The 54,237-nt window shown below is 33.9% G+C and overlaps 4 protein-coding genes across 4 annotated transcripts; 3 read left to right on the top strand and 1 right to left on the bottom strand.

The window, feature by feature from the left end:
• The first annotated feature begins 9,739 nt into the window (after nucleotides 1-9,739).
• Nucleotides 9,740-13,196, top strand: LOC114408362 (protein NLP2-like). The gene is made up of 6 exons (XM_028371380.1): nucleotides 9,740-10,079; nucleotides 10,192-10,213; nucleotides 10,334-10,996; nucleotides 11,083-11,148; nucleotides 11,223-12,126; nucleotides 12,220-13,196. The coding sequence occupies exons 3-6, from the start codon at nucleotides 10,346-10,348 to the stop codon at nucleotides 12,954-12,956; spliced, it is 2,358 nt and encodes a 785-aa protein (XP_028227181.1). The 5' UTR covers nucleotides 9,740-10,079; nucleotides 10,192-10,213; nucleotides 10,334-10,345; the 3' UTR covers nucleotides 12,957-13,196.
• Nucleotides 13,197-18,193: 4,997 nt separating this feature from the next.
• Nucleotides 18,194-32,731, top strand: LOC114408361 (alpha-1,3-mannosyl-glycoprotein 2-beta-N-acetylglucosaminyltransferase-like). Its single transcript, XM_028371379.1, has 18 exons — nucleotides 18,194-18,485; nucleotides 18,564-18,614; nucleotides 18,723-18,810; nucleotides 20,419-20,481; nucleotides 22,007-22,041; nucleotides 22,130-22,206; nucleotides 22,306-22,351; nucleotides 22,492-22,554; nucleotides 24,240-24,306; nucleotides 24,856-24,924; nucleotides 27,046-27,115; nucleotides 27,219-27,280; nucleotides 28,297-28,387; nucleotides 30,327-30,420; nucleotides 31,113-31,175; nucleotides 31,260-31,298; nucleotides 31,382-31,552; nucleotides 32,115-32,731. The coding sequence occupies exons 1-18, from the start codon at nucleotides 18,417-18,419 to the stop codon at nucleotides 32,229-32,231; spliced, it is 1,335 nt and encodes a 444-aa protein (XP_028227180.1). The 5' UTR covers nucleotides 18,194-18,416; the 3' UTR covers nucleotides 32,232-32,731.
• A 1,322-nt stretch (nucleotides 32,732-34,053) lies between these two features.
• On the top strand, nucleotides 34,054-35,148 carry LOC114408360. The gene is made up of 2 exons (XM_028371378.1): nucleotides 34,054-34,710; nucleotides 34,826-35,148. The coding sequence occupies exons 1-2, from the start codon at nucleotides 34,133-34,135 to the stop codon at nucleotides 34,845-34,847; spliced, it is 600 nt and encodes a 199-aa protein (XP_028227179.1). The 5' UTR covers nucleotides 34,054-34,132; the 3' UTR covers nucleotides 34,848-35,148.
• A 4,960-nt stretch (nucleotides 35,149-40,108) lies between these two features.
• LOC114408359 (monosaccharide-sensing protein 2-like) lies at nucleotides 40,109-52,776 on the bottom strand. Its single transcript, XM_028371377.1, has 7 exons — nucleotides 52,608-52,776; nucleotides 52,282-52,430; nucleotides 52,087-52,194; nucleotides 51,442-52,008; nucleotides 49,780-50,705; nucleotides 47,831-48,018; nucleotides 40,109-40,764 (listed from the first exon to the last, which is right to left on the bottom strand). Exons 3-7 carry the CDS (start codon nucleotides 52,163-52,165, stop codon nucleotides 40,320-40,322), a joined length of 2,205 nt encoding a protein of 734 aa, XP_028227178.1. The 5' UTR covers nucleotides 52,166-52,194; nucleotides 52,282-52,430; nucleotides 52,608-52,776; the 3' UTR covers nucleotides 40,109-40,319.
• Between the last annotated feature and the right edge of the window lie 1,461 nt (nucleotides 52,777-54,237).

Genomic DNA, 54,237 nt, shown 5'->3' with positions numbered 1-54,237 from the left:
GAAAATCTCAATTATCACTATCTCAAATAACTTATCATCATGATCGTTATGACTATGAATTCAAGCACCAAGATCACTATTATAATTATTGTTGTTACCATCATCATTGTCAACTACCACCACCTTTATCGTCCTGACAGTTGTTGTTGTCGTCACTGTCTCTACTGACAGCAGCAACAACAACAACAGTAGAAGTGGTGCGATGGTAATGGATAAACGATAATTGAGATAATTTAAGATGTGATTTGTTTAACGAATCTTTTAGAAATTTAATGTTTATATTAGATTTTAATTTAAATTTTTAAATATTGTAATTTTAATCATATATTATTTTGTATCATGACCTAATGATTGTTATTAATTATTCTTTTGTTCTCAAATAAGAAAGTGCACATTTATTCTCATTCTCGCAGGAGTGAAATTCTCTCACTCTCTCTCTAGATAGATATACATAAAGTTGTACCAGGGCATTTAAAATACGGATAATAGAAGGACTAAGATTTCAATTTATTTAATTCCATAATTTTTTCAAACAATGGAATGTAATCTTTATTCCATTCTTATAAAATATCCAAACAATAAAATTAAATTTTTAATAAATTTTATTCCATTCCATTCATCCCTATTTATGTTTTGATCAACTCCACTTCATTCGCTACCATTAATCCAAATATATCCTAAGGAGCGGATTATTTCAAGGCTTAAATTTTATTCTCGGGAATCACATTTCCAAGAATATTATGCCTAAGAATATTACTCCAATAAATATGTTTGTTTGACAATAGTAATTAAAAAAAACTATTTAACTAAAAAGTGAAAAGAAAAAAGAAAATGTGAAAAAATGAAAAGAGAATAGATAATATTGTAAAAAATAATTTCCATTTCTATGGGAATCCATATATCCACCATTCTCCATGGGAATAAAAAAGTAAGAAAATTGTAAGAATTTTACAATCTTAGAAATCAACTATCTATGAAAATGTTTTTACAAAACTTGTATGAAGCAACAAAAATGTGATATTTTCAAGTTCAGATTCTTAAAAATCTTGTTGGATACCTTAAAACAATACCTACTAAATAAATATTTTAATTTTATATTTTAATATAATGAATGAAATTAAACATTCTCATTTTTATATGATACGATTCTTATATATACATGAAATAAGAGATAAAATAAATAAATCTTGACTAAAATAATAAAAATGATTCATAAATAACTGTATCACATAAATGAATTATTATTGTCTGTCAAATTCTCACTGAATACACTCATCCATAGACTAACCAAATCAAATGTGAGGGAGAAATTAAGGAGAAAACTGCAACATGTTGATCTTAGTGAAAATCCAAATAGCATAATGCATTAAAAGAAGAAACTGAATGATGATAGAAAACATTACCGATAATAACTAATAAGTTGAGTCACTAGATTTTGGGGCCTCATATAACTTTCCGTTGTAAACCCACCACATCTGACTTGGTTCTAACGTCACTGGACTTAAATCATTGGTTGAGTATCAAATCTTTGAAAGATGCAAGTTAAGGGGTCAATATCAGAAAGGATATCATCATTAAAAGTATACAGTAGCAAACTATGATTAGTGTTTTATTACAAAAACTTTGTGCGAAAACACGTAGATATAAGTCCTAATGTAGCATCATCCTATTGATCCTCGAATCCATATTCTAAATACTTTATTTGAATGACGTTAATTAACAATTCGCCGCTTATAATTTCTACATCAAATGACAGAGACATATTTCATTGTTGAAAGGACTTCTATCGACCACCATGCATAAAAAAGCCACTATAGAAACACTGTTCTCTCTAATTTCTACGATTCCGCATCTATCTTTTAATTTTGGTGCAGTGCTAGGTTCGTAATAATTAACATTTCATTTCGTTTTCAATGACTAACCCGAAATAAAATAATATTATATCACTTTCTAGTCTAGTAACATTAACATGCTTTCTTAATTAAAAATTCATCGAAAATGATAGACTGCGACACAACTCATGAGATAGTCTCCATATTATTCTATTCAGATTTCAGATTGAATGAGTAAATGATAATTATTTGCGATTTCTTTAGCAATAAAATTTGAATTTAAGGCATCGCTTAAATGATTCAAACTCTTCAATTAATTTTAGGAACTTATTTACCATTTAATTTTTTGAAACGAGATTAATTTTATATAATAAAATAAAATAACTATAAATTTTAATTAAAATACTAATACTTATTTTTTGATCAAATATATAATAAATTATAAATTAAATAAAATTCAATTATTTTTAAATTAATAGTTATGATTTTGATTTTAATTATTATAGTGAATTTCTCTCCTAATTGGAATTAGATTCTAATATTTTATTATCACTAGCACGTGAGTCATGTCATGTAAAGTGATTCTCAATTCAAGCCCTAAGTAGGTGATTTCTACCCAAAAAAAAAAAAACATATTATGTGATCATGAGTTTTATTAGTATATGGATTGGTTATTGTTTGTTGCAACGACCTAGTTAATTCCGATTCCGTGTACTACTTAAGCTTGCCGGCCAAATATATGTTAATGTTAACTAATCAAATAAATATTTTATAAATAGGGTTGAGTAAGAAAATATTATAACTAATATTATTTTTTGATATTAATGAAAAATGTTAATTACCTAAAAATCAACAAATATACTATACATAATGAATTATGATTAATATTATTTTACATTATCAATACATAATGTATTTTCTCAAAATGTTATGGGTCAATCACAAAGTATTGTAAATTTATGAATTTTTTATTTATAAAAGAATGGTGCATAAAACAGACATTAATGCCCAATAATGTACAAATAGATTGTTAGAAGCTACATGGTATTGTTCATAACCGAAGTGCATCTCTCTCTTATATATATACTACATGGTATATAATATTCCTGTGTATGTATGAGTGTGTGCGTGCATGTGGAAAAAAAATACATACCATACGTAAAAGAAAAAAAAAGAATCATATAAAGATTTTAAGATTGTTTCCCTAAGAAATATAGATATTTTTAATTCAGGCTTAAAACCTCCGGTTCGTTTTAAGATACATGGAAACCTATCCTTGTCTTCACATAAAAGAATTTATTTATTTTTAAACAAAAACAATAATTTAATTCAAGTTATAGGAAATGTTTTAATTATATAAGAAAAATTGGGTTGTAAATATTATTCACTCGCGTATAGTTACGTGTTATCTTACATTTACACTTTTGTTATTATATAATTACAATTTTCGTTACTAAAATATTTACATCATATATACTCCAATTCTATTTATTATTTTTATTTTCAATATTATTACTTCTAACATGATTGATAGATTGAGAAGAAGAAATTAAAATAGATATTTGTTAAGAAAATATTCACAAATTTTTGCTTTCTGTCGGTTGCCGATCTTAGTCAAGCAATTGGATTATTGACACAATCCTCTCCACATTTCTTGAAGCAATTCAAATTCAACTTAGCTATTAGTTGTAATTTAAATTCATGATAAATAACTTACTAGATGTCTTAGAATTTGCTATTTATCTGTGCTCTATATAAATCGATTGTACAATATACAGTTAAGTTGAATAAAATTTTAATTATTCCATTCTTTATAAATCTATCATTCTTCCCACACTCCGACCTCAAAAAGAAAAAAAAGAAGTAAGAAAGATATAAAAAGATGCAGTACGTAGTCGAATTTCATTTCTACAAATAAAAAAAAAAAGTGTAGTACTATCACCGAAATATTCTTCTATAGGAATCTAAAGTACCCAACTCATGATTCACAAGGATTCTAAATGTGGACCGCAGTATATTGTAGAATTGAAAAATAAGGATGCACTTTACCCTAAGAAACTAATAAAATAACAAAGAAAGATAGAAAGAAAGAAAGAGTCTGATCATTAGGGAATTAATTAGAATAATAGTTATTCTGTAGGCTAAGCTTTCCCAAACGTGGCTTCCCAGAGCACTGAAAGGCACGTATTAACTTAAAAGGCGACATTAATTCTTCACCGCAACCAGGAAAGTGACCCATAAAATATTATAATTTGAGGACGTGTCACGAAGGTATTGGTCCTTAGAAGTAAAAGGAATTTATATTTGAAAATTACCCAGTCCACTTCTGAACTTAACTATCAAACTTTTCTCCGTCACTTATTATTATTTTTCTGTTCCACGATCTTTACAACTATAATATCTTATATTTCCTTTCAAATCTCGACTAATATATATTAGATACAGATTATTAGTTAATTAATAAGACGCAACTAAAGTAGCAAGAGTGCCTTTAACATTAATTTATTAAATTTAAATATACTTTTTAACTTTTCAAATATTGCGTTTATCTTTTAAACCAATATAACTTGATTTAAAAAAAAACACCAAGTTTTTGTTAGCATTATCTATTGTTATTTTTGCTTAAGTTTTTATTTCTCTAAATATGAAAATTTTCAATTTCTCTCGTTTAAAAAAAAATACAATATTTGAAAAGACAGAACCAATAATATTTAGAGGAATTAAAATTACATAAAAATATCATTTAGAGGTTAAAATAAGTAGAATATTGAGAAAAAATACAATATGATAAAAAATTATGAAGATTAAATTATAAGTTGTTAAAAAAATAAATAATAAATTTTTGATATTTGTAGAAACAAGATCGCAAGAACACAAAGAAAATCAGATAAATCAAATGAGAAAAACATTGAAATTAGGTTTTATTCAATTTCATCTAAATATTCTAATATGGGTATTAAACTACTAAATCAATTTGATTTCCACTTTGTCTATCGGATTTTTTAATTTATTTAATTTCTAATTCCTTATGTAATCAAACATTTACTTTTAATTCCAAAAAAAAACACGTACTTCTAATTAAAGGATAAAATAAAGATATTTAATTTTTAAATAAAGTTAAAAAATAGAAATCCCTCAAGATATAGAGCATCTAATATATATATATAACTATCCCTGCTTTGAAGGATTATTAGGTTTATGCCTAAAACATATTTTTAAATTTAATTTTCATTTATAAAACAGGTCAACCGTCACATAAGGTTTAACATTATTTATAAAAAACACAAAGAGAAAGAAATCAAATTTCTATTTATAATTTTTTTGTTAATAACCCAAACCAGAGACAAATATCTATGGATTATATTGAATTTGTCTAACCCTAACAAAAGGGTTTACTTAGACATGAAGAAATAAATAAAAACATAAAAAGAAAAGAGATAAATGAGAACTTCATATATCTAAGAGACATAAACTTTTTCCCTTTTCATCCTTATTGTTAGTGAAGAACTCTTAGAGAAAGAGAAAGAAAAAAAAAAGTGACAACTCTCCTAAAGGTGGGAGGAAGAATGATAAAAAAGATTTCTAGTTATCTTTCTCTAAACTTGTTTTGATGATAGCTAGATATCTAAAGTGGCTCAATGCTAAAGGCTTTATTCTTATGTGTTTTGTTTAGGCATGATAATAAGACTCAAGGATAATCACCTTGTCATTTTTATAATTTAGTTTACTTATATATTTTAAAATAAGTTATGTATTATGTAATTAATTATATTTTAATTCAAAAAATATATAAATATAATAAATTAAAGGGAATTTAAAAAACTAAATTATATTTCTAGTTAAATCTATAATTTTAAGATTTCCATTTAATTATTATTATAGTTTAAATTATAAAAATTATTAAGGTAAAATCTTATATGTGTGTGTAAAAAAACATAACATGCAGGTATGAAATAGTTAGATATATGTCCCCATCCTTGTCTCTATTTAAAAAAATTGAATAATACTCATATTTATACCTATACCTGATCAAATTGTAGATTCTCCATCAAAGTTGGGAGTGAATTCAACTAGATACCCACATGTTTGGGGTTCTTTGCAGCGCCTAGTTTTGTTTGCCCCCTTTTGTTTTATTTTTTTGATCCATCAAAGTTACAATTTTCTTATTCTTCATTTCCTAAAATAAATAAAAAATGAGAAAATAAAGAATATTCCTAATTATATTAAGCAATAAATAAATAAATTATATCCTCCACTCTACCTAATTAAACTCGTTTACATGAGGGATAATTGTGTTAAAATTCAAAATAAATGTCTTAAATCCCCTGACAAATGATCCAAAGGATTATCAATTGTGGTATGTGGACACAAAAGAAATCTGAATTTCTAAATTAATTGGCTACAACCATCATGATAAAATGCCACTTTCTACAATATCAATTCTAGAATCAACCATGAAAATACTGACTTTTTATATATACCAACTTAATGTCGTGTGTCATACACATGTGTTGAGTTTAATTATAATTTATAATTTTCTTAAATTATTATATTTTTTATAATATATTTATCTATTATTTATTAAATTGTATATATGTTAGTACATTTGTATATATGTAAAAAATATAAGATAATTATAAATATTCATATATATATATATATATATATATATTCAAATAGTTTTATATTATAAATATTTTATTGAATTTTTTTCTAAACAAAATGTATATGAAATTGTGCGTAGAGATAAAGATGGGAGAGTAAGGGATATGTATAGGAAGTAATGACCTTTTACCTGACTCACCAGATAAATACTCGTTGTATAAAGTAAGCATTATGTTTAAATAAAGTTATTTGTGTCATGCTTTGAAAAAAAATAAAAAACCTAATAAAAATTGTGTGAAAAGTGAATCACCCAAGTAATCAAAAAAGAATTTGAAATTAAAATTTTAGCATAATTATCGATTTGGTCCTTTTATTTTATTAGAATGTTTTGCTAGGTCCTTTTAATTTCGAATGTCCCGATTAAATCCTTTTTTTTTTAAAAAAATGTCTCAATGTGGTTCTTCTGAAAATTTTAACCCAAAAGATCATAATGAAGCATTTTAAAAAATATCACATCAAGACATTAAAAAAATAAAATAAAAAATCACATAAATTTTCAAAAATAGAAAAATCTAATTGAACATTCTAAATAAATAAAAGCATCAATATAATAATTAAGTCTATTTTTTTGTTTTTGGATTGTTCCTAATATTAATTTTTTCATGGCATTTTCATCTTATTTATTTCTCATTTTTTGTTCAAATATTAGTTGGATTACATAATTTTTTATACATATGAATCTAATGACACAAGGAAAAAAAAATTAAAATTATATCCGAGAACCAAAATCAATCATTGTGGTAAAAGAATAATCATCTTAACTTAAATTTAAGAATTAAAGATTAAAATAAATCTTTTGGACAGATAAATTAAGTATCAAAACGAATTTTCACAACAATATAAAGTATGAAAAAATATATTTTAACTGATAAAAAATAACTTAATTTATGTAAGTCTTGCTAGAACAATTTGATCCTAAGAGACATGTAATTAATTATGAGTGTGTATCTTCAAATCTTGTTATACATATCTTGTGCCATCTTTTACATATTGCCCGCTCTCCTCAATTAGGAATTCATGTTTAACTAATGAGTTCCTCATATTAAAGCCTACTTGATAATGAGTCATCCCTTAACTGAAAAAAGCACAATTAATCTTTAACGTAATAGAATCTGTGACAAGTTGTTAGATGTTGATCCTTATTGTTGATATATATATATATATATATATATATATATATATATATATATATATATATATATATATATATATATATATATATATATATATATATATATATATATATATATATATACGAGAGAGAGATTAGCTCAAGTGAAAGCGATGTCTATGAGTTGTCTCAGAATCTTATTTCAACAAATCTCGGCAATAAGAATTATTCCCTTTCATTATCAAAGAAACCAAAAACCACCCATCTAGCTAGCTTGCATTACCATGCCCAAGGTTTAACCACAGTGGTTATTGTTTAAGTTTTCGGGGGTGCCTTGCGTCAATGAATTCACCAATGAAATGTGATGAATATTCTTTTCGTGGTATCAACTTGGGATTAGGATGACAGAGTGCAACATAAAGTTATTTTTAAAAAAATAATCTCAAAAGTAGTTTAATTTGTTCTACTTTTTTCTTTTTTTCAAAAAATCTGTAGGATTGCCACGTGGAACATGGAGAGGAAGCCTGCAAGGGCCAAGAGCTATGCCCTTTCTCCCAACTTCCCGTATATTCAGCTGTAGCTTCTTCGTAATGATCTTATGAACTTATGATTCCCAACAATTTGTACTGTCTGATTTTTATATCTTTTTTATACATCTTTTGTCTCTTATATTTTTTTATTACGTTATTCCTCACGTCGTTTATATTTCCCCTCCTTTATTATGTCTCTATTACTCATTTTTTTTAATGTTTTCTTTCTCATCACAATATTTATTATATTATAAGCAGTTTGTTTTTTAAAAAAATTAAAATTACTTTTTATTTTATTACAATTATAAAATGTAATTTTCTTTTTAAAATTAGTTATAATTACAATTTTTCAAAAGCTATAATTTTAAAATAACTAAAAATATTTCTTTTCTTACTATAGTTTGTTTTTTCAAAATCTTAAACAAACTAATTCAAAATAAAAATGCTTTTGCATGAAAAAAGAAGCTAAAACAAACTCTATATTATCACTTTTTCTTTCTTTCTTTCTTTCTTTTTTTATCTCCTTTTTCCTCTTATGTATACGCTTCAAGATGTAAGAAAAAAAATCTGAGAATGAAAATAACATATACCATCTCTTTCTGTATCTTTTCTATTTCTTTTAAAGCGCTAATTTTTTTTTTGGGTAGTATATATATATATATATATATATATATATATATATATATATAGGCTTATTTACCTATTACGTGTTAGTTTTTTAAATTTGATTTGAACTTTTTAAAAAACAAGCATGACCCGTAAATTTTAAGTACGTAACCTATTTTCTATAGAGCTTATAAAAATTTAATGAGTCAATATATTTAAGATCTTGCTAACAAATATTCTTAAAACATTGGTAAAGGAATTAATTTTGTCAATTAAAAATCATATGAGAGTACAATTAAAAATTAAAAAAAATACATTTGTTGTGCATTCCAATAAAATATATTTTTTTAGTTTCTTAATTATCATATGTCTTTAGAGTACACTGATTAGCATTTATCATAAAGTTAAATAGGCTTATAAAAATAAATTAACAGATAAAAATTATTCCTATTAAATAATTTTTATATTATTATCAGGCATAAATCATATTAATATATCATTTATTTATATAACATAATATAATATATATTATATATGTACATAAATAAGTCGACCTATTATATCTAATACTTCTTTTAACACCCAAAGCCTAATCTTTTATTGAAACTTTTTAAAAAGTGTAAGGCGGACATTTTTAATAATAAAAAAAGTTCGAATAGGCATTCCTTATGCAGGTGAAGCTGCATATCCCAACAATATGTATACCTAAGCTATTTCTGAACCTATTTTCAGTCCTAAAAAGCCCCATGATAAATTATTGATGTTTCTTATATAAAATAAAATATATTGATGTAATAAATAATTTTCAACTAACTATCTTAAAGTACGCAAAATAAAATAAAATTATACCAATCATTCATTATGGAATTCTTTAATTCAATTTTTATTTAGAGTGAGATAAATAACCCCTTTCTCATAGTTATAAATATGTTGTTACTGATTTACAGCACTAGAAGTCTGCAAATTGGTATATATTTATTTTGACACGTCCTAGGGTTTTCTAACTTGTGGGTCCTACTGACATTCTAGAAAATTTTACAGTTCTGGGTCATTAAATAGAAGACTTTGATTCCCTGGTAACTGTATAATAAGCAAAGCAGCGCCCAGCTACTTAGAGTAGAGGTCGATCAGATATAAGATAGCATTCCTCGATCTCTCGGTCTTTCTACAAAGTTAGAGTTCAGACATTTCGTTTGTTCATGATCTCACTGCCAAACTAGAATTTTTTTTCTTAATCTTAATTAATTACATAGATACGAGCTAGCAGCTAGCTGCAGGAGGTCAAATTAAAGCGGGAGTAACGTGAAGATCTTGAACTTGATCCCCGTTCCCCTTGTATGTGTGTCGTTTATTTCTCACACCAAGATTGAATATATATATTTTATATGATAGCTTAATTAGGCGGTTGGCTTTCAATTGATTATTCATTTTTTCACCTTCTTAACAGATTTCAAGCTGGCCGAAGTGCTGTACGTAAAAATTTCACAAATAAATTAAACTTCATTTTATGACACACTCTTTATGAAATCTCTTATTTCAAACAAATTAGTCCGACATAATTAATTAGTTATAGCTATATATATACATAGAGAGAGAGGAAGATGGAATATGGTGGGTTGGTGCAGAATAGTGCATATGGGAGCTTCTCAGAAATTTTTGGCCCAGAAACGGATTTCATAGATGAACTGTTTGTGGAAGGATGCTGGGTGGAAACAAGGGTTGGATCGTACCTGAATTGTGGGGGGGAGGCTAATTCTTCAAAGCCAAACACGATGGCTAGCATGGAGACGTCGGCGCAAATAATATTCCAAGAAGAATCATTATCAGACCCGGAAATTAGTTTGATGGTGGGGAAGAGATGGTGGATTGGACCAAGGGAGAATCCGGGGCCATCTTCCTCTGTGAAAGAGAGATTAGTTATTGCAGTCGGGTACTTGAAAGAATACGCCAAGAATTCCAATTTGCTGATTCAGGTATGGGTACCCGAACGGAGGAGATCTGCACGTGCTCAGCCTCAGGATAACTACCCATACGCCGCGCTTCTTAATACAACATCAGCTTTTCAGTTTCAGGAGGATTGGGTTCATGACCAGTGGACTCCCAACATCCGCTTCTTCAGAAGTCACGAGTACCCGCGCCATCTACGACGTCCTGGATCTCTCGCACTTCCTGTCTTTGAGAGTGGCTCCGCCATGTGTCTCGGTGTTGTCGAGATTCTCATGCCCAACAACCCCGACCTTCACGCCCTTCAGGTTATCATTAAGTAGACGTTAAATTCCTTCTTTTACCCTGATTTAATTATTTATCATTGATTTAATAATATATGATTGATGAACAGAGTGTTGATTTTACAAGCAGTACTTGTCATCAGAACTTTATTCCACCTGCAGCCGTGACCGCGAAGGTACGTACCGTACGTATATAAGTAGGCTGCATGAATAATTGAATTAAATTGTAATGGATCATACATCTGAACAGGGTTTTGACGAGTTGTACCAAAGTGCATTAAATGAGATAGTAGAAGTTTTGACGTGTGTATGCAAGGCGCATAACTTGCCTTTAGCTCTCACATGGGCTCCCTGCATCCAACAAGGAAAGAGTGGATGTGGGCATTCAAACGATGAGAATTATGTGTCGATGGTGGATCCTGCTAGTTTTGTGGCGGATGTAGAGGTACTGGGTTTCCTGGAAGCGTGCTCTGAGTGTCACCTTTTGGGGGGGCAAGGAGTAGTTGGGACAGCTTTCACAACCACCAAACCTTGTTTTGCAAATGACATAACTGCCTTCAGCAAGGCGGAATATCCTCTGGCGCACCATGCTAACATGTTTGGCTTGCATGCTGCGGTGGCCATTCCACTCCTGAGTGACTCCGCTGATTTTGTGTTAGAGTTTTTCCTGCCAAAGGATTGCCATGACACCCAAGAGCAGAAGCAGATGCTCAACTCCTTGTCTATGCTAGTACAACAAGCTTGCAGGAGTTTGCATGTTGTCATGGGAAAGGAGGAGGAGGAGGAGGAGGAGGAGGAGGAATTAATCGCGTTGCCGCCCGTTGGCAAAGAAATGGAGTCATCATCATCATCATCCTGGATTGCACATATGATGGAGGCCCAACAGAAGGGGAAAGGTGTCTCGGTGTCCTTGGAATACCTCCAAGAGCCAAAACAAGAGTTCAGAGTGACAACCAACTGCAATGAACAGGTTAGTGTTGGTGTTGAGAGTGGGGGAGGAGAAGAATCATATACTGCAGCTTTTGGTGGCCGCCGGGGTGCCAGGAAATCAGCTGGCGACAAGAGACGAACCAAGGCAGAGAAGACTATCAGCTTGCCGGTTCTTCGACAATACTTTGCAGGAAGCCTGAAAGACGCTGCCAAGAGCATTGGCGGTACGTACGTAGGATGTATTAATTTGCTTTTTCTTATTTGTTTTAATTTGTTTTTGATAACTCGATCGATCCTTTCTGATTGCGCCCCCGCAGTATGTCCTACCACTCTTAAAAGGATATGCCGACAACATGGGATCACAAGGTGGCCTTCAAGGAAAATTAAGAAGGTAGGCCACTCCTTAAGAAAACTTCAACTTGTCATCGATTCCGTCCAGGGTGCCGAAGGTGCCATTCAAATTGGCTCCTTCTATACCAGTTTCCCAGAGTTGAGCTCTGCCAATGGTGTTTCTGAATCATCCAACATCAATAATAAGTTTTTTTCTGAATATAACCAAGGAGCTACTACTTTCAAATCCCCAACTTCGCCTTGCAGTCAGACCACTATTCTGATTTCAGAGAACCAACAACCACTTGTACTTGGTGCATCAATCCAGGTCCAAGAGGAAGCAAAACATTTCGCCCACCATCTTGAGCCTCTACCACCAGCTCCCTTGCCCCAATCTAGTACTAGTCTCTGGAACACGGCCGGCACTTTTAGAGTCAAAGCTACTTTTGGGGATGAAAAAATCCGCTTTAGCTTGCAACCAAACTGGGGATTCAGAGATTTGCAGATGGAGATTGCTAGACGTTTCAATCTAAACGAGATTAGCAACATTCAGCTCAAGTATTTGGATGATGCTCGAGAGTGGGTTCTTTTAACATGCGATGCTGATCTTGACGAGTGTAAAGACATAAATACATCATCTCAGAGCCGTACAATTAGACTCTTCCTCTTTCAAGCTTCGCCTCTAAATCATGCAAATGCATTTCGAGGCACCAGCCCCTCCTAGATAACACCATTTCCTTGTTAGAGTAATTAGCGCCAGTAATGTCAACAATCCCAAGTGAAAACCATTTTTCTATTACTTCTCCTCATTCAATAGATACAAGGATATTAGTTCCAAATAATCAACTTTGAAGTGCTAAGAATCTATGCTTTATACACATGGTCTCTCTATTACTCCATCGCATTTGTTCGCATCCCCAGCTCCCTACAATATTAAGGAACGTAAATACTTTCTTGACAGGCATTGGGGTCTTCATTTTTTTTTTGACAGATGTTACTATGTTAGAATGCTAATTTTTTAGCAGGATCAAATCCGTAATCTTTAGATATTTAGATGCATGACACAAAACCATTCATTACAATATTGAGACTGGTAATTAAATAGATAACTACTACTTAAAGAAAGCTAAATTTGACAATTTTTAAATAGATGCATAGTATACTTTAAAAAATTGTATTTATATTTCTAAATATAAATCATTTTCAATTGATCGACTCTAATTAGATTTCTTTTAGAATTCGTCACCTACAGGGACTTCTTTTAAATAATTTAGAGATTCACTAAATAATTAAATTAACAACTTGATACTTCAACTATATATTTAACCTCATTTTAATTCTTCATTGTTATGTCATCTAGTATTCTATTTCAAATCTTAGAATTATTTGTTCTATTTAACTATTTGAATATGAACGGATAGATTAATCAACATGAAATTGTTCTAATTTAACTAATTAGTTTTGAATTCGAGTAGCCAGAAAATTATTAGTTAAAAACTGATAATCTAATTTATTTAAGTAAAAGCTTTTGTTAAAATTAATTGTTAAAGTATCGGAAAAATGTAAAATTCAATAAAATGAAATGTTTATATGACTTTGTTATAGAAATTTTATTTTATTTTCAAACAAAAGCTTTTTTAGATAATTATAATTTAAAAAATATTTGATGAACACTTAATATGTTACTCAACACCAAGAGAGATAACAAAAGAAAAAAAATTATAAATATGATGATGGATAAAGTTTATGATGTGAAGAAAGAAATTTTAAACAGAGATAGAGAGAGAAATAATAATTCATATGATTGATGATGAGATGTGATAGAAAGATAAATATAAATAAATTTAGATTGTTGACAAGTTATTTGATACTTAAGAGTGTATAATGACTCTTATGATGTGATAAAAAGACATAGATGAATGGATAAAAATGAGAGGTATTAGGTGTATAAAATTATGAGTGATTTATATATCATTATTTTTATAATTTTCATTTGTTCACGAATTCTTAATTTTTATAATTTTTTATAAATATTAAATAATTTATTAAAAATTAAAATAAAGAATAAAGTAAATTAAATAAAAATATAATATAAAAAAATGAGCTGAAAATATTTAAAAATAGAATATTGTTTAAAATAAGTTTTATTTATTTATTTTCTTACTCAGTTATACGTTTGAACTGTAATAGTTAATATTTTGGCATTGTATCTTTTACTTTTCATTAATAAGTTACACATTATTTTTTTTTTCTTTTCAACAATAATTTGTGTTCATAATATTGCATCTTAGTTATAAGTATTCTATGAAATATTAATATTGAGGGCTTGAAGGAATATGTGAACTAAAAAACCATATATGTTATTAAAATATTAAATTGAATACAAATAGAATAGTAATTATAATAAGTACTTTAATATTATTTTAACAGATAAAATAAAATATATAAATACTTTAAAAAATAAAAATAAACCCCTCATCAAGCATCCCACAATAAAATAGTAATATTGTTATGAATGTCTTCCATGTGGATTGATCTTACTTCCATATTTTTTCTGATTGTGTCATTGCCGATCATATTTGAGAGTTTGTTATTAATGAGGTATGTGATTTAGTTGTTGCATAAGCATGTAGTTGTTGATATAACTATATAATGCAATTTTCTCTTTTGCTAATTGAAGTAAAAAACGCAAATGCGTCGCTATAACATTATTTAGGTGTTTATGTTTGTATTTCGACATTCTCACATGTATTTTCATCTTTTCTAAAACGCTTTAAATAACCTTTTAATCAATATTTAATATTATTTTTGGTACATTAAGTTTTAATATTATTTTATTTTGATACATTAAATTTAAAATTTTGATTTTGATTTTTTATATTTTTTGAAAGTTTTATTTTACTATTTTTTTTTCATGTTTTGCTAGAAATGATTAACACTATTAATATTCCAAAATTTGGAATAGTTAATACAATACAATGATGTTGAAAATTCTCACTATATATAATCATATTTTAAAAAATTATAAACCAAGAAAGAATAATATCAATGATGTGAAGAACAATTACTAAGTCATATTATAACCTCTCAATCTCAAAATAATCTAAAATCACATCCTCGTAATCAATCAAATATATCTAAGATATCACAACCTCATAGTCAATAATCAATCAAAATCCCCTAAAATCACAATCTCACAACCCCAAAATCGCTTGGCCCAAAATCAAATCCCAAAATTGGCGCTTAGGACAAACTCACATGAATTACGTTGTTCTAGGATTCGGTTGTTGATGGTTGTTTTGTGTAGGGGTTGGGTTGCTTGCCCATGTGAAGGGTGTCGGCGGTGGTGTTTGTCAACAACAAGTAAGGTGGTAGGTTGCGCATAGTATATTCGGTGGGGCTTGGGTGTGCGAAGATCTGGTTGTGGGGAAGGTGGCAATGTGTTGTGTGATAATGGAGGTGGTTGTTGATTTGATCTATGAGAAGGTTACATATGCGAGGTAGTGGTGGCCTGAGGTTGGTCTCATGCAGGTGATGGGTGATGGTAACACGTGATGATGGTGGTTAAGGAGGTGATGGCAACACGATGCACTCATAGGAGAGAGGGGAATGAATCCCCTCAATTTATTAAAAAATTGGCTCAATTTAAACAAATAATAACCTTTAGACTAAAATTAATGGTTAAGATAAATTTTAACAAAACCTACTATTTACTTTTACAGTTTTACTTTACATAATTTTTATAAATTGAAGGTGTTTTAATGAAGTGAGATTATCAACGAAAGATATTAAAATTGTATGAAGAAATGGAGTTAGTTACTTCAGTTAGAGGGTAGTTAAATTAGTTGACAATTAATTAGAATGGAGTTAGTTACTAAGTTTGTTAAGCTGGATATAAAGCACTGTGTATGCAACCTTGTATTCAATAATCATCAATAATTTTTTGCAGATTTCCTTGCTGCACAAAGCTCTCCATCAATAGGAAAGGGTATTATTCCGGTGAGGAGGTTGCTGACGAGGTTGAGCGTTTTGAGGCAGGAGAGGGCGGCGATGCTCGTTGAAATGTCACTGGAGAGGTTGTTGTCGAAGAGGTTAAGGTGCTAGAGCGTGACCATTCCAGCGAGGGAGTCCCAAGGGGCCATGAGGTTGTTATAGGAGAGGTCGAGGGCGACAATGTTGCGGCACGCCGCAGCAACGACGACGGATAGGGTGGAGTTGATGAGGTTGGTGGTGAGGTTGAGGGTGGTTAGGGAGATGATGCGACAGAGGACATAAATATCTTGTTTACCAGATTTTTTTGTAAACCAAATGAAACAAAGTTGAATTTGGCAAAAGAGAAATCACTAGAGGAAGAAGAGCATCGATCCAATAAACAAAGTACAAGTAGCGACGCTATAAAGGGGGGGGGGGGGGGGGGGAAACAAGCGCAAGAGCATGAAAATAGTAAAAACTGTAAAAGTAAATAGTAAGTTTTGTTAAAATTTATTTTAACCATTAATTTTAATCTAATAAATTGAGATTATGTAGTTTTTTATAAATGGAGGGGATCCTGGAGAGAGAGATGTTGGGGGAATTCAAGAAAAGTGTGGGATTTCACCTTACACTTGTACTCCAACAATCTCTGAGCCAGTCACCAAGGGTTTAGGGTTTAGTGTCAAACCATCGGTTCTGATATCAGTTAAGGAATTTGAGGGGAGTAAACACGAGAAAATTTATATCAATGAGCCACGAGCAACAACCACATAAGGGAATTTGACACCACACTTTAACTTGAAACCTTAAGGCTCAGGTTTATGAGTTTTATCCTCACTTATATGATGTCAACTCTTTCACTTCTATTCAATGTATGATCTTACCTTATACTTGTACTCCAACAAGACATGGATAATTGCAAAAATAAATTTTTTTTACGAATGTTACAAAGTAGTTGATAATATCATCTTACATTAATGTTTAATAAAAGTGAAAATAATAATTTCAACTAAAATATATTAAACAAAATTTAATAAAAAATAAATTTTATTTTTAAAACAATATAACATGATAATTATGTAAGTTTAGTTGATAGATTTTAAATTATGATAATAGATAAAAAAAATTGATAAATCAAACCCAATCAAATCAAATCCGGTTTGATTCGAATTTGGTATTATATTTAAATCGAATTATATCTTTATTTTTAAGTTTGATTTGTATGACCTTTTGTCTAAAATCAAACCAAATCATACCATGAATATTCCTATTTAGGCTATGTTATGTAAAACTAATAATTGAAAGTTGATAAGCTAACTTATTAAATTATAAATGTTCAATAAAATTAATTATTGAAGTAGCTGAAAACGTAAAATAATAAAAAATAATAATAAAATTATTTATTTAAAAAGAATAACTATAAAATTAGATAAATATATTAAAGATAAAAATGAAAAAAATATAAAAAATTAAAAACTTGAAACTAACGTTTTAAAAGATGTTACTTCAAGTAATATTTTTAAAAAATATTAGTAATTATTAAAAAACCTTATTTACGAAACATTCAAACAATTTTTTTAGTTGATCTATGTTCAGTAAATTTAACTAAAAAATTAATTGAAAGCTCAAACCTTAGCTAAAAGTCTAAAAAATTAGTTTATAATTAAAAGCTGAAAATTTAACTCATTAAATATAAAATTCAATAAAACTAAATATTAAAGTAGTTAAAAAATAATAAAATTACAATTTATTTAAATAAATAAATTAGATATATAAAAATAAAAAATTGCTAAAAAAATCTTATTTAGCAAACGTTAAACAATTTTTTCCGCCAATAAAAAAAACTAAAATTTCGAAGATAATCATAATGTTAGTGTAGCGTCTCCTCTTTATTATATCTTTTGCAGTAGGGATCTGTTACACAGGTTGGTTTACTTTTTTTTCATCGATCTGAACATAACATTTTTTTTTATCTAATGCAAAACAAAAATTTGCATTTACAAATTAAAACCTACTTTTAATTTTTGAAAAATTTAAAAACCTAATAAAGAGGAGAAATTAGGCAATTGGAAAATGGTTTCTCGTCTGACAATTGAGTTGACTGGAGGAGTTACATGTAGCTGAGCGCAAGGCATAGAAATTGCTCTTAACGTAATGTATATCAGAAACCTGCTGTAGTGCGCGTAGTAATTCAAAATTTGTGGTAAAGCAAATGGCGAAAGTTTTCTGTGATTTTCGGTTCCTTCTCTTGGTTGCCGCTGGCGTCTTCATCTATATCCAGGTGTTTGCTGTTTCCCTAACCCTAACTATGTTTTTCCCGCGGCACTGTTAATTTAACATGTCGTTTATACTTGTTCAGATGAGGCTTTTCGCAACTCAATCAGAATATGCTGATCGCCTAGCTGCAGCTGTAACTTAACTCCTCTGCTTCTTAATTCTCATATTAATTTATATTCTATATTTCCATAGCTAGTATTTGGTGGGTCATCAATATCGTTGCTAATCCTTTGTTTCGCAGATTGAAGCTGAAAACCATTGTACAAGTCAAACGCGATCACTGATTGATCAGATTAGCTTGCAACAAGGACGAATTGTGGCCCTAGAAGGTTTGCTTTTTATTTATTAATTAATTAATTGTGGAATGTTGTCTTACATTTATCTCTGTTTGCATGAATGTCTTGGCCATACTAAAATGTTCTCCTACAGTCTACTCTTTAATGCTGCGGGAAAGTTTTGTAATGCCTAACTATGATTCAACAAAAGAAAAAATGACTAAAGAATGTACGATGTCTGTGCTTAAGCTATAGAAACTCTGTTATTAATCTGGGGAATAAATTTTCTCCGGTGACGTTTACAATCCAGAATATTCAAGCTCATGAGTTGATGGGTGGCCTTTGGCTGATCTATGAGCATTATCTGACCATTCTGGAATGTAGTCCGAATCTCTGGTGACGTTTACTGTGTAGTTGCAATTCCTGTACTTGCTGGTGGAGTAGGATTTCCCAAAATTACTTCCCTGTATTGGGAATAGGGTGGGGAGGACAATGAGGATTGACAAGAGTCAAGAACACAGTAGAGCAAAACATAGATCGATTTGCTGGGCTGAGTTGATGTTGATCCAATTAAACCGCTGTTAGTCTTGGTCAAAGTCAGAGGGAGGAGGTTCAGGATGGAGTCCAAGGGCATCCATGACTCCATCTCTTGTGTCTTCCTTGCAGAAAATTTGGACACTATCTCAAAGGGCAATGTTGAAAAAATCCAAGTCCCACATTGACTAGAGACAAAACAGTGAGGGGTAATCCTCACCCTATGAGCTAGTTTTTGGGTTGAGTTAGACCTAAACCCACATTCTAAGATGGTATCAGAGTCATCCGAGATCCATTAAACAGGTCGCCTACCATATTATTCATGCACCAAGCCTAAAAGTGTCTGGACGTGAGGGGGTGTGTTGGAAAAAGCTCAAGTCGCACATCAACTAGATATATGACCAAGATGGAGTATCTAAATGGGGTACAACCCTCATATATTCTATTGTGACCTTATCTCTAAATGATGTGGGACTTAAGTTTTTTCCAACACTCCCCCTCACGTCAAAGCTTACTAAGCAATCAGTTCGGAAAAAACTTATCCCTCATTAACCAGTTTTGTGTAGTGAAGATGTGACGCAGGATTATGGGTGGAAGTGCTGAAAGGGAAATATGGTAGGGAATAGGCCAGTAGGGACTTAGGTCTCCTAACTTCTTTTATAGTCAAACAAACATTCCATGATTTGTGTTAAATTTAAGGACTACATTGTTGAAGGATCTGAGTTTCAAATTACATTATTGAAGTGCTTGAGTGAGATTCACCAGCTGATCTTATATATATATTTAAGAGAGGAGTCTGAAACAGAAGTACAAATCAAGAGAAAAAAGCTACAGCCTATGACACCTAACACAGAGATAGATACAACAAAAGTTAGCCCTATAAAGCTGTACAACAAATAATAAAACAACTATTCTAACAAGGGAGTTACTACTCTTGTGGTTTTTCATTGTTATTTCTGTTTCTTGTTTTGGGCCTCTGGTTCCCCTCTTTGCGACAAAAAATGGTTAATAGTTGAATATATGAGCTGCATTATTAGCATTTGGTTTACTTGTTTATTTAATCTTTGGCCTCCTTTGCATATGATATTTTTGTCAAATTAAATTGGTTGTTGTCTTGGATTCTTTCAGAAGAGCGGAAACGCCGAGACCAAGAATGTGGACAAATGAAGTCTCTTGTACAAGATCTTGAAAGTATGTTATGATTAGTAATAAGGTCTCTCTTTTTTTGGGATGGTAGTGTTGGTGGTGTATGCCTTTCTCTATCTTTTCTACATAACATGTGATTAAGGGGGCATTTGAAACTTACATGGTTGTGCTTATGAAATTGACTTATTCTTTTCCTATAAACTCTTTATAGCTTATCTCAATAAGCTATAGAGTCAAGCTTATGAGTAAGATTTTGTTTAATTAATTAATGGTTTAATTAACTTTTTGGTCCCCTATAATATAAGGGTTTTTTCTTTTGATCCTTATTAAATTCTTTTGTTGATTCTCACCCTTATATATATATATATAGAGAGAGAGAGAGAGAAGGGGGGGGGGGGAGAGGGAGAGGGAGAGGAAGCATCTAGTTACTCCAAGAGTTACTTCCTGTTCATTTTCTTGAAACCTAATAGTTCTAATAAGTAACTAATCTTAACCATTGGATTTCAAGTAAATGAATGGTAAGGATCGAGAGTGACTCTAAAAGAGTTAATCTTAGAGTAACTTGATCCCTCTTCGTGTGTGTGTATATATATATATATATATTTCATTTGATCTTTGTCATCTAGCTGTAAGCATTAAATGTTGACATGGCTAACGGAGTAAATAGTTTATTATATTTTTATTACTATTTTATTTAGTGTATTATATTTTTTTAGTTATTATTCTTTAGTTTATCATATTATTTGTTATGCTTTAAATAAAAAACAAAAAAGACTAAATTACTAATTTGGTTCTATTTATTTAATTAGTTCAAGTTGGTCGTTATTAATTTTGTTTTTCTATTATGGTCCTTATAATCTTTTTTATTTTATTTTAGTCCCTATCCCTTCTTATTGATGTTGGAAATGTGTCTTGACTAGCATTTAAAGTCTAGACTGTTTATATTCATCAGTTTTGTATTTGCTGCTGTTGGAAACTGTTTCTATTCCTATTTCTAGGGAATTGATGTCTGGGATGGCTAAATAGGAAGATTCACGTATATTGGCTTATCATGTTTGGTTCAGTTCAATTCGGTTATCCACTTTATACCCATATATGGATTGGTTTTTCTAATGAATTGAATTGAACTGCTTTATAAAAAAAGTTCAGTTAACCGAAGCATTTCTATGAAACGGATTGGTTCGGTTTAATTTTTTTGCACACTCCTAGTTTTCTGGGATTTCTTCAGTAGGGTTGACTTAGTGTGCAACTGTAATAAGCAACTGCACAACAATGTGATTCTTCATTATTGACACAACATATGTGACCATTTGCAGTTGTAAGTCGTCATAATCAAACTCTTCTGTATGATCAGAAAACTCTTCATGAATCCAAGCTGTCAATCAAATTTATTATTCTTAAAGTTATGCATCTTACATTATATGCGCTCTACATTGTTAGTTTCATATAAATATTAACATATTTAGTAGTTCACCATGTCCTAAATTTTATAAACAATCTAATCAGGATTTTTTTTGTCTATTAGTTATCCAAGATACTTACCATTCTATTCTATAAATAAACATTTCAGGAAAAGACCTACAGAGGCTGATTGATAAAATGCAGGTTGAGCTGAATGTTTGACAGTCTTCTCTGTCTTCTATTCCTCTTTCTAGAGTTTATATTGTGTGATTCTCTGTGCTGAATGTTTTAGGTTCCGGTGGCTGCTGTTGTGATCATGGCATGTAATCGTGCTGATTACCTAGAGAGGACTATTAATTCTGTATTAAAGTATGCATCATATATAACATTTTATTTATTAATCTTTTATACTTGATAATGCAAGTATTTTTTTTGTCCATCTGAGTCATGATCTATTTATTTTTACAGATACCAAAGGCCCATTTCTTCAAGATATCCTTTATTTGTATCTCAGGTATTTTATATGTTTAGCCTTCTGGTTTGTACTTTAAAGGAGTTTCTTTTGTCTCCCTGAAATGATTGAGACATTGTCAACATTTTGTAAATGCAAATAGAACATAGACAGCTGATTGTGGTCCTTCATTATCTATTCAGGATGGATCAAATCCAAATGTTAAAAGTAAGGCTTTGAGCTATGATCAGTTATCTTATATGCAGGTATATACATTTACATAAATGAGCTGTACTTTGAAAATCAGTTCGGTATATCTGTATCCTAGTATTTTCAATTTTCAAAGGCCAATTACATGTTGTACATATTAGTGTGTAAATTGATAGTCAGCTATAATTGTGATGATTACTGTAAATTTGTTAATGACCAACGATTAGCTCCTTAATTATTTATAATTATACTAATAAGATATTTGTGTGCAAGCCAAGATACAGAAATTTGCAAGCACTCTGTTTCTTCTGCCTGAATTGCATAATGTAAATACAGATGGGGTTCCATTTCACAGATTTATAGTTTTTTTATTAGGAAAGAAGAATCAGAGAGAAAACAAGAGAAAATGATAGAATGTAAAAAAATTACATTGACAGCGAGAATGTGAAATTGTATTTATTGCCTTCTTGAATTTTTCCAATTGTGTTTCATGTGCAAGTAGTAGGGTTTCAACCAAGGTTATCAAACTCAAAAGTTTGCGCAGACTCGTGAGAGTTCCATAGACTCGACTCATAGACTCAACTCGTAGACTCGTAAGAGTCTACTTCATATAAAAATAATAACAAAATATCTATAAATAACATACTAATTAAACATTTCAACAATATAATAAAGTAAAACAGTAAATCATAAAATTCGAAATATTTAAATAACCAAGTCTAGTAATAATGCATCACCACTAAACAATAACTTGTAGAGGTTATAGTAGTGGTAGATTATTCTCATTAAGGGTTTGATGTTATTAGAGAACAAGGATTTGATATTATTAAAGGTGAGAATTATGTATTTGAGAAAAACACACTAAATGAAGGTATGTTGAATACTAAATAGACAGAAAACAATAAAAACTTACTTACATTTTGGTCTAATTTTTTTAACTTGCTAACTCGTTGACTCGGTGGTAAACTCGAGTCTACCGACTATACTTAGAGTTTACCCAAAGTCTACTAAAAAAAGAATTTATTCAAGAGTCAACTCGTAGAGGACAAGTGGACTCGTAAACTCGTAAGAGTTAGCGAGTTAACTCGAGAGTTTCATAACCATGGCTTCAACTTCATCAATTGAAAGAGGATCAAACCTGCTACTAATTATGGAAACTGTAGATTCGTATTCTTCAGGTAATCCCTGAAGAATGATATCAAGTTGCTCCTTTGAAGAGACAAAATCACCAATCTCTGTTAGAGCATCAACTAAGGCCTGAGTACAGGGAAGGAACTCAGAAATTGTTTGTTTCTCCAAAGTAGTACTATGTGAAGCTGATGAGCTTTTGCATTGGTGTGCGAGTTAAAATAGGAATGAAAATAAAAGATACACAGTAGTAAAACTATACTCCAATAAGTAAAAAAAAAAACTGTTATGGTGCCTTTTGTTATCTTTGAAAAAGTAGGCTATTCAATTTGTCTAGATTGCTTAGCAAATGAAGCATCAAAGATCTTGAATTCAGAATTACTGATGTAAGAGTATTTGAGTTGGGGAGTTCCTTAGTCTTACATAAAGAATTAAAGATTATTCATTTTCAAATTTCTTATCATAGTGATGTGCTAGAGATATAAAACTAATATTGTGTTCTCACTAAAATTATTTTGATCTCAATAATTTCTGATTTGTGGCTATTGAGGGACCTAATAGTTTGATAATAAAAAACCAGGTTCTCTTTACTAATAATAATAGTTTGATGCAGCACTTGGATTTTGAACCAGTTCAAACTGAACGGCCAGGAGAGTTAACTGCTTACTACAAAATTGCACGTAAGAGTTTTCTTCATGGTTTCCTTGTTGTGTTCTCTATAAAGAATAGACAAAATTGCATTTTTGGTCCCCCAGTTTATCTCCAGTTTCGGATTTGGTCTCCGAATAATTTAATTCACAAATTTGGTCCCCCTATTTTGTAAAGTCGTGCAATGTTAGTCTCCTAGGCTACAATTGGACGTTGATTGTTAACAAGTGATGTTGACTGTCACGTTTCACATTCTTATTGGATAATGATTGTCACGTGTCATGTTCTGATTGGTCAATGAAAAAACAATTCATTTCATCTTTCGTGGAGTTGACATCCAATCAGAACATGACACGTGACAGTTATCATCCAATAAGAATCTGACACGTGACAGTCAACATCACTTGTTAACGGTCAACATCCAATTGTGGCCTGGAGGACCAACATTGTACGATTTTACAAAATAGGGGGACCAAATTTGTGAATTAAATTACTAGGGGACCAAATCCGAAACTGGAGATAAACTGAGGGACCAAATTTGCAATTTTGCCTAAAGAATATTCAATTGATTCCGTTATCAGGTCATTACAAGTGGGCTCTAGATCAACTGTTCTACAAGCATAACTTCAGCCGTGTAATCATCCTTGAAGGTGAAATGGACTATATCTTTTCAACATTATGTATTTTTTTAAGGCTTAATTATTAATTTGGTCCCTTAATTATTTTAAAAAAGCTAAATTAGGCCCCGCTATTTTAGAACGCTCCAATAAGGTCCTCTAATTTTAAAAAGATGCCCCAATCAGGTTTTATCCGTCCAATTAAACTGATGCTGTTAGGATGTGAGTTGTGACAGTTTTCCTTTACAAATAGTGACAGTTTTACATTTATTACTATTTTAAAAAATAAAAAGCTTCCCGTTGTATTTCTTCTCACCTTCGCCAATCACCACCATCATGTACAACAACAAGAACCACAATCCAATTTTCAGAACCAAAAAGCAATCAGAAGTCAAAACCCTAACCACCCGTAAATAATCTCAATCAGAACCCTACCCACCCTAAGGACCATCACAGCCATGATGGTGACGGTGCATATCGCTACCATTACCAGAGGTCATCTTCCTCCCCTTCTCTCGTGCACGTTGCTGAATCTCACCATCTCCAAGGTGGGCGTGATGGACCTCATTGGTGCCCACAGCATAGCAGCGAGGAATGATGGTGTGGCGGCTGTGGTGTTGTGTTTTGAAACACAAATCGAAACCCCTAAACACGTAATAAGGACGTGTAACAAAGGGAAGCTACCAAGGCTGGAGGGGTTTTACCAATTTGATGATGAAGAGGACTCACCGGTTGCTGACATGTTAATGCCTGAGAGCCACGTGGAGGAATTAAAGGACGAGGCTTCGTTTGGCGATGATGATGGAGTTTGAGAGTTTCACCCAATGTTGTTAATGGCGGATGGCGGTTCATGGCGGAAAGTAAAAAATCCGCCATAAAAATATGGCGGATGGCGTAGCGGAAAATGGCGGATGTCATGGCGGACCAAAAAAAAAAAAACATATATATAAACTCATTGAAATTGAAAAAAACAAAGGATTGCATTCAAATAAACTAAAAAAGTTTCATGAGTTCATACAATAATCAAGTACCAACACCAAATAAACTCATTAAAGAGTTCAAATAAACTCAGCCATTTAAAAGAGGACTGAACAGAAAAAAAAAATTGTGGTGTCAAATACGAAAAAAAAAATGGGACTGTTAAAAGTAAAAAGGGGTGTCAAATAGCAAAAGGAAAAAAAAAGCTGCAGACAGAAAACAGGGGGTGTCAAACAGCAAAAATAAAACTAAGAAAACCTGCGTCTTCTTCTTCTTCGCGACAGCTTCGTCTTCTCCGCGAGAACTTCTCGCTGCAGGCCGCCGTTCCTGACAGGTGCGTCGCTGCCGGAGCTCGTCGCTGCCGTTTGTGCCGGTGCGTCGCTGCCAGAGGTCGTCGCGGCTGTGTGCGCGTGCGGCTGCGGGTGTCGCGGCTGGGTGCGCGTGTGGGGTGCGGGAGGGACGCGGCTGGTGCAGGGGAGGCTCGCGGTTGGGTTCTCTCTTAGATGGAAGGTTGTTCTGAATCACAGAGCTGTGCTGGAGGGTCTTTTAGCTGAATGAATAACCGGGTAGGGTTGGGTCGGGTCAGCCCAACTCCTACCGCGGACAAAAAGCAAAAAAAAAACGCCATTTTCCGCCACCCCGCCATAACCGCCACGACCGCCAAGGCTAATGCGGCCGCCATGGCGCCGTCATCCCAAACCCGCCACGCCACCGCTATTCGGTGGCGTTTTTTCGAAAAACCGCCATGGCGCCGCCATGGCCGCCATTTAACAACACTGGTTTCACCTTGGCAATGGCCTTTGACGACGCATCCAATTCGAATTTTAAAATTGTTTCATTTTTTTTAAAATTATATATATATATATATATATATATGTATGTATGTATGTATGTATATTTTAATTTGAAAATAATAATAAATATAGTGGTGCCTCTATTCATAACAAAAACCGTTGGAATTTGCAATCTTAACGGCGTCAACTTCAATTGGACGAAAAGGACCCGGTTGAGACATTTTTGAAAATTAGAGGTCATGATTGGAGCATTCGGAAATAGAGGGACCTAATTGAGCTTTTTAAAATAATTAAGGGACCAAATTAATAATTAAGCTTTTTTTAATCTTTTTATCATTGGTAAAAACATGGAAGCTAATACAATAACTTTATCCAATCTCAGATGACATGGAAATAGCACCTGATTTCTTTGATTATTTTGAAGCTGCAGCGAGTCTCCTTGAGAAGGATAAGTATGTGTTCTAGAAGCGCAGAATGCTGAATTTATTTTCTTTTGATTCACTGCACTAGTTTTTTAAGACTCCGGAATCTCTGTTGTTAATATTTCTATTCTAGATCCATTATGGCTGTTTCCTCATGGAATGACAATGGACAAAAGCAGTTTGTACATGATCCATGTAAGTTTATTTGTCTGTAGGTTTCATTTATAACACTGTCACATGTTTGTCTCTAATTTTCTATCTGTTATTTTCTAATTCATGTCTTGATTTGATATTGTAACAAATCTGTTCAGAATCACATTTGAATAAAATTTGTATTATGATTAGATCATAAGTAATAACGTGATAGGCTATTGATTCCTGATTTTTCTCCATGATTGTTGCCAATTTGGTTTCCTCTTTGTGACTAATTCTGTCTATAAATCGATGGCTGTACTATTTAAAAAGATCTAGAGGAATAAAATATTTCCTTCTCTGTTCTGATATGGTATCAAAGCTTCGGCTCTGAACCTTGTTATCTCCAATGGTGAAAATGGCAATGACCAGTGCCAATTCATTCTCTTCATGCACCAACCGCAAGTGAAACTGCAACACCACCTCTAGTGAATGATCGTGTGGAGCCTCAAACCAGAGGTTCTGCCACACTGATGGAGACCCAGAAGAATTCTAATAGAGAAAGAAATGCTTTCCAAAAATTTGTGATGGTAATATTCACTGATTATCATTGATTAGGCTCAGTCTATATAAAAGCATCAGTGTTTGTAGTTAAAAAATCAGAAAATAATATTCACTTGTCTCATTTTAAGTGGTACAATAGGGAAAGGAAAATGTTTTGGTTACTAAAATTTTTATCTTCATTTTTCATAAAAATAAAGAAGGTTGAGGATGGCATAAACTTTTATTTGAAGGGATCATGTTTTTTTCTACAGCAATGGTATTTCCAGGACCTCCTTGTTCCACTGGCCTTTGCCTTCCATGGTCATAATTTTTTCTTTTAAATTCACTCAAACACTTAAAAAATACAGGATTTCAATGCATAGTAATGAGTTTCTAAATATGAGATCATATACTTCCTCTGTTAACTTTTACAGGTATGATGTGTCCAAAAATAAAATCATGTTCTTGAAAATATCATTTTGTCTTGGAAGATCACTGCTGCTATTCTGATGAATTTTGTTTGATCTAATCTGCAGATGAACTTTATCGCTCTGACTTCTTTCCTGGATTAGGATGGATGCTGGCCAGATCTACATGGAATGAGCTATCACCAAAATGGCCTAAAGCATATCCTTAATATTTCATACATTCTTGTTTGTGTCTGCCATATTTGTTTATTGGGAGTATTCCAAATAAGTAACTCTTGGCAAAAATATTTATCATATAAGAATACTAATTTGTAGAATTTGGACTTAAGGTTCGATTAATCCCACAAAACCAGATTATAATGTGGGGGCTGCCCAAGCCTTATAAGAGCTACACTGGTCATATCTCTAATTGATGTGGGAGTTTAACCCACCCCCTCATGCCCACAACTGGACATTTGGTGCATAGACAAATGCGGGTTGCCTAATAATAACGCCCCCTCATGCCTAGGAATAGGCATCTAGAGTGTGGACATTTGCAGGTGACCCAATAATAGATCTTGAATAGGTTTTGATACCATCTTAAAATTTGGGTTTACAACTTAACGCCTTAACCCCACAAAACCAACTTGTGAGGTAAGGACTGTCCAAACTTTACAAGGACTACATTAGCCATATCTCTAGTCTATGTGGGATCTCAATACACCCCTTCATGCCCAAGACTAGACATTTAGAGCATGAATAAATGCGGGTGACCTAATAACAACACCTTATTACACCCAGTGTTGTTAATAGCGGATGGTGGAGAGCCCAAAATCTGCCATAAACATATGGCAGATGACGAGGCAGCAAATGGCAGAAGCCATGGCGGACAATATATATATTGCCGGAGATGGTTAGAGCTTGCGGTTTGGTGTGAAGATGGTGCAGTCATGTTGAGAGGTGATGTGTGTCGACATTTGGGTGGCATCTAGAGGTGGTGCATGTCGGGTTTGGGTTCACAATGGCGTTTGTGTGCCGTTTGAGGTTTCGAAGAGGGTAGGTTGGCTGCGAACTGCAAATAGGGTTGTGCATTGAGAAGGTATTTGGGAATGAAGAAGTTTCTGGCCTAAATTTTAGAATTGGGCTGGGTTTGGGTCAGGTCATGCATCCCAACCCATTCTTTTTTAAAAAATTGTTTTCACAAGAGAAGTGGGCCGCTTATGGACCGGGTCAACTGTCCCAACAGATTTCTTATTAAAGTTTTAGGGTTTTAAACCCTTTTTCATTTGGGCCTAGATCAGGTCACATGACCCAACTAGGTCATCTTCAGCCATAGCCGTTCTGGACACCATAAGCACAACACGGATAGCAGCCGCCATGGCGTGCCATGAAAAATCCACAATGCCACTGCCTTTGTATGGCAGCCAGTAGGATTTCCACCATGGCGCTGCCATGGCCACTTTTTAACAACACCGATTACACCCAGGAATAGACATCTAGAGCATGGACAAATAAGGGTTGCCCAATAATAGATCTAAGATAGGCTTTGATACTATCTTGAATTTGGTCTTAAAGCTTGACTCAATCCCATAAAATGACTTGAAAGGTGAGGACTGCAAGCCTTATAAGGACTACATTGGCCATATCTCTAATTGGTATGGGAATTCAACACTAATGACCATTTGGAATTGGAGCAGTTAGTCAAGCTAATAAATTGTACATAATCATGTTTAGTGCTAATTTTTCCTTCACAGTGAATTTTTAATGGGATATTGATAGGGAATTAGGTATTATAGGGTGCCTAAGTCTCACATTGAGTAAATATGGAATGCTCTGTGGAGACCTTTAGTAGTTGATTCTCTCCTTAATAACTAGCTTTTAAGGGAGGGCTCCCAAGTGTTTGGGTGCTTGTCAATTGGTATTAGAGCCTTCCATCATGTCTCAGATGTAAACAAGCAATGCATGCAATGATGTCAGCATTTTGCTTGGGACTAGTCAAAGGACTAGTGCACAGCCAGCTTGTGTGGGCTCTCCAACTACAATAGCGCTTTTGTAGTGTGACCAGGGTTCTTATAAGATTTCCATATTTAAGATTCGCCCTTGTTTAATTTCAGTAAAATTGTATTTTGTACGTAAATTTTTCTTTGACAAAATTTCACTTACTGGGATGACTGGTTGAGACTTAAAGAGAATCATAAAGGACGACAGTTTATCCGGCCCGAAGTATGCAGAACATATAATTTTGGTGAGCATGTAAGTTTGCTAATTGTACTCAGAAGATTGACCTTTTATATCGCTGAGTTATATTCTGTAGAACCTTCGCAGGCTATGAACCTCATAATTAGAAGAATATTTATTGGTCTAGTAAAAACTAAAATAAATCAGAAGAGTATTTACTTGCAAAGTTGCCTTTTCTGGGTGAATAAGAATCTAGTTTTCTAGTTTATTTCTTTAAAGATGGCATGCATTCATGGGTAATCTGGAGTAGGATACAATTTTTTATGCTAAATGTTTTTTTTTTTTTGCATATTCACTGACTGAAGTTCATGATGTTTCTTACAGAATAAGATTTTGTGTGTTGGATACTCGCTTCTATATGTTGTATTTCTAGAACTTTTAACAACTAAAATTAGACATCTATCTGTCCTGTTAGCTTCTTTAATGTATTTAATCAGTGGTTTCTTCAATAGGGTGGCTTTGTCTGTTCATTCTTGTAAGCATTATTTCTTGTATTTTCTGTTTTTGTTATGTTTTTCTAGGAGAATATTGCATTGTCCTTAGTGTAGCTTATCCTTTCATTTATTATAATGATATAGAGAGCTATAAAAAAGTTAAAACAGATATCATGGGTTCTCTATTTAACTGTTTTAACTTTCCATTTACTCTCAAATCCTTGTTCGTGGGTTTTGTTCATGCAATTTTTACAAGTCCTGTAATCTTTACAGGGTTCTAGTTTGGGACAGTTTTTTAAGCAATATCTTGAGCCAATCAAGCTGAATGATGTCAAGGTACACCTGCTTTATGAAACAATACAGTCTTAAATATGTTTTGTACTATTAGAATAATGTTATTTTACTTTGGATTTTTGGAAGGTTGATTGGAAATTAATGGATCTGAGCTATTTACTGGAGGTGAGATGCTGCATTCTGTTTGTGTCTGAGCATTTGTAAAGGAATGCTGTAATGGTACGTGAAGTTTGTTTTGCCATTTCCAGGATAAATATTCTATGCACTTTGCGAATGTTATTAAGAAAGCTACACCTGTCTATGGAGCTGACATGGTTCTAAAGGCATCTAATATAGATGGCGATGTGCGCATCAAATATAAAGATCAGTCAGACTTTGAAAACATTGCTCACCAATTTGGTATATTTCAAGAGTGGAAGGTAATTCAACTATTTTTATTCTTAACTTTTAAAAGGCAATGCATCATATTATGCAATGGAGAGCCCTGAATTTCAATGCCTGATTTCAATCTACTGTGGCAGATTATACACTGGAATAGTTTTAGAATGCAACTAACCTAGTCTGAGTCCTGGATGAAATTTGAAACAAAAAGCTAGGTTAGAATACGTATTAGAAGGCTGTGAGTTTCTGCATCAGAAGGCAGGCATGCTATGGTAGTTAATTTTCCCAAGTGGATCGAAGGTTAAGGATTCCTTAGAAGTTTTCCATTTGTTTGGTTTGTTGGTTGGGTAGGATGGTGAATAGTAAATGCAGTAATTTGAATCAAAGCCTGAACATACATTTGAGAATACTTTTAAGCTGTGTGGCCTGTAGGAGAATATATTATTGATTTCATCTGACCATGCATGTAGATTGTATGTGGTGTAGCTGTGCGTAACGACCCTGGTCTATGTTTCCCATCTACTCTTATATGCCTTTTTCTTCTTGTGGATAGATCTAATTTTGTCCTACATTTTTTTCTCTGCATTTGACCATTTCCAGGATGGTGTGCCCAGGACAGCATATAAAGGAGTAGTCGTTTTCAGATATCAAACCTCACGACGTATATTCCTTGTTGGTCCAGAATCTTTGAAGCTACTTCAGATCGAAGAGTCTTAATGCTGGATGAGGAAGAAAAATATTCACAATGTAAGAGTAGTTGTTTTCAGATATCAACGGAAGTGTTGCGGAGTTATTGATATTGAACTTAAAAGTGACGTACGATAGGGATATTTCTTATTTTCAAATCCACTGCCTAAAAGAGGCTATGATCTGGGCTAAAAAATGAATACGAGAATGCGCTGGAACAAAATTATGGCCACCATCCCGAGTATTCCGAGAGTGAAATTTTGTCTTGTGATGCCAATGGGAATCTCATATATCCCTATTCTTCATTCATGTGATAGAAAGCTTTACTTTTAAAGGCTTTGTAGATTTGCACTTGTTCGTCATTCCACGTGCATTTCATAACCATTCCGGATCATAATTATATATCCTCGTGATTTAATTTTATAATAAAGGGCATGTGTGACTACCTAGGATGAAAATGAGCTAGGCTGGACTTGGCTTTATTGGTGACCTGTTGTCTTATTTGGCTTAAATAAAATTGTTTCCGGTGATGGATATTTGTTATCTGTATTAAAAAAAATATTTTGAATAGGCTAAGAAAAATTTACATCTAAATAGGCTAATAGATGTAAATTAATATGTAAACCATTAAGCTTAATTGTTTAATAAATTAATATTTAATTTCAAAATGTAGTAATAAAAATTCAATATAATAATTAATAATAATAATTTGACTATTGGATTAAATGAAATATTATTATTATTAGTATTGACTTAAATAAGTTAGCCTATTAGGCTTAAGAATGATTTGGATGGATTGAAGCCTAGCTTGTTTAAATAAATCAATTTCTTGTAAAAATTGATCTAATTTATTTAATAAATAGACTTGCTTTTTGTAAAAATAAAAAATAAGTTTTCCATTCACACCTCTAATTTTTTTCCTTAAATAATGCTTTTAGTAAGTGTGGTTTTATTGTTTTGGAGTTTATATTCCAAGTATAAAATCGTATACTCTATAATTAATTTTTTGGAAGCCTGTATATTACACATTCTGTAATTAAACTTTTGGAAATCTATTTGCATACTTTGAATTTTTTTTTTTGGCTTTAACCCTTTGATTCATAAGAAAAGGATTACAAACATACTTTTATTGTTGACCATTATTTGTTAGCGAGAAGAGGATTAAAAACATGCCTTTTTTGAGGGATCGTGGACAATTGTTGACCATTATTTGTTAGACAAAGGTTGAGGCCATTCTTTTTGGCAAGTGTTAAAGGTGATGAAGGTCGTGATGTTGGGTCGTATTCCAGAGTTGTCTTAGGAGTTATACAACGGCCATTTCTTGGGTGAGTGGAGTGTAAACTCAAAGTGGTGTCGAAGATCGACAAATTGACATTCATTCATTCACGGGTCAATTTGCTATAATTTTGTGGAGGTTGATTTATCTGGTTCCTTATTTCTGTGTTTGAGGTTTGCATCTAAATCTTGTTTATGAAGGTTTGCATTCCATTTGCTTCGGATGTTGCAAATATGGCCATTTGCTTCAGATGTTGCATAGTCTTTTTGCAGTAGCATCCTATTTTATCAAAATGTCCGCCATGGATATGATTAAGTCCCTTTCCAGTAAGCCTGAAAAATTTACGGGTGAAAATTTTTTCTGTTGGCAACAACAAATGAAATTCTGGCTTACTGAATTGGATTTATACTCTGTGATTTCTAAAAGAGAAATAAAAACTTCAACTTCCTCTACTGATATAGTTCAAACTGATGCAACCATTAAGCATGATGTTTCTGATAAAGATATTTTATGTCATGGACGCATTTTAAGTGCTTTGGCTCATAACATATATAAGATTTTTTGTCATACCAAAACTTCTGTTGAGTTATGGGAAACACTTGAATTGAAATATGGATCTGTTGAAAAAGGTTTAAGTCGTTACTCTTGTGAAAAAATGATTGAGTTTCAAATGATTGATGGAAAATCTATTTCAGATCAGATCCATGAATTTGAAAACATTGTTTATGACATGAAATTGAAAGGAATTGTTTTGCCTGACATTATGCTTGTGGCTTTCATGATATCAAAATTGCCTCCTTCGTGGACTGATTTTGCTCGAAGCTTGAAACATAAACATGAAAGTTTTACCTTTGATGATTTGCTTGTCTGTCTCCGCATTGAGGATAAACATCGTTCATCTCAAAAACACTTGCAAAAATCTGATTCTCACTCTAAGGCCTATCTTGTTGAGAGCTCTAGCAAACCTTTCTCTAAGTCCTTCAAAAGGCATGGGTTTAACAAAAATAAATTTGGTAGAAAGCCTTCATTTTCTAAAAATAAGAACAATGCTTTTAATAACAACAATAAGCCTAAGGATAAAAATTCGGGGAATGAAATTTTTTGCTTTGTTTGTGGGCGAGCTAATCATTTGGCTAAGAATTGTTTTCAACGTCATCGCCAGCCCACGTCTTTCCCTAAACCGCAGGCTAATGTTGTTACCACCAGTGCTGCCTCTGATTCCCCATCTGACAGGTACCATGTCACTAGCCCTGAGTTAAATTGTGTTTTTAACTCAAATGATTGGTTCATAGACTCCGGGGCTAATGTTCATGTGTGTGCTGATAAAAAATTATTTTCTTTATATCAGGAATCAAGCACACGTACTGTGAGCATGGGGAATGGGAGTATGGCACATGTGTTAGGAGAAGGTCAAGTGAAGCTAGAGCTATCTTCGGGAAACTTTATTGTTTTAGATGGTGTCTATCATATTTCTGATATTAGGAAAAATTTAATAAGTACTTCTTTGTTAGTCCAACAAGGGTACAAGGTTGTCTTTGAATCCAATAGAGTTGTTATTACGAGACATGGTAATTTTATTGGTAAAGGCTACATTTGTGATGGTTTGTTTAAGTTAAATCTTATGTCTCATTCTATTAATAAAATATCCAATATTTCTTCTTTTGTTGCAAATGTTGAATGTTCTAATATATGGCATGCTAGACTTGGACATGTGAATTTGAATTCTATCAAAAGAATGATGTCTCTTAATCTTATTCCTAAGGCTTCCATTGATTTAAAACAAAAATGTGAAACATGTATTCAAGCAAAACAACCTAGAAAGAGTTTTACTACATGTATTGAAAAAGAAACTAACTTGCTTGAATTGGTTCATAGTGATGTATGTGATAGTAATGATGTGTTAACACGTGGTGGTAAGAGATATTTTATTACTTTTATTGATGATTTCTCCAAATATTGTTATGTGTATTTAGTTAATCACAAAAGTGAATTGTTTGATAAGTTCAAAGTATATAAAACAGAAGTAGAAAATCAATTAGAAAGAAAAATTAAAATTTTACGTTCCGATAGAGGTGGAGAATACACATCTTTAGACATGAGTAATTTTTGTGAAATGCATGGTATTATTCATGAAGTGACACCTCCGTATGCTCCTCAATCTAATGGTATTGCGGAAAGAAAGAATCGTACATTGCTTGATATGGTGAATGCTATGCTTGTAAGTTCTGGTTTACCAAGTAATATGTGGGGTGAAGCTTTGTATTCTGCATGTCATATTCTTAATAGAGTGCCTTATAAAAATTTTGAAAAAACCCCTTATGAGCTATGGAGAAAAAGAGAACCAAACCTGAAATATCTTAAAGTGTGGGGGTGTCTAGCAAAGGTAAACATTCCCATTAATAAGAAAAGGAAAATTGGACCAAAAACTGTTGATTGTGTTTTTGTTGGATACTCTATGCATAGTACTACTTATAGATTTTTGGTAGTTAATTCAGAAGTGTATGAAATTTCTAATGGTACTATTATGGAATCTAGAGATGCTACTTTCTTTGAAAATATTTTTCCTTTGAAAAATAAATTGTCTAAATCTGTTTGTGATACTTCTTGTTCTAATTTGTCTACTTGTAGTAATACTAATAAGGACATTGTGTTTGAACCTAGGAGGAGTAAAAGATCTAAAAAAGTTAAGGATTTTGGTTCTGAATTTTGCTCTTTTTTGCTTGAAGATGATCCTAAAACTTATGGTGAGGCCATGAGGTCTATTGATGCACCTTTTTGGAAAGAAGCTATTATTGATGAAATGAGTTCTCTTAAAAATAATAAAACTTGGTTTCTTACTGATCTTCCCCCTGGTTGTAAAAGAATAGGTTGTAAGTGGGTTTTTCGAAAGAAATTAAGAACTGATGGATCTATAGAAAAATTTAAGGCAAGGCTTGTTGTGATTGGGTGTAAACAAATAGAAGGTGTAGATTTCTTTGATACATATTCTCCTGTTTCTAAAGTTACTACCATTAGGGTCTTAATTGCACTTGCTTGTGTTTTTAATTTAGAAATTCATCAAATGGATGTAAAAACTGCCTTTTTAAATGGTGAATTAGAAGAAGAAATTTATATGAGCCAACCTGAAGGCTTTGTAGAACAGGGGAAGGAAAATAAAGTTTGCAAACTTGTTAAATCTTTATATGGTTTGCAACAAGCTCCAAAACAATGGCACGAAAAATTTGATCAAGTTGTTCTTTCGTATGGTTTTCAAATCAATAATACTGATAAATGTGTGTATGTGAAACAATTTGATGATAATGGATGTGTCATTTTATGTTTGTATGTGGATGACATATTGATATTTGGTAGTAATATGCAATTCATAAATGATGTGAAGTCTTTCTTGTCTAGAAATTGTGATATGAAGGACCTTGGTCCTGTAGATGTGATTTTGGGTATTAAGCTTATAAAGAAAAATGATGGCATGATTTTAACCCAATCACACTATGTTGAAAAGCTGTTGAAGAAGTTTAATTATTTTGATGTGAAACCTGTTTCTACTCCTTATGACTCATCCATCAAGCTAAAGAAAAATTTGGGTAAAGGAATTTCTTCACATAAATATTCTCAAATTATCGGTTCTTTGTTGCATTTGACAAACTTCTCTAGGCCTGACATTGCATATGCAGTTGGTAGATTAGGAAGGTATACTAATAATCCTGATCATTCTCATTGGATTGCATTAGAAAGAGTTTTTAGATACTTAAAAGGAACCATCAATTATGACATTCATTATACATGTTTTCCTACAGTAATTGAGGGGTTTAGTGATGCAAATTGGATTTCTGATTCTGATGAAACAAAATCAACAAGTGGTTATGTTTTTACTTTAGCTGGTGGTGCAGTATCATGGAAATCTGCTAAACAAACTATTATTTCACGTTCTACTATGGAAGCAGAAATTATTGCTTTAGATACTGCTACTAGTGAGGCTGAGTTTCTTAAAAATTTATTATGTGATCTACCATTGTTGAATAAGCCTATACCTCCAATTCCAATGCATTGTGATAGTCAAGTTGCTATATCTAAAGTTACTAGCAAAAATTTTAATGAAAAAAGAAGACACTTAAGAGTGAGACATAAGTCTATCAGAAATTTGATTTCTCATGGTGTCATTTCTCTTGACTTTGTCAGGTCAGAAAATAATATTGCGGATCCGCTTACAAAAGGGTTGACGCGTCCACAAGTACTTGAGTCGTCGAGGGGAATGGGATTAAAGCCCATTATTTAGTTACAACAATGGACACCCGTCTCCGTGTGATTGGTGATCCCATGAATGGAGTTCAACGGGTAACAACGAAATTGTTTGTTGACTAAAGTACACCAAAATGAAATTTGACGGAGCTGTTCCGTTTCTCATTCCTATGACGAGGTGTATTATAAATTGTGGCAATATTACGGTTGAGGTATTTATATATGTGTATTTTTGATAAAAAAAAAACAAAATACCTCTTAATGAATTCGATGACAATTATTGTAGGGGTGAGGGTCACAACTCACTCTTTGAGGATTCACCTAGTGAGTGTGGTGGTGGGGCCGCCACTGTGAGATATGGGCTAATCTCTAAAGGACACTCACGAAACAAGATACAAGCGCAAGGCCGTGTAACGCGCTACCACTGATTAGAACCTAATTGAACACCAATATTGTAGGTGTTGTGTACTAAAGTCCGGTTAAAGAATATGTAGTTCAAGACAATCAAGTCACTACATTTTTCTCGGATGGAAGTTCATAAACACTAGGTATAAGGCTCAAACCCGGAAGGTTCCTTATACCGAAATACAATATTACATGCTCTTTCTCTTATGTTTTTATACAAATTATCTTTTAGAAAATATACTTTAAAATTTTAAATTATGTGGGGGAATGTTGATAAATATTTGTGTTTTAATTTAAAATTTATAAATATATATTAATTCTATTTTATAAAATAATATTTATTTTAGATTCTCTTAAGATTTTGTTTTAATGAGTCAAACTAGTTTGTTATATTTGTTGTGACAACTGTATGTTGGTTTTCCAACGGTCATATTTCTAACGGTCATATTTTGTTGTTGCAAAATGCCTATATATATCTATCTCCTCTTTTCTAGAAATGACAGACTGAGAGCTCTGGTTTCTTTCTGCCAAAAATTTATCTCTTTCTTTTCCTATACAAAACTTAATTTATTTTTTGTGAGAGCAAGAGCATTGGTGTTCATAAGGTTCGGGGATCCTTTCGCTGCACACGATTGGAACCAACGGGTTGTCGTATCTTGGGAGAGGAGCGCAATCAGAATTTCTTACCCGTGCAGTGGGGGCGTTTTCTCTCTAAGGATAGCGTTTACGCGCTTCAACCCAGGCTATTTAATTCTTTCCCTTAATTTAATTTTTCCTTGTGCTCATTGTGTGATATAATGCATTATTTATGTGTTGTCAATTAAATTTATTTTGCTACTGTTATTTTGTTATTTAATTCAAGACTGTGCATCTTCTTCGTATTTATTTTCTTTCATTTTTTATTTTATTTTCCAACAGTTGGGTCGTATTCCAGAGTTGTCTTAGGAGTTATACAACGGCCGTTTCTTGGGTGAGTGGAGTGTAAACTCAAAGTGGTGTCGAAGATCGACAAATTGACATTCATTCATTCACGGGTCAATTTGCTATAATTTTGTGGAGGTTGATTTATCTGGTTCCTTATTTCTGTGTTTGAGGTTTGCATCTAAATCTTGTTTATGAAGGTTTGCATTCCATTTGCTTCAGATGTTGCAAATATGGCCATAAGAAGGAAGGTTACATGGAGTTTGGGGTCCAAGTTAATGGGAGAGACTAATAACACAAATTTTTTTATGAACTAAGATTGATCAAACTTTTTTTAAGGGACTAAAAATAAAAATTAAATAATTTATTTTGGCAGTTGAAAAAAAATGTGATTGTCATATTAACAATAATAGTCCACATGACATGTCACGTCATATATCTATGTAAAAATAAAATAAAACAGAAAATTTTAAGAAGTCCAAGATCCGGCAAAAATTTGAAGGACTAAAAGTAAAACTTGTATAAAATAATGACTAAAAAGTTAATTAACTCAAGAATTAAAAAGTGAACCTAAACATTGGAACCACTATAAAAAAGAACTTAGGTTTTAAATCATCAAAGTATGTCTAATCCTTCAAGGATCAAATGAATTAAGAAAGAGTGTAAATGATCTAATTGAGCATTGTTATCATAAAAATAGGATTCAATTCAATTAAATACACGTGTCTTGAAAGAGATTGGGAGAAGCCTTAAGTTAATTCAATATGAGCATAGAAATAATAGTAATAAATCTACTGAATGTTATTGTATGAAATCTAATCCCAAAAACTATTCTTTGATTTGATTTTCCGTTAATTGATATTCTTGTTTTCTTGTTCTTTCTTCCTCATCTGTGATTATTTTTTTATAGGCTGCAAGAAGCTTTAGCCAACTATCATACATAGCTTGTGTCGCTATTATTGTTGTAGCCATCCCAAAATCTTCTAGTCACCATACACCAGCCATTATCGTCATAAATTCGACAAATAAAGCACAGATCATTTAACACTTTCGAATACGAATAGCAGGGTAACTAGGAAGTATATAAAGTTCCATAAATGAACCAGAAAATGAACATTTTTCTTTACAGAAACAAAGTTTCTTGTTTCTCAATCTCAACCCACGGAAAAGAGAGAATAAATAGAAAATAAAATTTTAAAAGAGGGGAAAATTTCAAACAGCCGTAGATTGAAAATAATTAGAAGGTACCGTCAAAACTTTGAATTTATCATGTCCTTGGGTCAGTTGTGCTTGGCATCGTCAAACTGTTTTGCTCCGACAGAGAAGAACTCAATGATCACTTCCAGTGGCATGCCCTTGGTTTCTGGAACTTTCAAAAAGACAAACACCCATGCTATGAAGCACACGACAGCATAAATACCAAAAACACCAGCGAGGCCTACAGAATTGAGCATAACTGGGAGTGTGTAGGTGACAATGATATCACAGATCCAAAAGGTAAGGGCACAAATAGCAATGCAGAGACCACGAACTCGAGTGGGGAAGATCTCTGCACAAAGTATATTAGGAATTGGTCCAAATCCCATGACAAAGAAACAGAAATAGACAATAACACTAATGGTTGAGATTGATGCATTTGCAGTGGATCCCAAATCCACAAGACTTCCCAGGACTAATATGAGAAGAGCTGCTATTAGGACGGGGATTGTACTGAGCAGCAAAGTCCTGCAGAAAGGAAAAAGCAGACAGTTTCATTAAGATGCATTGCAACTGAAAGAATACAAACAAGTACTGGGGAAGGACACAAGGAATCACATTGCTGGGGTACTAACTGCACAAAGAGCAAAAATTATCTTTGATGGAGGTCAGTTTATAAAATCCCCAAATTATTCTTGAAAACTGCAAGAATGACTAAACTTAAACCCCCAACACCAATATAACTTTGGCAGTGAAACATTTATTAATAGCGATAGCCATAGAAAAGATATTTCATCAAACAACTTCTAGAGGAAAATAAAATAAGAAGAAAAAAAATGCACCTTATAGGCTTATAAAAAATAAAATAAGTGAAAGATATTTCGTATAGGAACATGAAAACAATATAAGTAAAGAAGCACTATAGATCTTAGATAAGTTCCATGATGTCTTTCACTTGAACCAGGAACTTTTGTGCTTATCCTTTTAGGCTTAAGGCAGCAGGAATTAGGTGTCCTACACCATATCTTCTGAGGCTACATGTTCTGGTTATGGAATTTATAGGTATTACTTTTGTTCTAAATTTCAAAATATAATCTGATGACTGATTCAGTTGAACGAGTATGAGAGAGAGAGTGGAGAGGCAGAATGGGATACAGAGAGAGCTTGCAGAGAACGTAACAGAGTGTGGGTGGGAAAGGGACCAAGGCACAACTATGACAGGATACGGTACAGCCAGGGAGCAGGATTGACCGGTGAGCTGAATGGATCAGTAAGGCAAAGGGAAGAAGAAATCACTAATTGGAGGGATGCAACAGACATTCAATCCTTCTACTTCACACGATTCCCAGAGGAAATGGGGGAGAAGGATATGTGGCTGAAGTTTAAGAAGTGGAGAGATCTGCGCGAGGTGTTCATTGCACGGCACCGAAACAGGAATGGCCGGCGGTACGATTTTGTTTGTTTCAAAGGAGTTGAAGATGTGAAGCTCCTTGAACGACAGCTAGACAACATGGTCATAGGTGGCCTTAAACTTCACGCTAACCTCCTGAAGCATGGAAGGGAGAGGACAACAGATAAGAAAGCTAATTCAGAGGTGCAAAGTAAGGTGGGTATGAACAGGAGCAGAGCATGTGTGGATGGCCAGGAACATAACAGAAATGATGCGGTACTCAACATAGGAGATGTAAGAATGTTCAATCAACACACACATCAGTGGACAAAGCCAAGGTCGTATGCGAACGTATTGGCGACAGGCATTAGAAATGTGGGGAAAAGAGAAATTCAGGGGCAGAAGTATCAGACATTAACAACATCCCACTCCTCATTGCAGCTAAACATACCCATGGAACAGGTGAAACGATTCAGTAACACCTGGGTAGGGAGGCTACGGAAACTGTCTGCTTTTGACAAATTAGAAGATGAGTTCATGTGGGAGGCAGGACCGGAGGTTAAGCCAAAGTATCTTGGGGACGACATGGTCCTCTTGGTTGGCCTCAACGATACCAGAGCGGAGGAATTGTGTAACGCTGAAGAAGATAAAGGAATATCTCTATTCCATTCGCTAGAGAAGTGGAACCCGGGTTTGCGAACTGGGTACAGGTTGGTATGGATTCTATGCTGGGGTGTACCACTGCACGCATGGGACATAAATAACATCTCGAAGATTGCGGCAGTGGTAGGGGAAGTGGATGACGATGCAGAAGAACTGCGAAAGCTTGATAGGGCAAGGGTGTTAATCAAAACTCCACGACGATCATGATACAGCACACAGTGATGGCAATGATTAATGGGGCAGAACACACGATACACCTGGTTGAGGAGTCATGCCATAACCCATGTAGATACAAATGCAGTCCAGGGAGTGCGTTTGGGTTCTTTGACGAGGTCACCTCTGTCGACAGCGACACTGAATCATTGGCACCGTCCAACCTCGACTCACCGGACGAAGGGACCTCAGTGAGATTCCAGCGACCAGGCACTGACGGCGAAGACCACACTGGAAGGAAGAGCACGACACAAAGGTCTGCTGGGCAAACAAACGAGATAGAACCTTTGGATAATAACCACCGGTCTATGTCGCGAAAACAAATCAACACTGTCAACAGCCAAATAACAGTTGTGGAGTCAGATGGCATGGGAAGTCTAAGAAGGATACAACAGTTAACCAATGAGGAGTGGGTTAGGCAAGACCTAGCAGGCAATAACTAGGAGTTGGTGGCAGATGAGAATTTGGCGGAAAAAGAAAATCTGATTAGAAAGTGGACTGGGCACAGGGACAACAGAGACACAAAAGGCAACATGGACCTTGAAAAGGACCCATCAACGTCAGCAAAGTTTGAATTAAAGGGGGAGGAAGCACGTGAGGTAACCCATTTAGAGGGAGAAAACAGACCCATATCGGGCCCTACGAAAAGCACACGTGTGGAACCCAACCAATATTTACACACTACGTCAAGGCCCAATGCCAACGGGCCTGCCTGTCATTGGAAGGTGTACTCAAGAAACTCTTGGTACAGAAAGCAAAACAGAAATGCCAAATCACCTGGGCCAAATCCTGGGCAGGAAAATAGAACTAATACAAAGGAAATAACTCAGTTCAACACTGATACAGGGAAGGAGATGTGCTCCCCGACAATGACGAAGATCAGTGGGATGCAGAAAATGATTGAATGGGATGATCATGGCACAAAAAGGTTGGGAGTAGAGGAACCAACAACCAACACAAGCCCAACAAGTGCGAAACTCACAGAAGGACAGAATGGTCTCAAAGTTGATAGATATGGAAGAAAGGGATAAGGAGGAGGCAAAAAGATTGGGAAGGAAAGGGCAGGCCCTATGAAGATACTGTTCTACAATATTAGAGGACTGAGGAGGGGGGTTAAGTGGGCGGCAATACGAAAACTGGTAAGAAAAGAAAGGGTTGATATGATGTGCCTACAAGAAACCAAAAAGGAGCTTGTTGATAAGGCCTCGTGTCAAGCACTGTGGGGTGATTCGGATATTTCATGGGCAATACAGCCAGCAAATAATAGTGCAGGGGGAATTCTGTGCATAAGGAGTGAACATGTCTTTAAATTAGAAAAGAAATGCATGGACTGTGGCTTTATTTATTTGGAAGGAACACTGATTGCTGATGGTGTGAAAGTCAGTATTGTGAATATTTACTCGCCTTGTGAAGTGGGCTTAAAACGAAATTTGTGGGAACAAATTAGGCAACTGAGAAATGCAAATATGGGAGGTTTATGGTGTATATTAGGTGACTTTAAAAGCATAAGAAGGCCTTCTGAAAGAGTAGGCTCCAGCCAAAGACAGCAAGACGAAAGGAGTATCAAGGAATTTAATGAGTGGATAGCTGACCTAGAAGTGGATGATGTAACATGCGTGGGGAGAAAATATACCTGGTACAGGCCTAATGGAAAAGCTAAAAGCAGACTAGACAGGTTCTTAGTCTCTGCAGATTGGTTTAATAAATGCCAGGACAACTGTCAATTCATTTTACAAAGGAACTTCTCTGATCACTGTCCAATCTTGTTGAGATCATCCAATGTGGTTTGGGGCCCGAAACCATTTCGGGTTCTGGATTGTTGGTTTTAGGACAAACAATTCAGAAAGGTGGTTTGTGATTGGTGGACATCACACTCAATACGAGGTTGGGGTGACTATGTGCTGAAAGAAAAAATCAAGGGTCTGGATCGAACTGGAGCTCAACATGCTAGAAGCTGACAGCAATGGAAGACATCTAAGTGATAGAGAAATAGAGTTAAGAAGGAAGCTGCAGGAGGAACTCTGGTTGGCAGCCACCTCCTATGAGTCTTTGCTAAGGCAAAAAGCAAGGACAAAATGGATCAAGGAAGGGGACTGCAACTCTAAGTTCTTCCATATCACAGTCAATGGGAATCGCAGACACAATTCGCTCAGAGGACTCCTGGTTGATGGATGCTGGACAAAAGAACCTATCAAGATCAAAGAAGAGGTTTGTCAATTTTTTAGGAAGAAATTTGAGGAGGGTGAGGAGGTGAGGCCGAGGCTTGATGGGGTAACTTTTCAAACAATTTCACAGAATCAAAACGACTTTCTGGTACATCGTTTTGATGAGAAGGAAGTAAAAGATGCAGTGTGGGATTGTGGAAGTCATAAAAGCCCCGGACTAGATGGTTTGAACTTCAAATTTATCAAGGGGTTTTGGGAAGTAATTAAACCTGAGGTGCTTAGATTCTTGGATGAGTTCTACGTAAATGACAGACTTCCAAAGGGTACAAATGCTTCATTCATAGCACTAATCCCCAAAGTACCGGAACCACAAAACCTCAACCAGTATAGGCCTATATCTCTGATAGGGTGCATCTACAAAATAGTGGCTAAAGTGTTAGCAAGAAGATTGAAGAGGGTGCTGCCAGAGATCATAGACGAGTGACAAACTGCCTTTATTGAGGACAGGCACATGCTACACAGTGTCCTAGTAGCCAATGAAGCGGTGGAGAAAGTAAAGAGAGGTGCTAAGAGCTATTTGGTGTTCAAGGTTTACTATGAAAAGGCGTATGATTCAGTTAGTTGAGATTTTCTAGTATACATGCTTAGGAAGATGGGGTTTTGCCCTAAGTGGATTATGTGGGTTGAAGGATGTCTCAGATCAGCTTCTATTTCCATTCTCATTAATGGTAGCCCTACAACTGAATTCACCCCACAAAAGGATCTTAGACAAGGGGACGACCCATTAGCCCCTCTTCTGTTCAATATTGTGGCTGAGGGATTAACGGGTCTAACGAGAGAAGCTCTGAAAAAAAAAATCAATTTAAGGGTCTCTTGGTTGGAAGAAACTTGGTGAAAATTAGTATCTTGCAGTATGCAGATGATACCATTTTCGTTGGTGAAGCATCGATGCAAAATATGAGGGTCATCAAGGCGATGCTGAGGAGTTTTGAGATGGTGTCAGTTTGGGGCGATTGGAATGTCAATGCAGTGGATGAAGGAGGCTGCCCCGTACCTTAACTGCAGCTTGTTGTCTATACTGTTTACCTACTTGGGTATCCTGATCGAGGCAAACTCAAAAAGTAGTGTGACTTGGGATCCCATTGTCAAAAAATGTGAGCGTAAACTAGCAAAGTGGAAACAAAAGCAACTATCGTTTGGGGGCAGGGTAACTTTGATGAAGTCAATCTTGAACTCAATTCCAATTTATTTTCTTTCATTTTTCAGGATCCCGAAGAACGTGGCACACAAGCTAGTGAAACTACAAAGATGGTTCCAGTGGGGAAGGGATACGGAAAGGAAGAAGATTGCTCGGGTTAGCTAGGAATCAACATGTCTGCCGAAGGAAAAAGGTGGTTTGGGAATCAGAGATTTGACCAAGTTTAATCAGGCTCTTCTTGGAAAATGGAAGTGGAATCTAGTTCACCATCAAGGAGAGCTAAGGGCTAGAGTGCTGGATTCCAAATATGGAGGGTGGAGGAACCAGGACGAGAACATAACAGCTTCAGTAGCATCCGAATGGTGGTCAGATCTTAATTCTATATGCCACAATTCAAGGGAGGACAGCAGGTTCAATTCTGGAATAAAATGGAGTGTGGGCCCTAGTTCAAAGGCTAGGTTTTGGGAAGATGGGTGGATGGCTGATGGTATCCCTCTAATGGTAAAGTACCCTAGACTTCACCTTAACTCGAACCAAAAAAACCAATGCATTCAGCAGTTGGGAAGCAGTTCAGGTGGAACCTGGGAGTGGCGCATGCAGTGGAGGAGACTACTTTTTGAGGCTGAGATACCTATGGGGGTCGCTTTTCTGGAGGAAATCCAAGATCTTAACATAAATGAGCAGCAACAAGACAGGTGGGTGTGGCTAAACGACTCAACTGGGGTATATACTGTAAGCAGTGCATACCAACTGCTTGACAGGGAATCGAGAGATGATAATACAGATGGGGTATTTCAAGATGTATGGAAGCTAAAAATACCAAGTAAAGCTGTGTTTTTTGCTTGGAGACTAATACGGGATAGACTGCCCACTAAATCTAACCTGTCTAGAAGGAATGTAGACATCACTGACAAACTATGCCCATTCTATAGAGAAAAGGATGAGGAGGCAGCTCATCTGTTCTTCAGCTGTCACAAAATCATGCTGCTTTGGTGGGAATCCTCATCTTGGATTAACATGGAGGGAGTGTTTTTGCAAAATCCAAGACAGCACTTCCTGCAGCACTCATGCTGCACTACCTATCTTGGTATCAAATCAAAGAGATGACTCATTTGGTGGGTGTCCCTAACATGGTGTGTATGGAACCATAGAAACAGAATGGCCTTTTCAAACGACATCTTCAACGCCAACAAGCTGGGTGGAGGACGCTATATTTTTCTGCTGGACTTGGCTGAGGAACCTTGAAAAGGGATATGACACACCTTTTCACTTTTGGTCAAGCAATATCAGAGAAGGTTTTTGTAATTAGGGGAAACTAGGTTTACATGCTGGAATCATCTATGTAACCTATACAGTCAGAGATTTGGTTCTTTAATTCATGCTGAATAGTTTTGTATTAGGGAAAATTCATGTCGGTTAGCATGTATTAGGTCACCATAGTTCTACACCTTGCAAATACTAGGATGTATATACAACAGTACCGCTTGTACTGATTTTAATGTTCTATATAATATACATACTTTTGCTGATAAAAAAAAAAAATTGTATTATGGTACCAAACCTCCACTTGGGAGACTGGTGCTTGTACATATAACAGTACCCCTTGTATTTCTTTCATATTAATATATAATTTTATCTTTGCTGATAAAAAAAATATAAGTAAAAAATTACACCTTATAGTTATACAGGAGGAAAAAAACAAAAAGAAAAAAGGGGCATTGAAACCAGAAAAAATCTCATGAACATTTTAATCAGGCATGATACATCAAGGAGTGAAAAAGTCAAATCCACCTGTCATAGATATCTACTTTAAAGTGAATGATTTTAGAAAAGTAAGTTAAAGGGGGAAATGCAATAGAAAAAATTCATAGGAAAACACCCCAACAACTAGACCCATCTCTTTAAACATATTTCTTAGTATTTGATAAAGAAGTCAATGGAAAATGGTAATGGGGAGATGAATACCTTCTGCCTGAAATATCCATGAGCCTCATGGCAATGGCTATACAAGGAAGCATCAACAAGGTTGTCACCGCACTAATAAGAAAGGATGAAGAAGTAGAACCAAGGCCTAGGCTTGAAAGAAGATAACCAACACCTGCCTGCTCAAGAATTTGAGGTGTATAGTAGAGGACCCCATTTATACCAGAGAACTGCACTCAAAGAGGATGAAAATGAGTCCAGCATAACTTTTCACCAGTAGCAGAGCCAGGCCTTATAGGTTGACATAAAGTTGTTAAAGATAAGTAAATGAATAATAATATATTGACTTAATTAGCTACTTGAGTGAATTAATTGTTCCCATACTGGAAATATTTTCATCAATAATTCTGTTTTTGCATTTTTTCCTTTTTTTTTAGAACACGACAAGCATATGTGACTCTATAGTAACGCCACCTGCTATGAGACAACTTCCAAACCTAAAGGCAGATCTTTTTAGGAAAAGGTTTAGCTTAATGTTACAAATTGCCTCAGCTTTGGAGTTCACAGTTTTTTCTGCAGGTAAGTAAAACCAGTAACAACTCAACCCATAAAGTAAAATTTATTGAAGCAAATTATTCATGTAAAATTTTGAAAAATGAAAATTCTATTGATTACATAGAATGATATAAAGCTTTTTGCAATAATGTAGAAAGAGCTTCAATCCCTTTGGTATTTTCTTTTCTAGCCCATGAATATGGGAAATCCAATCAAGATTCAATAATGATCTAGTATGGCCAATTAATTTGACACAATTTTATCAAAGTTAGATTTAATATCATATATATCATTAACTCGGAGATACAATGTAATTTATTTTTACTTTATTAAAAAAGAACCCTCTTTTTAGTCTCAAATTCCTAAAATGTGTTATCAACTAAATATAGTTGAAATAATCTATTTTAGTCTGGTCTGGAACCAGATTATGGCCATCCAACTAAATGTATCTCAAGTACCTCTGGTACTTTTCTCATATATATGAATATAATTATATTTGCTGATAAAAAAAAACAAAAAAAATAGTTGAAATAATCTAGTCATAATGAACAAAGTGTTTCAACTAAATTGGGACTCACAATTTCATTTATGTGCATAATTCATAGAAATATCAAGTAATTTTGTTTGTTTTACTGAAACAGAACTCAAAAAGTATTTTTCAAATTCAATGAAATTTGGCTTGAATCATTTTCATAGTATTCACTAATTTTACATCTGAAAAAAGACTTACTTAAGCTGTCAGGTGAAAGAACATGACTGATTTTATATTTAACACCAACTAAAACAATTTCACCCACATAACTTTTCAAATAACATCTCAAATGTAAACTTTTTTTTTCTTTTCAAAATGCACTCTTCTATATCAATACTTGCAAAAGTAATTATCTTCAAAAATTAAAAATCTCAGTCACAGCAAAATCCCAAACAAACTCATTTGTTGAAGCTCAGATAAACTGTAAGGACTAAGGACATTTGAAAATGGGAAAGAGACTATTTAAGATGAATTGCATGAGACAGATACAAACGACTAACAACTATTTATACTAATAACCTAGGTCCATTACTGTATAGCACAACACTACAACTAGTACAAGCCCTAGCCCAATTAGATTATTAACATTAGAAAACTCCTTGAACCCTTAACAGTCCTTACATTCTAACAAACACAATAGAGAGGACAACTTATAAAATATATTCTTAAGCTGCATGAAAAATTGCACAGGTGGAACAGTGTTATAGGATGACAATAAAACTGTCCTTGCCCGTTCAGCTTTTTTAAGAAGGCAGACAAGAAGAAAAAAAAAAACACTGCTAGTCAACACTTGGATACAGCATAATGAATGTTTCATCACAAGGCAAGGAAAACAAAGTACTAAAGTGCAATATTACAACAGATGGGAACGGAAAAAAAACAGATATTGAAAATATCACATTACCTGCTGAAGAATTTGCATTCCCACCCCCACAATCAATGCATGCTTCACCCCAGGTTCAAAAAGATCACTCCAACTTGGCCCTTTTGCAATTGTTTCAGACGGATGAATCATAGCTGGTCCAACTGGCCGTTGACGCATAAGGTCCTCATTATAAAGGGCAGGCTGACTCACCAGAGCAGCAGCCTGTACAACCTCACTGTCAGTTGGTAAATCACCGCCAGGGAGTGAAACCACAGACCCACGTCTAGATCCAGAACCACCATCTTGGTGTAAATATATTCTCTTGAAGCCACCTTCCTTCTTTCCATCTGGGCCCTCTCTTTCAGACCATTTCCATGCTAGCTGCCAACCACCACCAATCCCAGTACTACCAGTGGGTTCTCCTGAATTTCCATGTAAAAGACTACCTTGCCTCATGCTTGCAAGGTTACTATGGGCATGAGGAGGTATGTCCTTATCCAGACTCGTTGTTTGACGTGAGATCAATGGACTCTGCAAATTGTCATCAGAATCACCAGCATCAGAGACATAATCATCACCCTCTCTGGCTAGGCTTTCCTCATCCCAATCTTCATTCCTTGGCTGATTTCCCCCAACACTGAACATACTCCCAAAGTGTGGAAAAAGGGTGCTTCCTGTTTCTGGGAGCTTCTCATGTACACTACCAAAGAGGGTCACTAGAGGGTCCACTAGACTGCTTGGATTTGCCATGCTTCCTTTCCTAGATACAAGGCCAACAGAATTTGGTCCAGCAACAGGTCTAGCAACCCAGGACTGGCCTTGTTCTGGTCCATACAACTTAATTTGATCTTTTTCTCTGGACGGATCCTCTTCATCAGCAAGTTCATTGGCTGGACCAATTATATAGTCTTCTATGGCTGTATCACCCCCAACTCCAAGACCCTCAACCAGTAAAGCCATTTCACCTGTCCATGCCCAATGACAATTATTATCAAAGTCATGCATATATACACATTAATTACTGCAGTAGAAACAAAAGAAAGTAAACAATTTGAAGTTAGCAGAAATATCCAAAGCCCGAATCCACAAAGGATCAAAATCAACTACATCTACATGCATCTATATCGAGAGAATGGAAAAAGTAAAAATAAAAAGATTATCAACAGTTAATATAAACTGAAGCTTCCAAAATGATGTAAATATACACTTTAATTTATAAGCACTATTAGTGTCAAACATTGTTGCACAGACATCCAATAGGAATTCACCCTTTTAGTACATCATCCAATTCATTGACATGATGAGGTGATAGGATGAATTTCTGTTGGATGTTTGTCTAAAAATGTTTTACAATAAGTGTGCGCCCTCCACACATATAATTTGAATGTTTGTAGCATCGCCTCCCCCCTTTAAAAATGCATTAAGTATTTATAATCATCTATACATGAAAAATCAATCACTGTCAGACCACACTGATAATTTATCGTTGAGTGTCAATTCTTGTTAACCATCACAAATGAAAGTGAAACGATTTTGGCAACTGGAATAGATCAGGCTCAGAGAATACATATATAATCACCCAAAGGTGAACAGCTGAATGTCCAGCTAAGATGTAATTTGAACATCAAGAGTAGTAAAGCATGAAAAAAAATGAAGGAAAAGCAAGAAAATCATGAAGACTAGGCACGTAACGTAACTAACCGGAAACATCTTCCCTTCCACGAAGGCGCTGCAAAACCTTCTTGGCCTCAAGCATTCGGCCCTTACTGACGAGCCATCTGGGAGACTCAGGCAAGAACAACAGTGTGAGTGCAAAGTAAATAAGAGAAGGGATTGAAAGAACACCCAACATGATTCTCCAGCTTGGCGCCTTCATCAGTGACATCCCAAACACCATACAGTAGGAGAAAAACATTCCCGCAGAACCAGTGAACTGTGGAAGTGTATTGAGTAATCCCCTAATCTCAGAAGGAGCTGTCTCAGATATGTAAAGAGGTACCAAGGTAACTGCCAAACCAATTCCCAGACCATCTAAAAGTCTAGCAAAGAGGAGGATATAAACATTTGGAGACCATAGCATGACAAGAGAACTAACAAAATAAAGCATAGAGGAGATAATCAACATTGGACGTCGGCCAAGCAAGTCTGATAGGGCACCAGAGCATGTAGTAACCACGGTGGCTCCAATAAGTGACATAGCCACAATTAGACCTTCAACTGTGGGTTCACTTTGTAATTGAAACTCCCTTTTTATGTACAAGATAGATCCTGCATGCGAACTCAGGTTATTGGTTAGATCAGCCAATTTTAATTCATCGCAAAATAAATAAAATCAATTCACCAAACCTGCAATAGTCGCATTATCCCATCCTTGTAGTAAGTTACCGATGGCAGCAGCAACAGCAACAAGAACAGCTCCACTCATCGTTTCAGTTAGTTTCGTAATCAATCAGCCTGAAAAGGCAGATCAGCTCAACCACTGTAATAACATAGGCAAGGATGACAGATCCAGAATGCAAACCATATTTTCCATTTCCATACCTAATTATATCACCTTGGCTTGGCTTGGAGGGTGAGTGTTTCTGTTTCTTTCAAGTATCTCAGATGCAGAAAAGGACATGGGTCACTCGCTGCAACATTGGCGGGGGGAGCTCTCTCCTTCTTTCTTTCTTTACTATTGTTTTTTTATTCTTAAAATATAAAAAAAAAAAAAATTAAGTCTACTGGAGTGCAGTACTAAGACAACGAAAGGCATATAGAAAACAGCAAAAGTAGCGATCCTATTCGTCGGGTTGAAAAGTAAAGCAGGTAATGAAATGAAATTGAGCCCCCTGTTTTTTTGGCAACAGAGGCTCGTTGGTGGACACCTGCCCTTTTAGCTCTCTCACTGCTCTGCACGTCATCCCCTCCCCGATCGGATTTAGTTATGCGTCAAACAATCATCATTCAGATAAATAATTCATTTGTTTTTCCTTCCTTTTCTCCCACCATCGATCACGAAAAGGTAATAAGCTGTTGCTGGGTTCGCCGCTGCAATAATAATAGCCCAGCAAACTATATCAAAGAAAATTATAATTTTATTTAAATAAAATTAACTTTTTATATTTGCATTCAATCATTTTTTTTTAGATTTTAATCATAAATTATTATATTTGTAAAATTTATTTACTTTTTACATTATCATTTGGTTATAGTGTAAAAAGTTTTACACTATGCATGAAAATTAGACTCATAAAATTATTATTTAAACTTAATTACTTTTGCAACTCCAATTATTATAATCATGAAATCATGATCTTTTATCTTTTTTTCAATTTAAAAATATTTTTTTATCTTATCACTCTCACAACAATGAAACACATATATTATTATGAAATTTGAAATTATACTTTTTTGTTATTTTGTTTAATGTCAAATTATTTATTTTAATTAATTATTACATTGTTTGTTTTTATTTTTAATTAAAATATTTTATTACTAAACAAAAGTTGATAAATTTCTTTTTATAAAAAATTACTTTTTTTTTCAAAATAATATAATTACAATGTATTTAAATATAAACAAATAATATAAGTTGATTAAAATATTAATTTTAAACGATGTAAATAAAATTGTCAATTTTTACATTATGATTACTTTTCCTAATTATTATCAGTTGCGATTTTTCTAAATTTCCTATTTATTGTTTTTGTCTTATAAACAATATCTTAGAAGTTAATATATATATATATATAAACAAAACATATAAATATGGATTGATACAAGAATCTAAAATTCACTTTCACTTTCTCTACGAATTCGTAACTTGGTGAACTTTCACCTTCTCTTGATCCCTAGAGGCTAGTTGATTAAATCTTTGTTCATTAGAGCATATTCTTTTTATCATAATATGGATAAATCATTTTTAACAGGTTAGTCACTATAAATGACTAAATTTACTTTTGACCCTTCAAAAATTTTATTTACTTTTAAATAATATCTATAACCACTCAAGCAGTGGCAAACATGGTCCAAAAATAAATTTAATGTTGTATGGCTAAACGATAATAACCATTGATTTGGACTTCATGTGCATGAGTTGCAATCTACAAACCGAACTAAGGATTGGTTTATAGAAATAACTCATCCTTGCAAGATCGCAATCCTTTGTCGTGTCCATATAGCACGTGCCACCCAAGGCATGAGGACCGTAATGACTTGACACCTTCCTTCGACTTATCACAGGCAATCTACTCAAAGTTCCACATTCAATATTAACAAAAATGCACCACCACGTGCGTCTGCATGCCCAAAGGCATCCCTTTATTTCAAGAGGATTCGAAACACGTCAAGTCCTGATAAAATTCTTCGCTTTTCATCAAATTAAACTTCATGCATGCTCCACCACTAAAAAATCACTGCCATCAAATTAAACCCTAGTAAGCCTTAATAACATGTTATCTCAAAATGGTCACTCCCATGACATGCCTACATGTCATCACCAAATAGTAATAAAAA

The sequence above is a fragment of the Glycine soja genome, chromosome 4, assembly GCF_004193775.1.
Source record: "Glycine soja cultivar W05 chromosome 4, ASM419377v2, whole genome shotgun sequence".
In the NCBI taxonomy this organism is placed as follows: Eukaryota; Viridiplantae; Streptophyta; class Magnoliopsida; order Fabales; family Fabaceae; genus Glycine; species Glycine soja.
Note: the sequence above shows the minus strand (reverse complement) of the source record. Positions and strands in the feature narration are given on the sequence as shown.

Coding starts and splice junctions, on each gene's coding strand:
- LOC114408362 (XM_028371380.1), top strand. CDS start 10,346: ATGGAATATGGTGGGTTGGTGCAGAATAGTGCATATGGGAGCTTCTCA. Junction 11,149..11,222: donor CTGCAGCCGTGACCGCGAAG/GTACGTACCGTA, acceptor ACATCTGAACAG/GGTTTTGACGAGTTGTACCA. Junction 12,127..12,219: donor CGCTGCCAAGAGCATTGGCG/GTACGTACGTAG, acceptor GCGCCCCCGCAG/TATGTCCTACCACTCTTAAA.
- LOC114408361 (XM_028371379.1), top strand. CDS start 18,417: ATGGCGAAAGTTTTCTGTGATTTTCGGTTCCTTCTCTTGGTTGCCGCT. Junction 22,042..22,129: donor GGCTGATTGATAAAATGCAG/GTTGAGCTGAAT, acceptor TGAATGTTTTAG/GTTCCGGTGGCTGCTGTTGT. Junction 31,299..31,381: donor ATCTGAGCTATTTACTGGAG/GTGAGATGCTGC, acceptor TGCCATTTCCAG/GATAAATATTCTATGCACTT.
- LOC114408360 (XM_028371378.1), top strand. CDS start 34,133: ATGATTGAGTTTCAAATGATTGATGGAAAATCTATTTCAGATCAGATC. Junction 34,711..34,825: donor TCTGATTCCCCATCTGACAG/GTACCATGTCAC, acceptor TCTTTATATCAG/GAATCAAGCACACGTACTGT.
- LOC114408359 (XM_028371377.1), bottom strand. CDS start 52,165: ATGAGTGGAGCTGTTCTTGTTGCTGTTGCTGCTGCCATCGGTAACTTA. Junction 52,009..52,086: donor GGATAATGCGACTATTGCAG/GTTTGGTGAATT, acceptor GTTCGCATGCAG/GATCTATCTTGTACATAAAA. Junction 40,765..47,830: donor ATGGATATTTCAGGCAGAAG/GTATTCATCTCC, acceptor TCCTTTCTGCAG/GACTTTGCTGCTCAGTACAA.